This window comes from Symphalangus syndactylus, chromosome 9 (assembly GCF_028878055.3).
Source record: "Symphalangus syndactylus isolate Jambi chromosome 9, NHGRI_mSymSyn1-v2.1_pri, whole genome shotgun sequence".
Lineage (NCBI taxonomy): Eukaryota > Metazoa > Chordata > Mammalia > Primates > Hylobatidae > Symphalangus > Symphalangus syndactylus.
The window spans coordinates 59,532,498-59,597,355 of NC_072431.2; the positions used below are offsets into that span (position 1 = coordinate 59,532,498).

At 53.4% G+C, this 64,858-nt stretch overlaps 4 protein-coding genes across 19 annotated transcripts in view; 2 read left to right on the forward strand and 2 right to left on the reverse strand.

Annotated features, from left to right (window-relative positions):
* Positions 1-9,158, forward strand: part of SERPINE1 (serpin family E member 1) — a 12,551-nt gene extending 3,393 nt beyond the window's left edge. For 2 of the 10 annotated variants that reach the window (XM_055292688.1, XM_055292691.1), the window contains exons 3-9: positions 138-371; positions 1,587-1,781; positions 3,371-3,569; positions 5,217-5,317; positions 5,437-5,523; positions 6,921-7,004; positions 7,323-9,158. In XM_055292688.1, coding sequence (XP_055148663.1) covers positions 138-371; positions 1,587-1,781; positions 3,371-3,569; positions 5,217-5,317; positions 5,437-5,523; positions 6,921-7,004; positions 7,323-7,360 — 938 coding nt within the window. In that variant the 3' untranslated portion in view covers positions 7,361-9,158. Of the gene's footprint in view, positions 1-137; positions 372-1,586; positions 1,782-3,370; positions 3,570-5,216; positions 5,318-5,436; positions 5,539-6,899; positions 7,005-7,173 lie in introns of all 10 variants that reach the window. The other 8 variants (XM_055292686.1, XM_055292690.1, XM_055292689.1 and 5 more) reach the window with 8 other exon arrangements.
* Positions 9,159-26,663: 17,505 nt separating this feature from the next.
* On the forward strand, positions 26,664-34,503 carry AP1S1 (adaptor related protein complex 1 subunit sigma 1). 4 transcript variants are annotated; one of them, XM_055292713.2, is made up of 5 exons: positions 26,664-26,803; positions 29,159-29,337; positions 29,940-30,048; positions 32,264-32,401; positions 33,748-34,503. In XM_055292713.2, exons 1-5 carry the CDS (start codon positions 26,801-26,803, stop codon positions 33,793-33,795), a joined length of 477 nt encoding a protein of 158 aa, XP_055148688.1. In that variant the 5' UTR covers positions 26,664-26,800; the 3' UTR covers positions 33,796-34,503. The 4 variants fall into 4 exon arrangements, with proteins under 4 accessions (XP_055148688.1, XP_055148691.1, XP_055148690.1 ...); XM_055292716.1 differs by having other exon boundaries at positions 26,696-26,803; positions 33,751-34,503; XM_055292715.2 differs by having other exon boundaries at positions 26,798-26,885.
* A 1,214-nt stretch (positions 34,504-35,717) lies between these two features.
* Positions 35,718-40,681, reverse strand: VGF (VGF nerve growth factor inducible). 2 transcript variants are annotated; one of them, XM_055292679.2, is made up of 3 exons: positions 40,355-40,681; positions 38,581-38,800; positions 35,718-38,072 (listed from the first exon to the last, which is right to left on the reverse strand). In XM_055292679.2, exon 3 carries the CDS (start codon positions 38,050-38,052, stop codon positions 36,205-36,207), a length of 1,848 nt encoding a protein of 615 aa, XP_055148654.1. In that variant the 5' UTR covers positions 38,053-38,072; positions 38,581-38,800; positions 40,355-40,681; the 3' UTR covers positions 35,718-36,204. The 2 variants fall into 2 exon arrangements, with proteins under 2 accessions (XP_055148654.1, XP_055148655.1); XM_055292680.2 differs by lacking the exons at positions 38,581-38,800; positions 40,355-40,681 and adding an exon at positions 38,195-38,316.
* A 3,009-nt stretch (positions 40,682-43,690) lies between these two features.
* Positions 43,691-53,660, reverse strand: NAT16 (N-acetyltransferase 16 (putative)). Of its 3 annotated transcripts, XM_063609508.1 has the most exons (6): positions 53,388-53,660; positions 52,429-52,468; positions 47,904-48,048; positions 47,643-47,813; positions 46,446-46,670; positions 43,691-45,804 (listed from the first exon to the last, which is right to left on the reverse strand). In XM_063609508.1, the coding sequence occupies exons 3-6, from the start codon at positions 48,042-48,044 to the stop codon at positions 45,232-45,234; spliced, it is 1,110 nt and encodes a 369-aa protein (XP_063465578.1). In that variant the 5' UTR covers positions 48,045-48,048; positions 52,429-52,468; positions 53,388-53,660; the 3' UTR covers positions 43,691-45,231. The 3 variants fall into 3 exon arrangements, with proteins under 3 accessions (XP_063465578.1, XP_055148669.1, XP_055148668.1); XM_055292694.2 differs by lacking the exon at positions 52,429-52,468; XM_055292693.2 differs by lacking the exon at positions 53,388-53,660 and having other exon boundaries at positions 52,429-52,638.
* Positions 53,661-64,858: the final 11,198 nt, after the last annotated feature.

The following is a 64,858-nucleotide window of genomic DNA, read 5'->3' on the forward strand; positions in this document are numbered from 1 at the left end:
TCCCTCCAGAGAGCCCTGGGAAAGCACGGTAGCCCCCATCCATCAGGGTGGAGCCTCTTGTGGGGGAAGTGGGCTTGGCTGGGAACCCTCAATTCAGCATGAGCCTCACATGTCCTCTCCTCTGTGTCCCGGTGCAGACAAGGGCATGGCCCCCGCCCTCCGGCATCTGTACAAGGAGCTCATGGGGCCATGGAACAAGGATGAGATCAGCACCACAGACGCGATCTTCGTCCAGCGGGATCTGAAGCTGGTCCAGGGCTTCATGCCCCACTTCTTCAGGCTGTTCCGGAGCACAGTCAAGCAAGTGGACTTTTCAGAGGTGGAGAGAGCCAGATTCATCATCAATGACTGGGTGAAGACACACACAAAAGGTGAGCAGGCAGGGAAAGGAAGCCTGTTCCCTGGGCCTCAAGAGAAAGGGAATTTGGAAACAAATCCACATATCCCAGTTGGGTGCAGTAGTCCACACCTGTAATCCCAGCCCAACACTTCGGGAGGTCTAGGCGAGAGGATGGCTTGAGGCCTGGAGTTTTAGACCAGCCTGGCCAACATAACAAGACCTTATCTCTACAAAAAATTTAAAAACCAGCTGGGCATGGTGGTGCACACCTGTAGTCCTAGCTACTTGGGAGGCTGAGGTGGGAGGATCACTTGAGTCCAGCAGTTCAAGGCTGCAGTGAGCTATGTTTGCACCACTGCACTCCAGCCTGGGTCACAGAACAAGACCTCATCTCTAAAAAACAAATGAAAACCAAATCCACGTATCCTAAACAATGCTCCTTTCAGCATTCTCTTATCTATGGACAGAGGGCTGGATGCTTTAAGAATCAAATCTTAGGCTGGGCATGGTGGCTCACACCTCTAATCCTAGCACTTTGAGAGGCTGAGGCGGGCAGATTGCCTGAGCACAGGAGTTCGAGACCACCCTGGCCAACATGGTGAAACTCCGTCTCTGTCAAAAATACAAAAAATTAGCCAGGTGTGTTGGCGCATGCCTATAATCCCAGCTGCTCAGGAGGCTGAGGTTCAAAGAATCACTTGAACCCGGGAGGCAGAGGCTGCAGTGAGCTGAGATCGTGCCACTGCACTCCAGCCTGGGTGACAGAGCAAGACTTTGTCTCCAAAAAAAAAGGAACTAGATAGGTTCATTTAAACCCCTGACTGCAGCCCTTTGACATACATCCAATTGAGGACTGGGAACTCCGGGAAACATCTAAAAGGCTTAAAAACTTTGTCTAACTTCAGCCGGGCATGGTGGCTCACACCTGTAATCCCAGCACTTTGGGAGGCCAAGGCAGGTGGATCACAAGGTCAGGAGTTCGAGACCAGCCTGACCAACATGGTGAAACCCTGTCTCTACTAAAAATACAAAAATTAGCCAGGCATGGCAGCGGGCGCCTGTAATCCCAGCTATTCAGGAGGCTGAGGCAGGAGAATCGCTTGAACCCAGGAGATGGAGGGTGCAGTGAGCCAAGATCGTGCCACTGAACTCCAGCCTGGCGACAGAGCGAGACTCCATCTCAAAACAACAACAACAACAAAATTGTCTAACTTCCTCATCTTCCTGGTCATTGGTTTTCCCATAGGTATGATCAGCGACTTGCTTGGGAAAGGAGCCGTGGACCAGCTGACACGGCTGGTGCTGGTAAATGCCCTCTACTTCAACGGCCAGTGGAAGACTCCCTTCCCCGACTCCAGCACCCACCGCCGCCTCTTCCACAAATCAGACGGCAGCACTGTCTCTGTGCCCATGATGGCTCAGACCAACAAGTTCAACTATAGTAAGTCCAGGAGCCCCTTCCCAACAGCCCACAGCAACTGCATCTCATTCCTGGGGTCTCCCAAGGAATACCCAAGATGTCGCCCTCCGAGGGAGGAAGACCACAGGGAATGCTCCGCTTTAAAGGAGGAGAGACCCTAGAATACACTCCAGCTTTGACAAAGATTTCCCAAGCAGGAGACATTAGGATAATGGAAACAGAAGATAGGAGGTTTAACCCATGAAGGATGAAGCTGAAATCCAGAGATTGCCTCAGGGCCACATTTGTCCACCTGACTCCAGGGTCTCATCTTCGTGTGTTGCTAGTGTGATTACCTGGGGATGAGGAATCCTGCTGGGGGAGTTGAGGTTAAGAGGATGAGGATCCAGGTGCTGTGGCTCACGCCTGTAATCCCAGCACTTTGGGAGGCCAAGGCAGGTGGATCAGGAGTTTGAGGTCAGGAGTTTGAGACCAGCCTGGCCAACATGGTGAAACCCCGTCTCTACTAAAAATGCAAAAATTAGCCAGGTGTGGTGGCAGGCGCCTGTAATCCCAGCTACTTGGGAGGCTGAGGCAGGAGAACCACTTGAGCCTGGGAGGTGGAGGTTGCAGTGAGCCAAACGAAATTGAGCCACTTCACCCCAGCCTGGGGGAAAGTGTGAAACTCCATTTCAAAAAAAAAAGGATGAGGACTGGGATGAATTGGTGGCTGGGTGTGGGGAAAATGGAAGTGAAGGAAGGCCGAAAGAGACAGAGAAGGCCTGGCGCGGTGGCCCATGCCTATAATCCCAGCACTTTGGGAGGCTGAGAAGGGAGATTGCTTGAGGCCAGAAGTTGAATACCAGTCTGGGCACCATAGCAAGACCCTGCCTCTACAAAAAAAAATTTTTTTAATTAGCCAGGCTTGGTGACATGCATCTGTAGTCTACTCAAGAAGCTGAGGTGAGGCCAGGCGCGGTGGCTCACGCCTGTATTCCCAGCACTTTGGGAGGTCAAGGCGGGTGGATGACCTGAGGTCAGGAGTTCAAGACCAGCCTGGCCAACATGGTGAAACCCCATCTGTGTAAAAATACAAAAATTAGCTGGGCATGATGGCAGGTGCCTGTAATTCCATCTACTCAGGAGGCTGAGGTGGGAGAATCTATTGAACCTGGGATGGGGAGGTTGCAGTGAGCTGAGATCACGCCGTTGCACTCCAGCCTGGGTGACAGAGTGAGACTCCTTCTCAAAACAAACAAAAGAAAAAAACAAGCTGAGGCGGGAGGAACATTTGAACCAGGATTCGGAGGCTGCAGTGAGCTATGATTGCACCACTGCACTGCACTCCAGTCTGTGTGACAGAGTGAGACCCTGTCTCTTAAAAAAAACACACACATACACACACACAGAGAAATTAGAAGATACTGAATTGGCAGAAGAGAAGGGAAATAGAAATTAAAATACTGAATAGGGGAGCAGTGAACAGGGGATCCCCAAAAGCCAAGAGCGAGAGAGAGCCTGGCTTCCAGAAAGAGTGGAGAAGCCGGGAGATCTAGGTGAAAACCCAGTGCTGGGTTGCCATCAGCGAGAGCTGGAGCCATTTCCAACGAGCCATCTTGTTGTCTTCACAGCTGAGTTCACCACGCCCGATGGCCATTACTACGACATCCTGGAACTGCCCTACCACGGGGACACCCTCAGCATGTTCATTGCTGCCCCTTATGAAAAAGAGGTGCCTCTCTCTGCCCTCACCAACATTCTGAGCGCCCAGCTCATCAGCCACTGGAAAGGCAACATGACCAGGCTGCCCCGCCTCCTGGTTCTGCCCAAGTAAGCCACCCCGCTATCTCCCCCACCCACCGACCCCGCTCTCCTGGCTCCCTAAGGTCACCGCCCCCAGGTTGAATTTCCCAGATCTGTGATGCTTGCAGGGCAGGGACATGCATGTGTGGGAGGCTGATGGGAAACTGTGGCCTGGGTTTGATTATGAGTCTTGCAATCATCCCTTCCCCTGTTTCTGCTGGAGGGCAGGGGACAGCTCTTCCTGACCACACCCCCACATTGACTATCCCCAGAATACCCAGCAAAAGCCCCCAAAAGGAGAGCCAGAGAAATGAGGGAGGTGGGGGCCCAATCAGTCCACATCTACTTAGGGTCACCCCATCAGCACTTCCGTCCCCAACCCTTTCAAGTCAACATCCAAACAAAAGAAATCACTTCGGAGGACGGCGCAGCTCAAAGCACAGCTTCTAGCTGGGGTTCCAAGAAAGCAGATTTTTCGAAATCCTTCCTCAGAAGGAGAAGGCTGGAGCTGGGGAACTCCAGAATTATAGGGAAGCCTCCCACCACGCTCATCCCAAATTTCCGGATGCTATAATGCCAGGCTTGGGGAAAGAGGAGAATTTAGTTGGTTAGCTGGTGCGTGCTCTCACTTTCATCCTCTCTCTCTCTTCCTCTTTTTTTTTCCCCCTCTCTGGCTCATAAAAATCGAGGTAATTAGTCGTGCCCTGGTGAGAAGCAGAGAGTGCACAAAGGCCCCCTGCTTGAGTCCTCTTCAGGGTTAGCTCTCAGAAACACAATCTGCAGAACAGATTTTTGTTCCAACATCCTTGCAGGAGAATTTGCCCTTAGCTTCCCCCGCCCCAGCCAGGCTGAATAAAATTATGCTGAAACTACTGTCTTATTTGAGGAAAGTAATTAGTCATAGGTGGGAGGGGGTGGGGAGATTGCAGAAGAATGTTCATGAATATTAGGATTTCCAGCTCTAAGGGGGACTTTGTAAACAGCTTTAGAAAAAGAACCAGGCCGGCTGGGCGTGGTGGCTCATGCCTGTAATCTCGGCATTTGGGGAGGCCAAGGCAGGCGGATCACTTGAGGTCAGCAGTTCGAGACCAGCCTGGCCAACATGGTGAAACCCTGTCTCTACTAAAAATACAAAAATTAGCGGGCCGTGGTGCTGAGCGCCTATGATCCCAGCTACTCAGGAGGCTGAGGCCAGAGAATCACATGAACGTGGGAGGTGGAGGCTGCATTGAGCCGAGATCGCGCCACTGCACTCCAGCCTGGGGGACAGAGCAAGAATCTGTTTCAAAAAAAAAAGAAAAGAAAAATAGGAAGGAAGGAAGGAAAGGAAAGGAAAGGAAAAAAGGAAAGAAGAGAGAGAGGCAGAAAGAAAGAAAGAGAAAGAAAGAGAGAGAGAAAGAAAGAAAGAAAGAGAAAGAAAGAAGAAAGAAAGAAAGAAAGAAAGAAAGAAAGAAAGAAAGAAAGAAAGAAGGAAAGAAAGAAAGAAAGAAAGGAAGAAAGAAAGAAAGAGAAAGAAAAGAAAGAGAAAGAAAGAACCAGGCCTCCCTCTCCAACCTTCACCTCCGTTCCTATTCTGGCCACTTGATTCGGGGGACACCTGGTAGAGGACGGGAAAGGTGGGAGCTGCCAGCCAGAGGGGCCCCGGCTTGAGCAGCCTCTTGCTGCTATCCGCAGGTTCTCCCTGGAGACTGAAGTCGACCTCAGGAAGCCCCTAGAGAACCTGGGAATGACCGATATGTTCAGACAGTTTCAGGCGGACTTCACGAGTCTTTCAGGTAAGAGGACTTTCCTTTGCATTTTCTCACCACAGTGGAGTGCGGGGGCCCCAAGAGGAAAAAGGAACCTCTCCTTGAGAGCGGCAGCTGATCTAATCCTGTATCCACATCTGTTTCAGACCAAGAGCCTCTCCACGTTGCGCAGGCGCTGCAGAAAGTGAAGATAGAGGTGAACGAGAGTGGCACGGTGGCCTCCTCATCCACAGGTGAGTCTGGCTCAGGTGAGGCTCCACGAGTGTTGCATCCATCGCCCTCCAGGATAACTGGTCCCCAGACCCGGAAAGGACCCCACAGCCCTCTCCGCACAGAGCAGCTCTGTCTGTGCTCAGCCATCACCCGCTCCCCACCTGTTTCTCAGCCTGGAAAACAGGCTTGGGACCATGGAACCCTGTTTATTCACCTGATGGCTGCTAAGTTCCCTGACTGTGAAAAGGCCTCCTAAAGGAAAACCCAAGTTGTTCCCACAGTGGGAAGTAAACTTAAGAAACATGCTTATCAGGCCAGGCGTGGTGGCTCACACCTGTAATCCCAGCACTTTGGGGGACCAAAGCAGGTGGATCACTTGAGGTCAGGAATTTGAGACCAGCCTAGGCAACATGGCAAAACCCCATCTCTACTAAAAATACAAAAATTAGCCAGGCGTGGTGGCATGTGCCTGTAGTCCCAGCTACTTGGGAGGCTGAGGCAGGAGAATCACTTGAATCCAGGAGGCAGAGGTTGCAGTGAGCCGAGATCACGCTGCTGCACTCCAGCCTGGGCAATAGAGCCGGACTCTGCAGAAAAGAAAGAGAAAGAGAGAGACAGAAAGAAAGAAAAAAAAGAAAGAGAGGAAAGGAAGAAAGACAGACAGAAAGAAAGAGAAGAAAAGAAAGAGCTTATCAATAAGCCCTTAAAGGATTTAGATAACTGTGTGTAAGGGAAGAGCTGATCCATTGCTACCAAGCTCCTGGAGGAAACCAGGTCTCAGAGGATGTCCCTAAACTTTTAAGGTTCATATTCAGGAAAACAAACAACTTCCAGCTGGGCTCAGTGGCTCACACCTGTAATCCCCGCACTTTGGGAGGCTGAGGCAGGAGGATCGCTTGAGCCCAGGAGTTTGAGATCAGCCTGGGCAACATAATGAGACCGTGTCTCTACAAAAATTAGAAAAAAATTAGCCAGGCATGGTGGCATGTACCTGTAACCCCAGCTACTTGGGAGACTGAGATGGGAGGATCACTTGAGCCCAGGAGTTCAAGGCTGCGGTGAGCCATGAAGGCGCCACTGCACTCCAGCCTGGGCAACAGAGGGAGACCCTGTCTCTAAGAAAAATGGCGGGGGCGGGGGTGGTGCCAGTGCCAGCATCCCTCTGTTCTTTTTTTTTTTTTTAATTATACTTTAAGTTTTAGGGTGCATGTGCACAATGTGCAGGTTTGTCACATATGTATACATGTGCCACGTTGGTGTGCTGCACCCATTAACTCGTCATTTAGCATTAGGTATATCTCCTAATGCTATCCTTCCCCCCTCCCCCCACCCCACAACAGTCCCCGGAGTGTGATGTTCCCCTTCCTGTGTCCATGTATTATCCCTCTGTTCTAAGACATTGTCCCTTCTCTTGCAGCTGTCATAGTCTCAGCCCGCATGGCCCCCGAGGAGATCGTCATGGACAGACCCTTCCTCTTTGTGGTCCGGCACAACCCCACAGGTGAGCCTGGAACCCATCACGTTCCACATCCTCCCACCCATTCTTTCTCTCAGGAACTAATCCCGACAGATGCAGACATCTCTCTACCCCTGAGAGGGCTCTGGGCAGGGAACCCATAACCCTACCCTGCTTCCTGTCCCAAGAGGAGGCCACCTTCTATCACCCACAGACAGTGCCAGGTCCCCGCTCTGTCTCTCAGGCAGCTGCGACTCCAGACAGCTCACTCATCTGCCTAGATCTCAGTCCTTCCACCCACATCCAGCCCGATGAGCTGTCCCACTCCTCCCCTCTCAACCCCCACGGTTCTTCCATCCTCAGGAACGGTCCTTTTCGTGGGCCAAGTGATGGAACCCTGACCCTGGGGAAAGATGCCTTCATCTGGGACAAAACTGGAGATGCATCGGGAAAGAAGAAACTCCGAAGAAAAGAATTTTAGTGTTAATAACTCTTTCTGAAGGAAGAGAAGACATTTGCCTTTGTTAAAAGATGGTAAACCAGATCTGTCTCCAAGACCTCAGCCTCTCCTTGGAGGACCTTTTGGTCAAACTCCCTAGTCTCCACCTGAGACCCTGGGAGAGAAGTTTGAAGCACAACTCCCTTAAGGTCTCCAAGCCAGCGGTGACGCCTGTGGGACCATCTGGGGCACCTGCTTCCACCCGTCTCTCTGCCCACTCGGGTCTGCAGACCTGGTTCCCACTGAGGCCCTTTGCAGGATGGAACTACGGGGCTTACAGGAGCTTTTGTGTGCCTGGTAGAAACTATTTTTGTTCCAGTCACATTGCCATCACTCTCGTACTGTCTGCCACTGCGGAGGAGGCCGGTGACAGGCCAAAGGCCAGTGGAAGAAACACCCTTTCATCTCAGAGTCCATTATGGCACTGGCCACCCCTCCTCAGTACAGGGGTGCTGCAGATGGCAGAGTGAATGTCCCCCATCACATGGCCCAACTCTCCTGGCCTGGCCATCTCCCTCCCCAGAAACAGTGTGCATGGATTATTTCGGAGTGTAGGTGACGTTTACTCATTGAAGCAGATTTCTGCTTCCTTTTATTTTTATAGGAATAGAGGAAGAAAGGTCAGATGCGTGCCCAGCTCTTCACCCCCCAATCTCTTGGTGGGGAGGGGTGTACCTAAATATTTATCATATCCTTGCCCTTGTGTGCTTGTTAGAGAGAAAGAGAACTACTAAGGAAAATAATATTATTTAAACTCGCTCCTAGTGTTTCTTTGTGGTCTGTGTCACCGTATCTCAGGAAGTCCGGCCACTTGACTGGCACACACCCCTCCGGACATCCAGCGTGACGGAGTCCACACTGCCACCTTGTGGCCGCCCGAGCCCCTCGCGCCCCTCTTGTTCTCGTCTTTTTCCCCTTGATGGAAATTGACCATCCAATTTCAGCCTCCTTCAGGGGACCAAAAGGACGGAGTGGGGGACAGAGACTCAGACGAGGACAGAGTGGTTTCCAATGTGTTCAACAGATTTAGGAGCAGAAATGCAAGGGGCTGCATGACCTACCAGGACAGAACTTTCCCCAATTACAGGGTGACTCACAGCCGCATCGGTGACTCACTTCAATGTGTCATTTCCGGCTGCTGTGTGTGAGCAGTGGACACGTGAGGGGGGGTGGGTGAGAGAGACAGGCAGCTCGGATTCAACTACCTTAGATAATATTTCTGAAAACCTACCAGCCAGAGGGTAGGGCACAAAGACGGATGTAATGCACTTTGGGAGGCCAAGGCGGGAGGATTGCTTGAGCCCAGGGGTTCAAGACCAGCCTGGGCAACATACCAAGACCCCCGTCTCTTTAAAAATATATATTTTTAAAATATATTTAAATATATATTTCTAATATCTTTAAATATATATATATTTTAAAGACCAATTTATGGGAGAATTGCACACAGATGTGAAATGAATGTAATCTAATAGAAGCCTAATCAGCCCACCGTGTTCTCCACTGAAAAATACTCTTTCTTTGGGGTTTTTCTTTCTTTCTTTTTTGATTTTGCACTGGACAGTGACGTCAGCCATATACAGGACCCACAGGGGTGGTGTCAAATGCTATTGAAATTGTGTTGAATTGTATGCTTTTTCACTTTTGATAAATAAACATGTAAAAATGTTTCAAAAAATAATAAAATAAATAAATACAAAGAATATGTCAGGACAGTCACTGCCTTCACCTTCTCCATTTCACACCGGTGGTACAAGAAATCAGAAGCCTAGGCCAGGCGTGGTGGTTCATGCTTGTAATCCCAGCACTTTGGGAAGCCGAGGTGGGTGGATCACCTAAGGTCAGGAGTTTGAGACCAGCCTGGACAACATGGTGAAACCCCGTCTCTACTAAAAATACAAAAATTAGCTGGGCGTGGTGGCTGGTGCCTGTAATCCCAGCTACTCAGGAGGCTGAGGCAGGAGAATCACTTGAAGCCAGGAGGCAGAGGTTGCAGTGAGCCGAGATTGCACCACTGAACTCCAGGCTGGGTGACAGAGCGAGACTCCGGCTCAAAAAACAAACAACTACAACAACAACAACAAACCCAGAAATCAAAATCCTGTTGGTCCATAGACCTTATGGGTGGAAGGGACCTTCCTATATCCAGGTTGGCCCAACATGGGGAAGTCCATGAAATGGTCACCTCAGCTCTGCTACAAGCCCCAAGGAGAAGTTGATTCTGCCCCCTGGGAATCACCCTCAAAAAGGAAAAAAACGTTCCCCCGCCAAAAACTTTCCACTTACCCAGATGAGCCTGCTCATAAGTCACTGTCCCTGTGGGTTCCCAACTCTGTTCATGACACTTCCTTCCAGCACCAAATGCTTCCCACCCCTCTACTCCCACTCCCCATTCTTCAAACCCAGCTCAAGTTCCAGTTCCTCCACCTAGGACTCCCCATGGACCCAACCAACATCACTCTCAGGTCCAGTGCAGTGGCCCACGCCTGTAATCTCAGCACTTTGGGAGGCCGGGGCAGGAAGATTGCTTGAGGCCAGAAGTTTCAGACCAGCCTGGACAACAGAGTGAGACTCTTCCTCTAAGAAAAGAAAGAGAGAAAGAGAGAGAGAGAGAAAGACAGAGGAAAGAAAGAGAGAGGGAGAGAGAGAAAGAAAGGAAAGAAAGAAAGAGAAAGAAAGAAAGAAAAAGAAAGAAAGAAAGAGAAGAAAGAAAGAGAAAGAAAGAAAGGAAGAAAGGAGGGAGGGAAGGAAGGAAGGAAGGAAGGAAGGAAGGAAGGAAGGAAAGAAGGAAAGAAGGAAGGAGATCAAAACATCATCACTCTCAACTCGACACTGACTGAGTTTTCTTCTCCCTGGTCTGTAACAGTGCTTGGATTCTCGAGTGTTCTTTAGCTTTGTGTGTGTGTGTCTTACCCTCCCCAAACCCATGGAGGTATCAGGTTTCTTGAAAACAAGGCTCTCTTGTTATATATACTCTAGCATCTTCCTGAAAATGGCTTCCTGAAAAGTCTTTTATTATCTTCCTCCAGCATCTTGAAGGCTTTTGGCAGAGGGCACACTTCCCTCCATTAGTTTCTGTTCAAATATTCAAAAATAATTTTTTAAACTGAAAAAAGACCAATAACCATCTGTCGAACTTGTATACCGTCTAACTCCAAAACCCTGAAGATAGGATTCAGAGATGCAGCCCCCTGAACACCCAGCTCATTTCTATTGCTTTTTAAACAATTTTTTGTAGAGACGGGGTTGCACCATGTTTTGAACTTCTGGGCTCAAACAATCCTCCTGCCTCGGCCTCCCAAATTGCTGGGATTACAGGTGTGAGCCACCATGCCCAGCTTGGCCCAGGTATATCTTTCAACCTCCTTATACCCTGAAAATATGACTAATTCCAGGCCCCAGGCTAGTGGCTGAAAAGTTACCTGTCTGTAACAGATTTGTTCGGAAAGCTAAACAGCCTCTTTTTGCACAAAATGCTTCAAAAAGCAGAACAAATTAGCCCTAACTCTGCAGTATACAGTTAAAAAACTGCCCACCCATGCTGAGATGGCTCTAGAGGAAAAAGAGTTCTTCAAAAAGCCCCCTCACCACAGAGGACGCTTGTTCCAGGAAATGCCCCATTTAACAGACTCTCAGCTATTGTGAGGACAAAAGTGATGTACACTCACAGCACGAGACCTGCCCAGCCCTGTTTGACTTTGCCTGGCCCTGTCCCTTGCCTGTTCTAAGTTTGTCTTCCCTTCTCTATTTTTTTTTTTTCTTTTAAGACAGGGTCTCAGTTTGTTGCTGAGGCAAAAGTGCAGTGGCACAATCTTAGCTTATTACAGCCTCCATCTTCTGGGCCCAAGCCATCCTTGCACCTCAGCCTCCCGAGTAGCTGGGACCACAGGTGTGCGCTGCCAAGCCCTGCTAATCTTTGCATTTTTTGGAGAGATGGTGTCTCACTATATTGCCCGGGCTGGTCTCGAATTCCTAGGCTCAAGCAATCCACCTGTTTCGGCCTCCCAAAGTGCTGCAATCACAAAGTGCTCACAATAGTAGCAAGCAGCCAGGCGCGGTGGCTCAGGCCTGTAATCCCAGCACTTTAGGAGGCCAACGTGGGTGGATCGCCTGAGGTCAGGAGTTTGAGACCAGCCTGGCCAACAAGGTGAAACCCTGTCTCTACTAAAAATACAAAAATTAGGCCGGGTGCGGTGGCTCACACCTGTAATCCCAGCACTTTGGGAGGCCAAGGTGGGTGGATCATGAACTCAGGAGTTCAAGACCAGCCTGGCCAGGTTGGTGAAACCCTGTCTCTACTAAAAACACACAAAAAATTAGCCAGGCACAGTGGCGGGTGCTTGTAGTCCCAGCTACTCGGGAGGCTGAGGCAGGAGAATTGCTCTAACCTGAGAGGCGGAGGTTGCAGTGAGCCAAGATCGCGCCATTGCACTCCAACCTGGCAATAGAGCTAGAATCTGTCTCAAAAAAAAAAAAAAAAAAAAATACAAAAATTAGCCAGGCGTGGTGGCAGGTGCCTGTAATCCCAGCTACTTGGGAGGCTGAGGCAGGAGAATCTCTTGAACCCAGGAGATGGAAGTTGCAGTGAGCAGAGATCACATCATTCATTGCGCTCCATCTCAAAAAAACAAAAAAGGCCGAGTGCGGTGGCTGACACCTGTAATCCCAGCACTTTGGGAGGCTGAGGCAGGCGGATCACGAGGTCAGGAGATCAAGGCCATCCTGGCTAACACGGTGAAACCCCATCTCTACTAAAAATACAAAAAATTAGCCGGGCGTGGTGGTGGGCGCCTGTAGTCCCAGCTACTCAGGAAGCTGAGGCAGGAGAATGGCATGAAACCAGGAGGCGGAGCTTGCAATGAGCTGAGATCATGCCACTGGACTCCAGCCTGGGCAACAGAGCGAGCCTCCGTCTCAAAAAAAAAAAAAAAAAAAAAAAAAGTAGCAAGCACTCAGGAAAACTGAGACACAGAGAGGTTGAGTAACTTGATCTCACTATTATTATTATTTTAGAGAGAGGGTCTCTGTTGTTTAGGCTGGAGTACAATCACAGCTCACTGCAGCCTTGAACTCCTGGGCTCAAACAATCCTGTCTCAGCCTCCCAAGCAGCTGGGACTACAGGTGCACACCACTACCCAGCTAATTTGTTTTTCTTTTTTTTTTTTTGAAATGGAGTCTCGCTCTGTCGCCCAAGCTGGAGTGCAATGGCTTGATCTCTGCTCACTACAACCTCCGCCTCCCAGGTTCAAGTGATTCTCCTGTCTCAGCCTCCTGAGTAGCTGGGATTACAAGCATGTGCCACCATGCCCGGTTAATCTTTGTATTTTTAGTAGAGATGGGTTTTTGCCATGCTGGACAGGCCGGTCTCGAGCTTCTGACCTCAGGTAATCCACCTGCCTCAGCCTCCCAAAGTGCTGGGATTACAGGCGTGAGCCACTGCACCTGGCCCCAGCTAATTTTTTAATTTTATTTTTTGTAGAGACAGGGTCTCACTATGTTGTCCAAGCTGGTCTCGAACTCCTGGGCTCAGCCTCCCAAAGTGCTGGGATTATAGGCATGAGCTACTGTGCCCAGCTGCTGCTATCATTATTATTACTTAACAGCCACAGGCAGTTGGGCACCCTGTGTTCCCTGCCTCTACACCGTATTGCCTCTCTCTGTGGCACGTGTGAACAGGAACAGGTCTCCCCAAACACTAGGAAAGGCTCAGACGTAGGCAGGACGCGGTGGCGAATCACTTGAGGTCAGTAGTTTGAGACCAGCCTGGCCAACATGGTACAATCCCATCTCCATTAAAAATACAAAAAAAAAAAAAAAAATAGCCGGGCATGGTGGCGCACAACTGTGGTCCCAGCTGCTCAAGAGGTTGAGGCAGGAGAATCACTTGAATCCAGGAGATGCAGGCTGCAGTGAACTGAGATCGCACCACTGCACTCCAGCCTGGGCAACAGAGCAAGACATCAAGAGAGAGAGAAAAAAGGAAAGAAAGAAAGAAAGAGCGAGAGAGAGAGAAAGAGAGAGAGAAAGAAAAAGAAAGAAAGAGGGAGGGAAGGGAGGGGAGGGGAAGGGAGGGGAAGGGAGGGGAGGGGAGGGGAAGGGAGGGGAGGGAAGGGAAGGGAAGGGAAGGGAAGGGAAGGGAAGGGAAGGGAAGGGAAGGGAAGGGAAGGGAAGGGAAGGGAGAGAAAGAAAGAGAAAAGAAGGGCTCAGACATGGTCGAGTATAAAGGTGCTGGCCAGGCAGTGGCTCATGCCTGTAATTCCAGCACTTTGGAAGGCCGAAGCAAGTTAATCACCTGAGTCCAGGAGTTGGAGACCAGCCTGGGCAATATGGCGAAACCTCGTTTCCACAAAAAAAAAATACAAAAATGAGCCGGGCGTGGTGGCAGGCGCCAGTAGTCCCAGCTACTCTGGAGGCTGAAGTGGGAGGATCGCCTGAGTCAGGGAGGTCAAGGTTGCAATGAGCCAAGATCACGCCACTACACTCCAGTCTGGGGTGACAGAGCAAGACGCCGACTCAAAAGAAAAAAAAAAAAGTGCTGCCCTCACTTGCCAGTCATCAGCAGCTTCTGTGTTGCCACCAGCCTCGGGGCCAGCCCGAACACTCGCTTCCTGAACCGGGTCTTTGATCTCCTCGCCACCAGAGGTCGCTTTCGCTCCAGTGGAAAGCTCTTCCCTGAAGCAAAGCAGCTGTGGCTTCCACCAAAATCTTGCCAAGTTGGAACTCCATTCAATTTAACGAGTATTTATTTAAAAGCTAACCTTTAGACCGGGTACTGTGAAGCATTAAAAAGAAAGTGTCAGCTATTCTTCTTAATAGCAGATATCTAAGGACAAGGGACATCAAAAAGCTGGGGGAAAAAAGCAATGCTGGCCAGGTGCAGTGGCTCATGCCTGTAATCCCAACATTTTGAGAGGCCAAGGTGGGAGGATCACTTGAAGCGGCCAGGAGTTTGAGATCAGCCTGGACAACATGGCGAAACACTGTCTCAACTAAAAATCAAATAACTTAGCCAGGCGTGGTGGTGCATGCCAGTTACTCCGGAGGCTGAGGCTGGGGGATTACTTGAGCCCTGGGAAGTCGAGGCTGCAGTAAGCTGTGATTGAACCACTACATTCCAGCCGGGACAACAGAATGAGACCCCGTCTTGAAAAAGAAAAAAGAAAAGGAAGAAAAGCTATGCAAGTCACTGCAAAAATAATTGAAAGGAACATTGTATAAATGATCGCTATAGTCTGGACTACAGTGTAGACTCATCAGAGGAGGGGCTGTTTGAAACCATAAAGGATAAATCAGATGGATTTGGGGTCTATAGGGAGGGAATGGCAGGGCATTCCAGAAAACAGCATGAATAAAATCACAAAGGAAAACATATAGCAGGGCAGATGCAAGGGACACGTGAGAATGAACTCTCAGATCTCCAGCTGGTTTCAGCCTGTCCCATCCTCCCTCTTCTGATATCCCAGCCATTCCTCTCTAGGCCCTCTCCTAATCTAGTCTGGCAAGTCTTCCCTAGGGCCCTTGAAGAAGCCACAATTTCGTGTTACCCCCCTCATGTCCCAGGCTTACAGCTCGCAAGGCTAGAAAAAGGCAGTAACATCAACCGCAATGGGAAACCAAGAGGGAATAATTTCAGGGGAAGGAAGTGGCAACACGTTTTTGGTAAGTGAAGTTTGAGATGACAATGGAATACTTACTTTATTTCATTTTATTTAAAAAAAATGGAAACTGGCTGGGTGCAGTGGCTCACACCTGCAATCCCAGCACTTTGGGAGTCCGAGCATGTGGATCACATGAGGTCAGGGGTTCGAGACCAGCCTGGCCAACATGGTGAAACCCCGTCTTTACTAAAAATACAAAAATTAGCCGGGCATGGTGGTGGGCACCTGTAAACCCAGCTACTCGAGAGGCTGAGGCAGGAGAATTGCTTGAACCCTGGAGGCGGAGGCTGCAGTGAGCCGAGATCACACCATTGCACTCCAGCCTGGGCAACAGAGTGAGGCTCCAAAAAAAAAAAAAAAGGAGGAGGAGGAGAAGGGAATGAAAGGAAGGAAGGAAGGAAGGAAATTGGGCAATTCAGGGAATCGCTGGGGCAGCCAGAGAACCAAATTAGAGGGAGATCTCACACTATCGTGCTAGGAACAATGCCCCACATCATACCTGTGCCCCTGCCTGTCCTGTGGACGCGAGACACTGCTATTAGCGCCACTCCACTGCCACCCTAAGAACTTGATCCTCTGTCCTTCTGCCAGGGTCTGAACTACCTTCCATCTCCTCATGCCCACCCCAGTCTCTCCTGGAGCAAAGTCTGGCAGGTGCACAGATGGGCAGAGTCCAGCTGACATACCCATGCTATGCCCAGAAACAACACTGCAAAAGTGAATATCTGGAAATTGCAAATGCTACTCTGGGAGGTTGGTCTATCTCCTTCCTAGATTCATAAGACAGGGGATTCCCACACTCCAAGAAGGGGGGTTAGAACCTGAGTGCTGAAAAGAATGACAAACCTCAACCACAGAGAGTGTTCCAGCCGGGTGTGGTGTATGGGATTATGCCTGTAATCCCAGCACTTTGGGAGGCCAAGGCAGGAAGATCACTTGAGCCCAGGAGTTTGAGACCAGCCTGGGCAACATAGTGAAACCTGGTGTCTGCAAACAATTTTTTTTTTTTGGGACAGAGTCTCACTCTATTGCCCAGGCAGGAGTGCAGTGTCGAGATCTCAGATCATTGCAACCCCTGCCTCCCGGGTTCAAGCAATTCTCCTGCCTCAGCCTCCTAAATAGCTGGGATTACAGGTGTGCGCCATCACGCCCGGCTACTTTTTGTATTTTTAGTAGAGGCAGGGTTTCACCATGTTGGCCAGGCTGGTCTTGAACTCCTGACCTCAAGTGATCCACCCACCTCGACCTCCCAAAATGCTAGGATTATAGGTGTGAACCACCACACCCAGCCCTACAAACAAATTTTTAAAAATAGCTAGGTATGGTGGTGCATGCCTACAGTCTCAGCTCCTTGGAAGGCTGAGGCAGGAGGATCACTTGAGCCCATGAGTTTGAGGGTGCAGTGATCATGATCACACCAGTGCACTCCAGCCTGGGCAATAGAGTGAGACCCTGACTCTAAAAAAATTGAAAAAAAAAAAAAAGGCAAGGAGGAACATGGATCATAGACTCACAAAGATGAGAGGCTTCAGAAGCCATCTGGCCACCCTCTCAACCACCACAGGAACCACCTCTACAACCACATGAGAAAAGGCATGAGGAGGTGTCAGTGTGGTTTGCAGGATGACGGTACAAACACCATTCCTAATGATGAAGAAGAATCTCACCTCTTCAGCTAGGCGCGGTGGCTCAGGCCTGTAATCCCAGCACTTTGGGAGGCCGAGGCGGGTGGATCATTGGAGGTCAGGAGTTCAAAACCAGCCTGGCCAACATGGTGAAACCCCGTCTCTACCAAAAATACAAAAGTTAGCCAGGTGTGGTGGCGTGCGCCTGTAATCCCAGCTACTCAAGAGGCTGAGGCAGGAGGATTGCTTGTACCCAGGAGGCGGAGATTGCAGTGAGCTGAGATCATGCCATTGCACTCCAGCCTGGGTGACAGAGCGAGACTCCATCTCAAAAAAAAAAAAAAGAAGAAGAAGAAGAATCTCACCTCTTCCATGTTTCCATTTATACAAGTGGCACCACTAACCCTCCAGGATTTTTCTCCCATCCTCTCTATTTGGATGATGATCAACTTCAGATCACCAGCTCCTTTGAGGCATCTCTCCTGATTTGTCCCTCCCATTTCATCCTGCAGCCAGGATTCCCAAAACTCTCAGACGATCTTTCAGCTTTCCAGTTGTCCTTTCAAATTCTCCCACATATGACTATAAGATTAATTTTTTTTTTTTTTTCTGAGACAGGGTATCGCTCTGTCACCCAGGCTGGAGTGCAGTGGAAAAATCAAGACTCACTGCAGCCTCTACCTCCTGCGCTCAAGCGATCCTCCCACCTCAGCCTCCTAAGCAGCTGGGACCACAGGCACATGCCACCATGCCTGGCTAATTTTTTTTATTTTTTCTAGAAACAGGGTCTATGTTGCCCAGGCTGGTTTCAAACTCCTGAGCTCAAGCAATCCTGCCACCTCAGTCTCCCAAAGTGCTGGGCTTATGAGCATGAGCCACCATGTGGCTGGCCAAGATTAACTTTCTTAGCACTGTTTTCACCAAGTTATTCACTGGTTCACACAACCATAATGACTCTCAACTGCCAACTGCAACAAATCTCAATTCATCTCCATGCACAAGCTGTATCAGATCAACTAACTCATAGATCCTCCACATTCATCATTCGCTAACAATGAAGAAATCCAAGTCGGGTGTGGTGGCTCATGCCTGTAATCCCAGCACTTTGGGAGGCCAAAGCAGGTGGATCACTTGAGGTCAGGAGTTCAAGACCAGCCTGGCCAATATGGTGAAACCTTGTCTCTACTAAAAATACAAAAAAATTAGCTGGGTGTGGTGATGTACGCCTATAGTCCCAGCTACTCAGGAGGCTGAGGCAGGAGAATCGCTTGAACCTGGCAGGCAGAGGTTGCAGTGAGCCAAGATCACACCTCTAGTTTCAACCACTTGAATTCTATGACTCCCTACAAGCAAAACCCGTATTTCTTTTCATTTGTAATTTCTTTAATTTTTTGAGACAGGTTCTCGCTCTGTCATCCAGGTTGGAGTGTGGTGGTAAGATATTGGCTCACTGCAACCTCCACCTTCCAGGCTCAAGCGATCCTCCCACCTCAGCCTCCTGAGTAGCTGGGACCACAGGTGTGAGCCACCATGCCCGACTAATTTTTGTATCTTTTGTAGAGACAGGGTTTTGCCAGGTTGTCCATGCTGGTCTTAAATTCTTGGGCTCCTGCAATCCTCCCACCTCAGCCTCCCGAAGTGCTAGGATTACAGGCGTGAGCCATTGTGCCTGGCTGCAAAACCCACATTTCTAACAATTCTCTCATGAAGCCTATCTTTTCTGCAGTTAGGCATATCACATTGAGGCAAGGAATTTTAAAGAGTGTCGGCTTTCCAAGAAGTGTAGGAGTTGATATCTCTAGAGCTTCCAAACTTCTGCAAGCTGCTGCCTGGCCCTCTGCTTTATTTCTTTTTCTTTTCTTTTCTTTTTTTTTTTTTTTTTTTTTTTTTGAGGCAGAGTCTTGCTCTGTAGCCCAGGCTGGAGTGCAGTAGCACGATCTCTGCTCACTGCAGCCTCTGTTCCTGAGTTCCAGCAATTCTCCTGCCTCAGCCTCCTGGGTAGCTGGGAATACAGGTGCCCGTATTTTTAGTAGAGATGGGTTTCACCATGTTGGCCAGGCTAGTCTCAAACTCCTGACCTCAGGTGATCTGCCCACCTCGGCCTCCCGAAGTGCTGGGATTACAGGTGTGAACCACCACACCCAGCCTGCTTTATTTATTTATCTCACCACTCATACCACTCATTCCTTCCTTATACCTTCTCATCTCTCTCCTAAGCACATTTCCTTTTTTTCTTTTTTTTTTTTTGAGACAGAGTCTTGCTGTGTCTGGAGTGGAGTAAAATGACACGATCTAGGCTCACTGCAACCTCTGCCTCGCAGGTTCAAGCGATTCCCTAGCCTCAGCCTCCCAAATAGCTGGGATTATAGGCACCCGCCATCATGCCTAGCTAATTTTTTTGTATTTTGTAGAGACAGGGTTTCACCGTGTTGGCCAGGCTGGTCTTGAACTCTGACCTCAGGTGATCCACCCGTCTCCGCCTCCCAAAGTGCTAAGATTACAGACATGAGCCACCGCGCCCGGCCATACTTCTAGTCCTTGCTTTCATTCCATATGATTTATCCTTTCTAACCCTAACAACTTGCTTTATTGATCTTATTCTTTTTTTTTTTTTTTTTTTTTTTTTTGAGACGGAGTCTTGCTCTGTCCCCCAGGCTGGAGTGCAATGGCGCGATCTCAGCTCACTGCAAGCTCCGCCTCCCGGGTTCACGCCATTCTCCTGCCTCAGCCTCCCGAGTAGCTGGGACTACAGGCGCCCGCCAACACGTCTGGCTAATTTTTTGTATTTTTAGTAGAGACGGGGTTTCACCGTGTTAGCCAGGATGGTCTCGATCTCCTGACCTCGTGATCCGCCCGCCTTGGCCTCCCAAAGTGCTGGGATTACAGGCTTGAGCCACCGCACCCAGCCTTGATCTTATTCTTGACCTAATAAATGATACCAGGATAGTCCAGCCAGCTAACTATCTGTGCCATTTTATTCCTGACCTAATAAATAGCTGCCGGGCTTGGTGGCTCACACCTGTAATCCCAGCATTTTGGGAGGCCGAGGCGGGTGGATCACGAGGTCAGGAGTTCGAGACCAGCCTGGCCAACGTAGTGAAACCCCGTCTCTACTGAAAATACAAAAATTAGCTGGGCGTGGTGGCGTGCACCTGTAATCCCAGCTACTTGGGAGTTCCAGCAAGGAGAATCACTTGAGCCCAGGAGGCGGAGGTTGCAGTGAGCCGAGATCATGCCATTGTAGTCCAGCCTGAGCAACAGTGCAAGAGTCTGTCTCAAAAAAAATAAATAAATAAAATAAATATATAAATAAATAAATAAATAAATAAATAAATAAGTAGCACCACAATAGTTCAGGCAGCCAACGATCTATGACCCTGGTAAGATATTCCACTAGTATATGTCATATATCTTAGACGATGGTGTTGAAAAGCCTAAGGTGGAGGCAGAGGAGAAAAGGAAACAAAAGCAAAAGGAAGAAGAAAAAGTAAAAGAAGAAAGAAGTTGGGCCCGGGCGCAGTGGCTCACACCTGTAATCCCAGAACTTTTGGGAGGCCAAGGCAGATGGATCACTCAAGGTCAGGAGTTTGAGATCAGCCTGGCCAACATGGTGAAACCCCATCTCTACTAAAAATATAAAACTTAGCGGGGTGTGGTGGTAGGTATCTGTAGTCCCAGCTACTTGGGAGGCTGAGGAAGGAGAATTGCTTGATCCGGGGAGGTGGAGGCTGCAGTGAGCTGAGATCGTGCCACTGCACTCCAGCATGAGCAACAAGAACGAGACTCCATCTCAACAACAACAACAACAAAAAAAAAAAAAAAAAAAAAAAAAAGAAGAGGCTGGGAAGAGGAAATGATAGGTACCATTATGAAGTGTTTACAGATACTTTCTATACATTCTATACATTACCTCTAATCCTCAGAACCACCTTGCAAGATATGTACTACTGTCCTCTTTTTTTTTTTTTTGAGACAGAAGGCTGAGTCAGGAGGCTGAATCATGAGAATCACTTGAACCCGGGAGGTGGAGGTTGCAGTGAGCCGAGATTGCACCACTGCACTCCAGCCTGGGCAAAAGAGTGAGACTCCATCTCAAAAAAATAAATACATAAAATAAATAAATAAATAAAGTGGAGAAAGGAGGTGAGGCCTTACCAACACTTGCATCATGTGCTACTCAAAAATAATAGCACATTAGTTGTCAACAATGATCTATCATTAACTTTTCTGCATGACAAAATTTAAGATTTTCTCTTATCCTTCTACCCAGACCTCTTTATCACTTGTGCTAGGGAAGCAGGAGCCTCAGAGAGCCAGCATAAAGCCATTTTAAGTTCAGCTCTGTCTTGAAACTAACAAGGCACATTTCTTGTCAGTCACAACCCATAGCTGTTTACAGTTGGGGAAACAGCTTAAAGATACCTGCAAGGACAGACTCCTCCAACTACAGAAAATCCAGATGCCCCAAGACCCATAACAATATGTGCTTTTAAGAGAATTATAGTTCTGGCTGGGTGTGGAGGCTTAGGCAGGAGGATTGCTTGAGGCCAGGAGTTCGAGACCAGCCTGGCCAACATAGCGAAACCCCCTCTCTACTAAAAATACAAAAATTAGCTGGGCGTGGTAGCACATGCCTACAATCCCAGGAGTGAGACCCCATCTCTACAACAAAATTTTTTTTTTTTTTTTTGAGACGGAGTCTCGCTCTGTCACCCAGGCTGGAGTGCAGTGGCGCGATCTCCGCTCACTGCAAGCTCCGCCTCCCGGGTTCACGCCATTCTCCTGCCTCAGCCTCTCCGAGTAGCTGGGACTACAGGCACCCGCCAACACGCCCGGCTAATTTTTTGTATTTTTAGTAGAGACGGGGTTTCACCGTGGTCTCGATCTCCTGACCTCGTGATCCGCCCGCCTTGGCCTCCCAACAAAATATTTTTTTAATTAACTGGATGCACTGGTTCATGCCTGCAGTCACAGCTACTTGGGAGGCTGAGATGGAAGGATGTAGCTGTAATCCAGCTACTAGGGATGCTGAGACACAAGAATGGCTTGAACCCAGGAGGTAGAGGTTGCAGTGAGTTGAGATCACGCCACTGCACTCCAGCCTGGGCGACAGATCAAGACTCTGTCTCCAAAAAAAAAAAAAAAGGAAGAAAGATAATTATAGTTTTGCTTTGATGTACTTACCCCTTACCTACTAGAATGTCAAGGATAGTTAAATTAACAGAATAATAAATTTTGTCATGCCATTGGCCCATCTGCACAATGACTCAGCTTAGTTTAGTCTCTACAAAAACAAGACCCCTCCTTCCTTCCTTCCTTCCTTCCTTCCCTCCCTCCCTCCCTCCCTCCCTCCCTCCTTTCTTTCTTTCTTTCTTTCTTTCTTTCTTTCTTTCTTTCTTTCTTTCTTTCTTTTCTTTTCTTTTCTTTTCTTTTCTTTTCTTTCTTTCCCTCTCTGGCCCAGGCTACAATCTACTCGGCTTGCTGCTGCCCACTCCGCGGACTGCCTGGGACTGCCGGCGCGCACCACCGCTGCCTGCCTTTTCTCCTTTGGATGCAGGCACGCGTTCGCCATCTTGGCCACGCTGGTCGCCAGCTCCTGACGCCGAGTGCTCTGCCCGCCTCAGCCTCCCGAGGTACTGGGACTACAGACGGAGTCTCGCTCACCCAGTGCTCGGTGTTGTCCGGGCTGGAGTGCGGTGGCGTGGTCTGGCCTCGCGGCAGCCTCTACCCCCCGGCCGCCTGCCTTGGCCTGCCAGGGTGCTGGGATTGCAGCCCCTGCCCGGCCACCGCCCCATCTGGAAGGTGGGGAGCGCCTCTGCCCGGCCGCCCCGTCTGGGAGGTGAGGAGCGCCTCTGCCCGGCCACCCTGTCTGGGAAGTGAGGAGCGCCTCTGCCCGGCCGCCCCGTCTGGGAAGTGAGGAGCGCCTCTGCCCGGCCACCCATTGTCTGGGAAGTGAGGAGCGCCTCTGCCCGGCCTCCCATCGTCTGGGAGGTGAGGAGCGCCTCTGCCCGGCCGCCCCGTCCGGGAGGAAGTGAGGAGCGCCTCTGCCCGGCCGCCCCGTCCGGGAAGAAGTGAAGAGCGCCTCTGCCCGGCCGCCCCGTCCGGGAAGAAGTGAGGAGCGCCTCTGCCCGGCCGCCCCGTCTGGGAAGAAGTGAGGAGTGCCTCTGCCCGGCCGCCCCGTCTGGGAAGTGAGGAGCGCCTCTGCCCGGCCGCCCCGTCCGGGAAGAAATGAGGAGCGCCTCTGCCTGGGCGCCCCATCCGGGAAGAAGTGAGGAGCGCCTCTGCTCGGCCACCCATCGTCTGGGAAGTGAGAAGCGCCTCTGCCCGGCCACCCACCGTCTGGGAAGTGAGGAGCGCCTCTGCCCGGCCGCCCCGTCTGGGAAGTGAGGAGCGCCTCTGCCCGGCCGCCCCGTCTGGGAAGTGAGGAGTGCCTCTGCCCGGCCGCCCCGTCTGGGAAGTGAGCAGCGCCTCTGCCCGGCCACCCCGTCCGGGAAGAAGTGAGGAGCGCCTCTGCCCGGGCGCCCCATCCGGGAAGAAGTGAGGAGCGCCTCTGCCCGGCCGCCCCATCCGGGAAGAAGTGAGGAGCGCCTCTGCCCGGCCACCCATCGTCTGGGAAGTGAGGAGCGCCTCTGCCCGGCCACCCACCGTCTGGGAAGTGAGGAGCGCCTCTGCCCAGCCGCCCTGTCTGGGAAGTGAGGAGCGCCTCTGCCCGGCCGCCCCGTCTGGGAAGTGAGGAGTGCCTCTGCCCGGCCGCCCCGTCTGGGAAGTGAGCAGCGCCTCTGCCCGGCCGCCCCGTCCGGGAAGAAATGAGGATCGCCTCTGCCCGGGCGCCCCATCCGGGAAGAAGTGAGGAGTGCCTCTGCCCGGCCGCCCCATCCGGGAAGAAGTGAGGAGCGCCTCTGCCCGGCCACCCATCGTCTGGGAAGTGAGGAGTGCCTCTGCCCGGCCGCCCACCGTCTGGGAAGTGAGGAGCGCCTCTGCCCGGCCGCCCCGTCTGGGAAGTGAGGAGCGCCTCTGCCCGGCCACCCACCGTCTGGGAAGTGAGGAGCGCCTCTGCCCGGCCACCCACCGTCTGGGAAGTGAGGAGCGCCTCTGCCCGGCCACCCACCGTCTGGGAAGTGAGGAGCGCCTCTGCCCGGCCATCCACCGTCTGGGAAGTGAGGAGCGCCTCTGCCCGGCCACCCACCGTCTGGGAAGTGAGGAGCGCCTCTGCCCGGCCACCCACCGTCTGGGAAGTGAGGAGCGCCTCTGCCCGGCCGCCCCGTCTGGGAAGTGAGGAGCGCCTCTGCCCGGCCACCCCGTCTGGGAAGTGAGGAGCGCCTCTGCCCGGCCACCCATCGTCTGGGAAGTGAGGAGCGCCTCTGCCCGGCCTCCCCGTCTGGGAAGAAGTGAGGAGCGCCTCTGCCCGGCCGCCCCGTCGGGAAGAAGTGAGGAGCGCCTCTGCCCGGCCGCCCCGTCTGGGAAGAAGTGAGGAGCACCTCTGCCCGGCCGCCCCGTCTGGGAGGTGAGGAGCGCCTCTGCCCGGCCACCCATCGTCTGGGAGGTGAGGAGCGCCTCTGCCCGGCCACCCATCGTCTGGGAGGTGAGGAGCGCCTCTGCCCGGCCACCCATCGTCTGGAAAGTGAGGAGCGCCTCTGCCCGGCTGCCCCATCTGGGAAGTGAGGAGTGCCTCTGCCCGGCCACCCATCGTCTGGGAGGTGAGGAGCGCCTCTGCCCGGCCACCCATCATCTGGGAAGTGGGGAGCGCCTCTGCCCGACCACCCATCGTCTGGGAAGTGAGGAGCGCCTCTGCCCGGCCACCTATCGTCTGGGAAGAAATGAGGAGTGTCTCTGCCTGGCCGCCCCGTCTGGGAAGTGAGGAGCCCCTCTGCCCGGCCGCCCCGTGTCTGGGTAGAAGTGAGGAGCTCCTCTGCCTGGCCGCTCCGTCTGGGAGGTCTATCACGGAGGCCAGAAGCAATGTGGGAGCTGGACGTGGTGGCTCACGCCTGTGGTCCCGGCACTCTGGGGGGCGAGGCAGGTTGATCACTTCGGGCTAGGAGTTCGAGACCAGTCTGGCCAACTTGGCGAAACATGAAGAATACAACAGACAAACCAACCAACCAACTCAATGACAACAAAACAGGTCTACCCTGGAGTCATACTCTAATTTTTTCTATTTTCCTCCCTTTCTGATCCTTTATCCCACTTTCTTTTTCTTCCTCTTCCTTCTCCCTCTTCTTTGTCAAATAGAGGATTGAGTTATTATCACTGATCCATATAAAGTCCCTCTCTCATTTATTTTAACTCCCACCCCCATTTCTATTCCCCGACTTCCCATGTGCAACCTTCCTAATATGTTTGATATGCATCTTTTTGTTTGTATGTATTTTTAGAAAATGTTTATTGTTTTTGTATGCAAAAAAAATTAATAAAAAAAAAAAAAAAAACAAGACCCCTATATAAGAAAAACTTAAAAGTCAGGGGTGGTGTCTCATGCCTGTAATCCCAACACTTTGGGAGGCCGAGGAGTGTGGATACCTTGAGCCCAGGAGTTCCAGACCAGCTTGGGTAGCATGACAATACCCTGTCTCTACAAAACATACAACAATTAGCTGGCTGTGGTGGTGCATGCCTGTAGTTCTAGCTACTTGGGAGACTGAGGTGGGAGGATCGCTTGAGCTCAGGAGGTGGAGGCTGCAGTGAACTATGATCATGCTACTACACTCTAGCCTGGGCAACAGAGTAAGAACCTGTCTCAAAAAAAGAAGAAAAAGAAAGAAAGAAAAGAAAAACTTAAGACAGCGTGTTCCTCTGTTTGCTTTCTGAGGACGCCCTACTCCATAAGGGTGTAGCTTTCAATAAACTCTCTCTTCTCATTGCACTCTGCGACTTGCTTTGAATTCCTTCCTGCATGAGATCCAAGAATACTCTCTTGGGGTCTGGATTGGGACCCCTTTTTCCAGTAACACGTAGACACACACGCACATTCAGTTTAAAAGCCCATATTACAACGTACATCCACCTCATCTTCACACTGAGATTTGGGTTACATCTGTCCCTTTTTGAGTTTTGACCCAAGTTAACCTTTTAAGACGCTCTTTATTTCTTCCCCTTTTGCCTCAATTCACGTTCCTCCCACTTCCCCTTACGTGCCTTTTATAGCAGCCTCTCCTTTTCTCTTTTATTCATTTTCTACACATTTCTCTTACTTTAAGATCAGAAGCCATGTGCGGTGGCTCACGCCTGTAATCCCAGCAGTTTGGGAAACCGAGGTGGGAGGGTCTCTTGAACCCAAGAGTTCGAGACCAGACTGGGCAACATAGTAAGACCCCCGTTTCTACACAAAAAAAATTAAAAATTAGCTGGGCATGACGGTGTGCGTCTGTAGTCCCAGCTACTCAGGAGGCTGAGGCGGGAGGATCGCTTGAGGCCAGGAGTTCAAGGCTGCAGAGAGTCACGATCCCACCACTGCACTCCAACCTGGGTGACGCGGCTAGACCCCGTCTCTAAAAAGGAAAAAACTAGAGGGGTGGGTCTATCACGCTTTCAATAGATATTTAGCTTGAGTTCTATACTTTTCTCATGACCGTTTGTCTTTCTGTTTTCCAGGTCACTCCTCCTCGCTTACACTTAATTCCCACCCTTCTCCCTTTTCACGGCCCACTCCCCTTCCAGGAGTCCTGCCTGCGCTTCGAACTCCAATGATCCTCCCATTCACCTCTCACCCCTTTTCCCGCCTTTTTGCCCCATAAGGCTCCAAAGCGCGAGGACCTCATTGTCCTCCTCCCCCATCCTCCAACCAGCCCACAGGACAGCCGCGTTACCATGACGACCGGGCTCCTAGAAGCTGCAGTCAAGGACCTGGTTGCCATGGTTTCCGCTTCTCCGCCTCCAGCCCCGCCCGCGCTCCCCGCGGCGTCGGCGCCTGCGCAGTGCGTGGCGCGCCGGGAGTCAGAGCCTGGGCGGGACGGGGCGGGGCTTCGACCGAGAGGGAGGGAAGCCGGAGAAAGGATAAAAAAGGGAGTGGGACTGGCGCCTACGGTGGCCGAAGTGGGACGCGCCGAGCCGGAGGCTGCAGGATGGTAGGCTGTGCGAAGAGGGAGGGGAGGGGGAAGCGAGGGGCGTGGGCTGCACCTGCGGGGGTCCTCGGGGGCCGCCCTCGGGGTGAGCCGCCCTGTCTTCCCTCTGGTCCTCAGAGGCCTCCCTTGCCTCGGCGGGTGGGCGAGCCGGGCTCGGGAGGAAGAGGGGGAGGTGGCATTCGGGAGAGGGGCGGGGAGGGGGCGCATTTCCAGGGCGAGCGGGGGCTGATGAAGGGGCGGCGGGGCCGTCCCGAGCCGGGAGGGGCGCTCGGGTCTTGGCACCTGGGGGTCCCTCGATCCCCACTGCAGGGAAGCCGCCCGAAGCAGAGGGTTGCGGGGGTCTCTTTGCGGAGGGAGGGAGCGGGGGTCACCTGTCACCGAGACCCCCTTCCTGGGCTGCACAGGCGGGAGCGGGGACCCGGGTGGGGAGAGGGGTGTGGGAGGGGAGTTTCCGGGTCGGAAAAGGGACCGCCCTACTGGGTTCGTGGCCGTGCTTGCCTAGAGGCTGGGCCCAGGTAGGGAAGCGAAGTGGACTCGTGGTTTTGCTCCGAGGGACCCAGGCTTTGGGATCCCGGGCTCCGGGGCTCTCTGCCCCCCATCCCACTCTCTTTCCGGAACCCAGGCCTTCCGTCTTCCTGCTTGCTCCCCACCCCCCTATCTGAGCGCCGCACGAGGCTCCCCAGCGCCCCTCTTTTCCCCTCCTTAATTCTGATTTTTCATTTACTAAGCTAGTACAGTGCCACACACCCAGGAATTCCAACCCTGGGCATATCCATGAATAGAAGAGCTACTGGGGGAAGGAGAAGACTCCAGGATGTGGCCCAGACCCCCTGGAACTGGGAAGCTGGGGTACACTGGGCAGTGAGGGTTCTGTCTTCCATCCCCCTTGACCCAACTTGCTGTCTGTTCTGCAGACATTCTTTAGGGGAACCCCCTGGTTGGCGGGGCCCTAACTGAGGGAGATTGGTCACCTGGTGTCTGGGGAGGAGTGGGCGCTTAGCAGGAGGCACCCTAAAAGGAAGAAAAGTTAAAGAGAAATGTCAAAGACCAAATGCCTGGGTGCCTGCAGAGAGGAAGATGGGATTTGGGCATCTCCATACCCTGTGTGGTGTTGGAGATACATACTACAGAGGAGGATACCCCTGGGCATAGGCCTGGCACTGGAGGGTGATATGTTTGGGAGATCATTAAGATCTTATGGCTATGATGGGGTGGAAAATTGAGGTAGCTTCTCCAGGGACAAAATATCAGATTTCAGCATGGTGATGGATAGAGAGAGGGTGGAAGAGAACAGGCATTTCTTTGGCACCGGTTACTGTCGTCTTGTCACTGTGCTAAGCATTTTACTTACCTTTAGAAAGCAGACCAAGGCCGGGCGCGGTGGCTCACGCTTGTAATCCCAGCACTTTGGGAGGCCGAGGCGGGCGGATCACGAGGTCAGGAGATCGAGACCACGATGAAACTCTGTCTCTACTAAAAATACAAAAAATTAGCCGGGCGTGGTGGCGGGCGCCTGTAGTCCCAGCTACTCGGAGAGGCTGAGACAGGAGAATGGCGTGAACCCGGGAGGCGGAGCTTGCAGTGAGCCGAGATTGCGCCACTGCACTCCAGCCTGGGCGACAGAGCGAGACTCCGTCTCAAAAAAAAAAAAGAAAGCAGACCAGAAAGCAAGAGGTCAGGGAATCATGGTAATAATAGTAATAATAACTAACGGTCGGGCGCAGTGGCTCATGCCTGTAATGCCAGCACTTTGGGAGGCTGAAGTGGGTGGATCACCAGAGGTCGGGAGTTCGAGACCAGGGCCTGGCCAACATGGTGAAACCCCGTCTCTACTAAAAATACAAAAATTAGCTGGGCATGGTGGCACGTGACTGTAATCCCAGCTACTTAGGAGGCTGAGGCAGGAGAATCGCTGGAACTTGGGAGGCGGAGATTGCACTGAGCAGTGATTGCGCCACTGCACTCCAGCCTGGGCGACAGAGAGAGACTCTGTCTCAAAAATAATAATAATAATAGCTAACATGTTATACTGCCTGCCTGTGCTAGGGACTTGCATATATCAACTCATTTAGTCTCACCTAACAACTGTGCAAGGCAGGTATGATGTCCATTTTACAGATAAGGAAACTGAGGCCCAGAGACTTACAGTAGTAATTGGCCCAAGGCCTTGCATAACTAATAGAGCCAGGATTTGAACCCAAATGACAGACTCAGAAGCTCTGACTTCCCCCTGCTGGTGGAAACACCCAGCGTTGAGAGCAAGGGGCTGGATGTTGGAAGAAAGTAGAGAAGAATTAGCAGGAGATGAGTTTGGGGAATGTATGTTTACCCTCGGTTCTGCCCTCCCATCCCCCACAGATGCGGTTCATGCTGTTATTCAGCCGGCAGGGAAAACTGCGGCTGCAAAAATGGTACCTGGCCACTTCGGACAAGGAACGGAAGAAGATGGTGCGCGAGCTTATGCAGGTTGTCCTGGCTCGCAAGCCCAAGATGTGCAGCTTCCTGGAGTGGAGGGACCTCAAAGTTGTCTATAAGAGGTGACTCCCCACCTACTTTCAGACCTGCCTAGATTCAAGTTGGGCAGTGGGTTAAAATGGCTGAGAAATGGTCGTTCCTTAGGTCAGGGAGACCTGGGAGCTGAGGACATCTGGAGGACAGTAATGAATGTCAGCTTCCTTTTTTTTTTTCTCCCCAAACTCTTCTTAAAGAAGTTCTTGTTTACCACTTGGTTTTGCTCACACGCAACACCTGCCTCACTCAGGTGTCCCTTTGGGCCCTGTCTTGCCCCACTGCGCATGTCCCTTGCAGTCAAAGGTCCTGCCCTACTTTTCCTAACACACACGCACACACACACACCCTTTCCGGTTCCTTCTCCTCGGAGCAGGTAAATTACTTGGCTCAGGTTTTTGCTGAGTCAAACTTAGGAGGTCAGAGGGCAGGAAGGAAAAAGCATGCGTTCTTTGCATGTTTTTAAGATAGCACAAAGAGGCAGGTGAGTTACTCTTTACATGCCCTAGGGCCACCTCACCTGTGGCCAGCCAGGGCACAGACCACCCCCAGGCTGGTGGGAGGTTTGAGCCCAGAATGCCTGGGTCCTGAAGCAAGCTTGTAGCGATGTCTCATGCGCTCCTCTCCGCAGATATGCCAGCCTCTACTTCTGCTGCGCCATCGAGGGCCAAGACAATGAGCTCATCACACTGGAGCTGATCCACCGATACGTGGAGCTCTTAGACAAATACTTTGGCAGCGTAAGTCTCCTCTGCCCACGAGTTTCCATTCCAAGCAATCCCCTTTGGTAATCTACCAAACTTTGAGGCCCCTCCAGTCTCTGCCCTGGAAGTCTCAGGGGAGAGGTGAAGTTGAAACAGTAAGAACAGTAATTAATTTCCCTTTTTAAGCTTTAAGCCTATTAACCATGTCCCATAATCGTCCCTGAGTGGGGAGAGTGGGGGCAGGATCAGGCACTTAATCTCCACTTAGAGCTTAGCTCGGACTTTTCACACAGAGACCAAGTTCAGATTTTTTGTTTAGTTCAAATTTTTATTTATTTTTATTTATTTATTTATTTATTTTTGAGACAGAGTCTTGCTCTGTCACCCAGGCTGGAGTGCAGTGGCGCAATCTCGGCTCACTGCAAGCTCCGCCTCCCGGGTTCACACCATTCTCCTGCCTCAGCCTCTCCGAGTAGCTGGGACTACAGGCGCCCGCCACCACGCCCGGATAATATTTTTTGTATTTTTAGTAGAGACGGGGTTTCACCGTGGTCTCGATCTCCTGACCTCGTGATCCGCCTGCCTCAGCCTCCCAAAGTGCTGGGATTACAAGCGTGAGCCACCGCGCCCGGCCCAAATTTTTAGTTTTTAGAGACACAGCCTCACCCTGTCACCTGGAGGAGTGCTTCCTATGGCTGGAGTGCAGTGGCACAATCATAGCTCACTGCAGCCTTAACCTCTGGGCTCAAGCCATCCTCCTGCCTCAGTCCCCTGAGGAGCTGGGACTGCAGGTGCACACCACTATGCCCAGCTAATTTTTATATATGTATATATATATATATTTTTTTTTTTTTTTTTTTTTTTTTTTAGAGATGAGGTCTTGCTATGTTGCCCAGGCTGGGTCTCTAACTCTGGGGCTCAAGTGATCCTCCCACCTCAGCCTCCCAAAGTCTGGGATTATAGGCGTGAGCCACTGTACCCAGCCCCATATTCAGATTTTTATCACTGGTTCCTGATCTTGGATTTGCATTGGAATTTTCTGGAGAATTTTTTTTTTTTTTTTTTTTTTTTTTGAGACGGAGTCTCGCTCTCTCACCCAGGCTGGAGTGCAGTGGCGCGATCTCGGCTCACTGCAAGCTCCGCCTCCCGGGTTCACGCCATTCTCCTGCCTCAGCCTCTCCGAGTAGCTGGGACTACAGGCGCCCGCCACCACGCCCGGCTAATTTTTTGTATTTTTAGTAGAGACGGGGTTTCACCGTGGTCTCGATCTCCTGACCTCGTGATCCGCCCGCCTCGGCCTCCCAAAGTGCTGGGATTACAAGCGTGAGCCACCGCGCCCGGCCATTTTTTTGAATAGCAATGTCCAGTTTCCACTCCCAGAGATTCTGAATTAACTTATCTGAGGGACAGCTGAGATCTTAGATGGGGCGTAGTAGTAACTCCGTAATTTGTGTTATAAAGTGCTTTTGGGTCCTCTTGTTTGCTCCTTATCCCATCCTAGCAGTAAGTGTTGGTATCTCCATTTTTGAGGCCAGAAAACTGAGACTTAGAGATGTTTCATGACATGTTTAGCTAGATGGTTAGTGACAGAGCCCTGCTTGGAACTCAAGTCTTCCACCCCATGGTCCAGAATTCCCTCCTTCCCTGCCCCACAGTGTCCAGGAAGCGGGGCTACCGCAGCCTTTGGTGGGAAGAACATCACAGATTTTGGGGGGAAGGCAAGGGGAACCATAGACAAAGGTAGATAAGGCAACTAATGTTTCATGATCAGGAGGAAAGAGGCAAGAGGAAGAGGGAAAAAACTGATCCAAGGCAAGGCGCAGTGGCTCACGCCTGTGATCCCAGCATTTTGGGAAGCTGAGGCAGGTGGGTCACTTGAGGCCAGAAGTTTGAGACCGGCCTGGCCAACATGGCAAGACCCTATCTCTACAAAATATTTTAAAAATTAGCTGGGCGTGATAGCATGCACCTGTAGTCCCAGCTACTCAGGAAGCTGAGGCAGGAGGATCACTTGAGCCCAGGAGTTTGAGGCTGCAGTGAGCTGTGATCGTGCCACTGCACTGCAGCCTGGACGACAGAGCAAGAGACCCTGTCTCTAACAAAATAACGAAACAAAAAAAGTGAAAAAGCTGAACCAACTACTAAGGCTTGGAGGTTGGGGGCAGAACCCAAGGAGGGAAGCATAGTCTTAAAAAGGAAGTGGCTCCAGTTGCTCCTCCATGCTCAACTCAGCCTCTCCCTGCCCTCCCAGGTGTGCGAGCTGGACATCATCTTCAACTTTGAGAAGGCCTACTTCATCCTGGATGAGTTTTTGATGGGGGGGGACGTCCAGGACACCTCCAAGAAGAGTGTGCTGAAAGCCATTGAGCAGGCTGACCTACTGCAGGAGGTACGGGCCAGGGACAGTGAGGAGGAGGAGGAAGCGCACAGTGGCGGACAGGGTCCTCCCTCCCCTGGACGCCCTGCCTGCCCTGCCCACCGTCGCCAAGGGGCCCCCCCTCCCTGTGGTATCTGACCCCCACCACGCCCAGCTCTCCAGCTTACCCTCAAGCCCTGACCCCATGGGGTGGGAGGTAGGGTGGCAGATAGCCCACCTGTGCACCCCTCGTTCCAAGCTCTGTCCTTCCCCCAAGCCCCCAGATGTCTCGTGGCCACCCAGTCTCCTTTGTCCAATTCTCTCTCTGAGCAAGGCTTAACGCCAAAGGGTTAAGGGTTTGCTCTGGAGTTAAGGGTTGCTTGGAGAATTGGAGAAGGGGCACCTGGTAGGTCATTCTTTTCTTCCCTGATTTCTTCCCCTACCCCTCTTTTTTTTTTTTTTTTTTTTTCGCTCTTTTCTTTTTTCTTTTCCTTTTTTTTTTTTTTTTTTAACACACACATACTCCAAAGTCTCTGTGTCTCAGGAGGAAAAGGCTATGGGGTTTTGGGGGCTGGCAGAGGGCACCTGGATGTTGGTTCTCCCTGCTCCCCGGCGCCCCCACCCTCACCCCATTACTGCCTGCCCCCTCTCTGCTGTGCCATCACGGAGCCCTGGTGCAGGGAGATGAGTCACCAGAATCTGCAGTGATGAGCGAGCCCGGCCTGAGCTGGCTCTGAGGAGGGGGAGAGATAGGGGGCGAGGGGGGGCTCATCTCTGCAGTGGGAGAGAGGGCAGAACTGAACTTGCCACCTCACTGGTCGAGCTTCACCCTCCCACACGCACGCACACGCACACACACACCCTGGTACACACACACATGCCCTGGCATACACACCCACCGTGTCACCAAAGTTGCACTCAGACCCTAATGACGCATCTCCCTGCAGCCTGGTTCACCTTCCCTCAGGGACCTGGCACTCACCTCCCACTGCCTTTCCCCACTCTGAAAAACAGGACCCAGTCAGCTGTACCCCCACAGGGCCCCAGAAAGAACCCCCACCTCCTTGTCCCGGCTTCACTCCCTTTACCCCCAGGTGTCAAGGCGGGGCCCCTGCTTACCAAGGTCCTGGCTTTGGGTTCTCTGGGTGGTGACGGACTCAACCTGGGCCCCACTGTTGGCTGGCTCTGGGGCTGGCCCTGGGAGGCTGGTGGGCGCCCCCTGAAAGGCTCGCTGGTCCGGCCTTGGGCTCACATTGGCTTCTCTCCCCCTCCCCCGTGTCTGTGCCTCCCCCGTCTGACTCTTCCTCGTGACTGCTGTCTTGCCCACCCTGTCGGCCTCTCCTGGTGTCTCTGCGTCACCCTCTGTCTGTCTGCCTTAGGAGGATGAGTCGCCGCGGAGTGTGCTGGAGGAGATGGGTTTGGCATAGCCCCTGCTGGGCCGGGGCGTGGCGATGGGGTCCTGGCAGCATGGCGGAATGGCTACTTCTCCTCTGCCCAGGGCCCTATTCTTGGTGGGACTCGGCTGCCCCTCCTCTGCTGCCTCACCTTCTTTCGGAGTGAGCTGTGGGCTCAGGCCCTTCAAACATTCCCTCCCTCCACCCCCTACCTCCACTTTCCCCTTTTCCCACTGAAGGTTTTAGAAGCTAGGAGGCAGGAAAATGTGACCCAGATGGGGGTGCTATTTGGCTTTTATTCCCTGCCTTTGCAGAACTGATGTCACCCCAGACGTCCTCCCCTCCCTAATAACTGTAAATATATAAATATGTCAGGTTAAAGGGAAAAGGTTTTCAGGGCACTTCTCTTCCTCTCTGTCCCATAACCTACCTCCACCCTCCCCCTAGCCAGCCAGGCAGCTTCTCTGCCTGGGAGGGGAGCCTGGCCCCCCTCTTTCTCCTTGGCTGCAGTGGGGCCTTTATCCAGTGCCAGGGAGGAACAACATAGTTAATTTTTTTCTAACCTTGCCACTTTGAGGGAAGGAAGGGTTGTGGGAAGGGCGAGCTTTATGGGACCCTGGTCCTGGCCCTGGCCCTCTTTCACTCCAGGTGTGGATGAGGCAGGAGCTGGGAGGGGTGGGGAGGGGGAAGTGTCTGCCTTTATTTCCTTTCTTCTGAAATAAAAGGAAAAGCATTTCTGGACTTTGCTGGCCTCGAGCTCTGTGAAGGAAGGCAGGGCTGCTGGCATCATCGGGAGGCCAAGGGGATCCTGCCAGCCTTGGGAAGAAACGGAGAGCACGCAGTTAAATGAGAATTCCAGATACACAACAAATCATTTTAGGGATAAATGTGTTCCATGCAGTGTTTGGGACACACTTAACTCTAAAACTGCATCTGTTGTGTCTCTGGAATTTCAAATTTCCGTTTCCTGTATTTTATCTGGCCACCCTACCTTAAACGGATTTTTATGCCCAATGCATCTCCAAACAGGCTGCCCCCAACTCCCTGAGCTGCCTTTACGGAAGGAGGAACAACTCTTCAGGATGCGGGTCTGTTGTGGGGATTTCATTTACCCAGTTTAATTTGGATCAGTTCACAAGTACCTGTGATTAGAAAAGGCTTAAGATGGGAGGCCAAGGTGGGCAGGTAGCTTGAGCCCAGGAGTTCCAGACCAGCTGAGCAACCTGGCAAAACCCCATCCCTACAAAAAATGCAAAAATTAGCTGGGCGTGGTGGTGCACACCTGTAGTCCCAGCTATTCAGGAGGTTGAGGTAGGAGGATCACCTGAGCCCAAGAAGTCGAGGTTGCAGTGAGCTGTGATTGCACCACTGCACTCCAGCCTGGGCAATAGAGTGAGACCCTGTCTCAAAAAAAAAAAAAGTTAAGAAGTGACTTTAGCCAGGGTGTCTCTGTGGCTGCTACTCCCTCCTCCCCGCATTTCTTGCAAAGTACCTAGGACCAGGAATTTAGGGAGCAGTGGAGGGAGATGGGTGGGTGAACACAGGAAACTCCGTAATGCGGCCCCAGAATCTTGGGAAAAAGGAGCCCACTGGCGCCCAGAGCTGTGGCACCTTCTGCGGTCGCCTTTTTCTTTTGAACCAGAGGTCGCTGGACTCATCGCAGACAATTGGCTCTTTTATTGCATTCCGCTGGGCCTCTCTCTGTCAAGCCCTGGGGAAAGATGACTTTACCACCATCCCCCAAGCTGGAAGTGGAATTTCGGGTTTCTTAATGGGTGCGAGCCATATTCTTCTCTAAAGACAGTTTCAGGACTTTCCCCACTTACCGCTCGCCTTAGTTTGGGGGCAGGAAGCAGGAAGAGATGGGGACTGTGGCTGGCGCTTCCCTCACCGCCCCTTGGGAAGGACCACACAGGCCCAAGGGGACGGGTGAATAACCGAGAACAAAGTCCTAATAAAATAGTCACTTTTATTTCTTAGCAAAACTATTTCCTCCGTGAGGGGTATTTACAACAGAGAAAGGAAAGAAGGGGTCAATTCACAGCGACTTGGAGAGGTTGGAGGGGCTCGTGGGAGGCCCGAAGGGCTGGAGACAGACACACTTCACACAATTAACTGGAACTGCTTTTTCCGGTTTCGGACGGGGACGTCCCCAGAGGGACTTGATGGGGCCGGGGCCCCGCGTGGGGAGGGAACTCGCACAAACCACCCGCCCTCTTGGGCTGGCCCCCGGTCACCCGCGGGTGAGCTCTGGGAGTTCGGGCTCTGGACCCGGGAGGGGGGTCTGGCAGGTCCCGATGCGGCCCGGGGACTGGGGCAGGGCCAAGGGGCAGGGCCGGGGCGCATGCAAACACCGAGCGGGAGCGGGCAACACGGAGGGGGGCGGCGGCGCGCGCGCGCGCGCGCGGCGGAGGCGCGCGGGGGCGGGGCCGGGGAGGGCGGTCACGGGCGCCGGAGCAGCACGTGCTCGATGTAATTCTCCAGCTCCTCCTGCTCCTGCAGCCGGCGCTCCTCCGCCTCCGCCTCCTCCTGCGCGCGCCGCGCCTGGGCCTCCCGGCCGGGATAGTGGCGCGAAGGCGGCAAGGCGTGGTGGTAGTGGCGGCGGCGCAAGGCCGAGGGCGGCTGCAGTGTCCGCGGCCGGATGTAGTTGGGGAAAGGGTGGTACGGCCCTGGCGGGTACACCTCGTCCTCCTCCCGATCCCAGGGGGGGAGCACCTCGTTCCAGTCCGGCAGCTCGTCTCGTGCGGGAGCGGGGACGGGGGGCGGGGGCTGCGGGGAGCGGACGTGGGTGGGGGCGGGGGCGGCATGGGGGGGTGGCACGGGCTCGGGAGGGGCGTTCTTCTTCCGCTTCCTCTTCTCCTCCACCTCCTCGATGATGCTGACCACGTCGTCCGCTGGCAGGTGGAGTTTGGTGGACAGCTCAATGAGGCTGTCGATCGTCTGCGGGTCCATCTCCTCGTCGTCCTCCTCCTCCCCGCCCTCCTCTGCCCCCTCGGCCTCCTTCCGCCGGTGGCCCGGCGTCTCCTCCTGGGAGCGCTTGTCCTCGGCGCCGGCTTCCCCGTCCTCCTCCTCCGCGAACAGGAGCGCGTTCTGCCGCGCCCTCTCCGCCTCCTCCGCCTCTGCCTCCGCCTCCGCCGCCTCCTCATCCTCTTCCCCCACCCTCTCCTCCCCGCCGCGTCTCTCCTGCTCCGCCTCCTCCTCCTCCCTTGCACTCTCTCGCTCCTCCGCCGCCTCCTGCAGCCCCCGACCCCCGAGGCCGCGCTGCCGGGCCCCGCCCTGCAGCAAATACTGGAGCAGCAGGTCCGAGGCGAGGTCGGCCAGCCGCTCTTCCTGCGCCGCGGCCTGCCGCGTGGCCTCTGCCTGCCGCCGCCCGGCCTCCACCTGCGCCAGCCCTTGCTGGAGAAGGCGCTCGCCCGCCTCGGAGCCGCCCAGGAGTGCGCTCACCGGCCGGCGCGCCTTGGGGAACGGGGCGGCCAGGCCTTGGTACGCCTTGGACAGGGGTGCCAATGCCTCGCCTAGGTGTGTTTTGGGGGAGGACACTCCTTCCCCGAACTTGTGGGTTTCGGGAAGGGGCCCGCTGTCGGGCATACGCGCCTGGAATTGCGAGGGGGCCGGGGGTGGCAGGGGCGCGCGCTCCGGGACACGCGCCTGGAACTCTCCCCAGGAAGCGCGCCACACGCGCTCTGGCCCCGGGCTCTCCAGATTCACTCGGGTCAGCGTGTGCGTGCGGGTTTCCGTCTCTGCTGCCGCCGTCTCCTGCTGGCGCTTGGCGCTACTTGGACTGAAATCTCGCAGTTCCTGGAGCAGGGACGCTAGCGCCTCGAGCTCCTCGGAGGGATCGCTCGCCTCGGGCCCATTCTCCGGAGTCTGAGGGCGAGGCGGACCCGCGGGCTCCGGGCTCTCCGGCGCCGGGAGGCTGTGGGTCTGGCTGCGCACGGTCTCGGTCAGCAGAGCTTCAGCTGCTTCTTCCGCCGGCCCCTGCTGGGAACCGCTTGGTGCCGGGGGCGAGGCGGGGCGGTCGAGTGCCTGCAGCAGCACCGCGGCCAGCGCCCGGGGATCCACGCCCTGGAAAAGCTCTCCCTCGTCCTGCGGCTCGGAATTCCGAGCGCCTCGGACCTCTGGGGCGCTGCCATCCTTTGGCCCGGGCACTGCGTCCCCGGCTACTGGCTCTTTATGCTCAGAGCTGAGAGGAGGAGGCTGCGCCTCAGGGCGACCCGGGGGTGCTGCCCCTAACCCGTTGATCAGCAGAAGGCAGAAGAGGGCGGAAGCCGACAATCTGAGGGCTTTCATGACCAAGGGGCTGCCGGAGACTGAAAAATAGAAGGGACCAAAAAAAGAGGATTTCTGTAAGAATTCCCCTCTCTAGGTATACGTTCCCTTCCCCCACCTCTCAGCAGGAAACCCGGGGCTTCCCTGATCCCCCAAATCTTACCCAGAAGAGGAACGTTTAGGAGCAAAGGGGGAAGATGTTGTGCCGATCTCTGGAGCCGTGTAAATGGGAAAATAACCCCCGAAGCCCTCGCTTACCCAGGGCCTCCTCGCCCCCTTCCCTGAGCCATCTCACTGCCATCGCCCACGTACTAAGCAGCAGCAATATGGGGGAAAAAAATCTCTGCTCCCTCCCCGTAGGACTCCCCGGATGGTGCGTGGGCGACTTCAGCAGCAAGAGAAAAAGCTGCGACTCCCCCGTTTACCGGGGACCCTTACCAGGGGGCTCCCCGCTGTGTTTGCAACACCCCCATCGAGAGGAGAGAAAACCCTCCCTCACGCCCACGGCTGGCTGCCGAGGGTTTGAGGGACGAACAGCGGAGTATTTACCAGCTGGTGTCACGACGCGAGAAGTGGAGAGGAGGGTCGGGGCAGGGTGGGGACAGGGGAAGATCGGGACGCGTCCGCCTCGGCTCCGAGCGGTGGCCGGGGTACGAGCGACGGTCGAGGTCTGGCGTCCCGTGGGCTGGGCTCAGCTGGGTCGGCGCAGCTCCGGGCGGCTCGCTCGCTCCGGCTTCAGCACGCTGGACAGCGCCCGCGCCTCCACCGCCTTATAAAGGGGAGCGCGCGGGGTCACGTGGGCGCGCCCCGCCCCATTGACGTCAATGTTCATTCATGGGGAAGCGGGCGGCCGCCCGGAGGAGGAAGGACGCCCGACGATTGGAGGGTGCCTGCCTCTCCTGGCCTGCGCCTGCGCGCTGGGGCCTTCGGCTGAAGGGGTGTGCGCTAGCGGAGCTCCGGGAAATGAATGAATGAATGAATGAATGAAATGCTGAAGCGGGCAGGGCGGGGGGCTATGAATGAATGAAGGAGGGACGAGGAGAAAAGGATGAATGAATGAATGGGAGAATGAATGGAAGGGTGGATGCAGAGGCGCTGGAAGGCGGGAGGGTGGGTTGCAGAGCAACTTGGAGCTGCTGGATGGAGCCCGCGTTGCTGAGTGGAATAGAAAAAGGGTAGCCCCAGCGTCCGACTGGGCACTAGTGGGAGATCGATACTGGGGAGGGGAAGGATAAAGATTCAAGAGCCGAGCAGGGGGCCGGGCTCCCCATCCCGAGACCACGCGCCCAAGGACGGCGTGAACCTGAGCGCAGAGGGACAGATCTGCACGCCTGCGGGCGCTGTCCGCGGCTCGGCGGTGCGGGTGGCAGTCCCCTGACAGGGGCAGATGGGTGGATCTTGCGGTTTTGGTAATCCCATCGGGAAGGGTCCGAGTCGGAAGAGAAGGGGGAAAGAATGAGGATGTGTGTGCCTCTGGGTTGTGTCTGTTTCACGACCCGTGCTGTGTCTGGAGGAAAAGGTGTGCCTGTCCTTCTGTCCCCTGACTGTCGCTTGTGTCAAGGCCCCCCGCTGTGCCCCCTTCGGCCCATCTCTTCCCACCCTCCCCCAGTCGCTTTCCCTCCTGCCCCTCCCCTCCCCCAAGGACGTTTGGAGGGCGAGACCAGAGCAGGTGGGGAGGGGGTTGCGCAGGTGGGGGGGGGGTGACTCAACTCCAGCTCTCTCCACCGCTTAAAGGGAAGGTTTGAACGCGATGGGAGGGGGACCTGCAACGTCAGAGATATCCCCTCTCTGCCACCAGCCCCTTCGACCGTATCTCCTGCCAGAGAGGTTGGGGCTGGGGGCTTGGACAGCTAGAGGTTCCGGGGGTGGGGGGCGATGACGCACAGATTTGCGCAAAGAGAATCCATCAGCGAGCTGGGTCCGGTGAAGGGAGACCAGCCGTGGGCGGGGGTGGGGGGGAAGGACGGAAATGGGGAGGGGGCAGGGGAGAGGAGAGGGTGGCAAGGGGGGCAGCCACTGCAGGAATGAAGGGGAGGGAGGGAGGAAGCCTGGAGGGGGCTGCGGTGCTGGCAGAGAGCGGTGCGGGGGCGTGGGCAGGGAAGGGGGGAATGACAATGACACACGCCAGACACACACGAACTGCGGACACAGGGGTGCTCGTGGGCACACGCAGGGCACCCACACCCTGAGACTCTGGAAACCGAGGTCAGGGCTGTCTGTCAGGGGCTTAGAGACTCTTTCAGAAACGGTCCTCGCCCCCCTCCTCACCTCTTCCTGGCACTGACCCTCCTTCTAACCTCCCCCTCCCTATACACACACTCACGTGCTTTCTCTCTATAACCAGCAGTGGCTTCTCGCTTCCATCAGTGGCTCGACTTTCCCAGAAGAAAGCCCATCAGCTCTGCGGGGAAAGAAATGGGGAGGAGTGGAGAGGAAGAAAAGAGAGAAGAGATGGGGGCAGGGGAGGAGGAAGGAATGAAGGGATCTGGAACAGGTAGAAGGAGCAGGCTAAAGGAGAAAAAAAAAAAAAACTGAGAACCAAGGTGACAGTGGAGATTCCAAAGAAAGGAGGGAAAAGAGGGGATAGGAGACCCCGAGCCAATGCCTCCCATCCCCACACACAGCCAACCACGGCCTCCCCTCCTTCCTCTCCCCGCCCCCCATCTCCCCTTCATCTTCCCAGCCTGGATACAGAGAGCAGTGGGATGGGGAGGGGGTCACGTTACCTTCCTGAGGAGGATGAATCAGAGAGAGATGGCTCAGACATCTGGAGAGGGGGAGGGGAAGCCATCCAAGAGAGAAGGGAGAGGGGAGGGAGGGAGCCAAGGGGGCTGACTGAGTGGCTGATGGGGATTAGAGACCAAGTTGCAAGATGAGAGGAGACAGGCACCTGGAGAAACTGTATTTGCCTGTGGGCTTGTGTATGCACACACACCTGCGTGTACATGTACATGGCTTGTGCATGTGTGTTTATGTGTGTATGGAGATGAATGACATACATGGCCGGGGCGGGGAGAAAAAGGGAATGGGGGGAAGCAATTGTGTATTTAATCAGATCAAGAGTGGATGGGCATGGTAGTGTTTCCAGTTTAACTATGTGATGTTCTATTCCAGTCTGTGTGGCTGTGTTTGTGTTTGCTTCCAGGTGTGGGTGTGTGTGTGCGCGCACGCGTGTGTGTGTGTTGGGGGGTTTTTATCTCTTCTGCATGCCTGTATGCCCATGCAGTTTGGAGTATTTGAGCACACCCAGTTCTGGGCATCCGCTGGTGTCCAAAAAGTGTGCCTGGCTTGGTACACAACAATGTGTGTGTAAGCACACACATGCCCCCACTCCACATCCCTCCCTTCCTCCACTTAAGCTCACAAGCGCAGGAGAGTTTCTCAGAAATCAGCATCCCCAAGGCTCCAGTCGTCCTGTGGTGAGGGAGCAGGGTGGATATGAATGCCTGGGGCACCAAAGGCTTGGAGATTCCACAATCTGGGTCTTGACTCTGTCTGCATGGTCTCTGGACTCATTCTGTTTCTGCCTCTCTCCATCCCAGTTCCCTACCTGGGTCAGCTCATTCACACACTACCCCCCTCTACTGGGGGTGAGCTGTGCCCTTCATACCCTGCTGCCTCTAGGGGCTTCTGGACTGGGCACAGTTCTTGGGATGGGGAAAGGAGGGAGACAGCAGAAAAAGAAAGACAACTGAAGAGATTGGGAGAGACAGAGTGCTGGAAAAGGCAGAGCCAATATGGGGACCTGGTTGGGGATGCCTGGTATTGGCTCTGACTTGTTTGTGTGAATCCATCATCTCTCTTTGTATTTGTTTCTGAATCTCCCTCCAAGAGGGTAGCTGGAGAAGATGGGGTCCAGCATCGTAGGGTTCCAAGCTGAAGATATGGAAAACCAGGAGAGTGGGGAAGAGCACTGGGTCTTTTCCCTGAGAAGGTCTGGGAGAGAAAGAGAGAGCAGGGGCTTGGGGACCCCGAAGCTCACCGTTCCCCTCTTCTCCTCCCCCTCCCCCCAACCGGTGACTCACCTCTGCAGCCTTTAACTGCGTCAGCCATGGTGGAGGGGCAGGCAGGGAGGGGGCACTTTATGAGAGGGGAAGGGGTCTCCACTTTGAACTTACAGAAGATGCTGAAGGCCCCCTGAAAATTGCCCCATTTAGAACACACTCTTGCCCTATGCCCTCCCCATCCTAGAGCTGGGGAGTCCTGGGGAAGGGACTGAGGGGTGGGCTGGGGGCTACGGGAGGGTGTGGAATGATGAGTGATGGGAAGGGGGTGCCCACCCTGATTTTTAGTCCCGAGGTCCCATTCGCCCTCAGACCCCCACCCACTCCTGAGTGGGGGAGGGGAGACCCAGCAAGCGAGGGAGGGCAACGCCGCAGAGATGAGTCACCAAGAAAGAGAGAGAGAAAGAGACAGAGATGGGGAGAGACACGAAGAGAGAGCCACTGGAGAGACTAACACACACACACACTCAAATACACACACAGACACACACACACCATCAAGGTGGTATCCACCAAGAGAAAGAAAACCACTTCTGTCGTCCTGAACCAGCCTCCTTCAACTTCCACCTGTCACACACATAACACACTGTCCTACAGAATCACACTGAGATTCGGAGACACACCCACTTACACAAACACAATGTCACACCTAGCCTAGCAGTTACCCAGACCTAGGCTGCAGATGTGTGCAGGGCAATGGAGATGTGCTCTAAGTGTTCTCATCCATTCCTTTTACCAGGTGGAGGGAGGGGCGCCAAAACCCTCAAGGAATGCGACTTCAGAAATCCAAGACGCGGTTGCAGGGACTCACAGGCTGCGCTGTGCACACTCGACAATACACACAAGTCGCCTGCCTCCCCGTCCACACGTACATAGTAACATATCAAGCATCGTCCTCATCAAAAAAACAACAGAAAAAAAACCACTTGAGGTACCTGATTCTGGGGTACACCAGGCACGTTGTCCCGAATCCATCCCACCCAGACACCCCCTGACTCGTACACACATGTACAGAAACGCAGACACACAAAGACGCCCACGGACACACTCACACGGACGAAAACCACCTTGTGCTGCCTCGCCCGCGTCCGCGCACGTCCTGGCGCCCCCGTGTGTTACTTTGGGGGATCGCAGTCTCCGCCGATCCAGGGAAGGCTGGGGGTGGGCGGGGGCAGGCGGTGCTCCATCGGCTCTCTCCACCTCCTCCACCCACCACGGGTTGCCCACCTAGAAAAGGGGAAAGCGAGCCCGGCTGGCCACGGGCGAGTCTGGAACTGGGGGTTAGATGCCTGGATCCTGGCTGATGGAAGTTGGTCTTGGATGCCAAGTGGGACTTGGGAGAAGAACTCACAGAATTTGGGAAGCAGCCGACTCCCAGGTCCAGGGAAAAGCGAGGCCCAGGGCGAGTCAGGAGGCCGCGCTGCTGCCCACCTCGGTCCTGGGCAGCGGCTTCTTTCCTCCGCTTGGCAGGGGTGGGGTAGGGGCGCACAGCCAGCAGCCCTCCTCAGAACCCCTCTCCACCTCCCCCTTCTCCCCGGGAAGTCATTAGCCCCATTGCCACAGGGCTTAGAGATCCTCTCTGATACAGGCTGCTGAGAAAGGGGAAGATAATGTGTCTCATTTCTCCCCACTGGGAAGTGAAACAGACACAGAGAGTGGCCAAAAGGTCCATTTTATTGTCATACAATCGTGGTCACTGTGACAAGGAGGTGGCAGCCAAGGAGAGCAGCACAGTAGCAAAACCAGAGCTGGGGAAAGTGGCGAAGCGGCGGCTGCCCCCACCCCCCACCTTGTCCACATTCTTCCACCTGCTGGTGTCCACCTCTGCCCACATCTCGGATCCCATCCCCGGCGAACCCCTAACTCACTGCCAACATTCTCCTAGCACCTATGCATTGCCCAACAAGAAGCTCAAGCTAACATCATCACACAGAGTGAAGTTCTAGGTCATGCTTTAGGCTTGGGACACCCGGGTTCTATTCGCTGGGAGGCTCCTAGCTACTCTGAATGACTTACAAGTCACTTTGATCTTTCCCAGCCTTCTGTTTTCTCCCTCTGCCTTTGATGTGGGGAACCAGTATTGGAGACAGCGCTGTGCAGATGCAGCTGTTACTACTTGCAATTAAATAGAAGACTCTCAAAGTTCTAAAAGCATAAATGATCCAGAGGAAGGGAGTGGTGTCCAGAAATACCAGGAGGTGGGAATTCCAGTTGCACTAGAAGGCGGCCTGGTTGGAACCAGGAGACAGCCCGTATGGCAGGCTGAGGGACCTGCCCTCCACTGTACCAAACTCTTCAGCTAGAACCACACCATCCCCCCCGCCCCACGCTTGGGTGAGCTGGGGCACGGGGGATCCTGCGAAATAACAACGTTGTGCAAAGCTGGAGGAAACCCCAGTGAGAGAGGCAGGCTCAGAAAGTGCATCACCAGGTGAACAAGGACCCAAATGGGGAAGCATTCTAAATATATTTCATTTTACAGTATCTCTCTCTCTCTCTCTCTCTGGATTGCACACTGGGCTGGTGATGGGAAGGAAAACAGGGACAGAAAAATGGGCACTGCGGTGTTAAGCGTTGTAGAGATCCAGAGAGGATGAGGATGAGGGGCTAGAGAGAAGTGGGGAGAAGGCACTGATCTCTGGCACCAGAGGCTTGAGCAGGGGGAGGGGCTTGGAGTGGGGAGGGCAGTGCAGAGCCAGTTTTTAGGGATTTAGAAAGGGCAGGAGGAAGAAAAGAAACGCGGATTGGGCGGCTGCGCTCGGGAACGAGGCTGGGCATCCCACACACTCCTGAGTGCTTCCACCCACGAGGGGGCAGAAGGGAGAAGCCAGGAAAGGGGGAGTTCATGCCCGGGGTGAGGTCATGGAGAGGGAAGGAAGGACTCTGAAGCCTGTGCAGGGACCAGTTCTTTGGGAAAAGAGAGGGTGGATAACAGCAGCTCAAGGCCCCCACCCCCCCACCCAATAGTCCGCAAGTTCAGGTCAGGGAATGGGCAATGGTGTTTGGGGGAGCTAGAGGCAAGATAGTAAGGGGAAAAGGGACAGAGTGGGGAGACCTGCGCCGGTAAGGGCAGGAGGGCAGGAGTCAGAGGGGACTTCTCAGGAGACGCAGCGTCGGAAAAGGCAGGAAAGTGGCTGGCTGGGGAAACTGCGGAAGAGGACGGGTCTTTTTCCCCTTCTCCGCCAGAGGAGAGGCCTCAGATGTCGGCCTCCAGCAGGTACTGTTCAGTATAACCCTTCACCAGCTCCAGCCCCAGCCCGGCCTGGCAGAAGTCAGCCAGCTGTGACCACAGCTGGGGCTCCAGGAAGAGCTGGCACATGACGTTGAGGCCGGCGAGGCGCGGGGCCTGGCGCTGCAGGTGCCACAGCAGCTGGCTCTGCACCTGCGCGCCGTCGCTACCGAAGGCGTCGATGTTGAGATAGCGCCAAGTGCCGTCCCCTCCGTGCGGGATGGGGAAGGGGCGCGTGCACAGCGTGAGCACGCGCGGGCGCGCGCGGCTGTCCACGCGCCACTCCAGGCCCTTGGCCGCCAGCAGGCGCAGGTTGCTTTCGCTTGGCCGGTAGGGCTGCCAGTCTTGGATGATGGTCCCGCCCGGAAGCACGTCGCGCTGCACGGAGGGCGACAGCAGGAGGCGTGCCACGTCGCCGCCTGCCTCGGACACGGCCTCGGTGGGCAGGGGCGAGAAGGTGCCAGAGGTCCGCAGCGCCGCCAGCCGCGCGCCCAGCCCGGCCAGCAGCGCGGACGCGTTGAATCGGACCAAAAGGATGCCCTGCGGGTGGCATGAGTGAGCGCGGGGTGGGCGCGGCAGGGCTGGCGAGCCCGGCGCCTCTCGGCAGGCATCTTCACTCCCACGTTCACGCCCGCGGGCTCCCACCTGGGTCCCTCTGGAGGAGCGACCGTGAGGGCTCCGGGCCGAGTGGGGTATGGGAAAGCCTGGGTTTCAAGGGTACCAGACAGGGACCAGGGGCACGGGCTCCCAATACGTGGATCCCCAAGAAGAGGTGGGATCAGTATGGAGTAGCCAGGGAACTGAGGGCGCGGGTCCCCGGGTCTCCAGGGACGTGAAAGCCAGGGAGGCCGATCAGTCAGTAGGATTGGGGAGGCGCAGAGGGAGGACAAAGGCTCAGAGGAGAAGGTTTGGGTCCCTGAACAGAGGCAGGATCCTAGGGGAGGCAGGGTCCCCGAAGTTGGGAAGTAAGGACTAGGGTTTCAGGCTGGGAGTCCGGAGTTTGACTTCCCCTGGGTCAAAGGGTGTGGTAAGGACTGGGAGTCCCAGGGCAAGGCTTATGGGCCGCGCCACTCGGTAAAGCCCAGAGAGAGAGAAAGCCCGTGTTCTGCTGGGGGTAGGGAGGGTCTCCCCGTATGCCCCAGCAGAGAGGCCCAGCCATCCGAGCTCCCCGTCCTTCTCACCTGCTTGGTGATTAGGCGGTATTTCTTCAGCTCCCGGGGGCCCAGCTGGTCATCCCGGGTGAGCCGTGCCACCTTGACCCCCGGGTGCTGTCGCTTGACCAGCTGCGAGCAGAAGCGCTGCAGCAGCCCGGCCACGCCCTTCCCGCGCTCCCAGGGCGCCACGCGCAGCCCCTCCACCAGCGCCGTCTCCCCGGCGTCGATCACGTTCACCGACTCCAGGGCGATCTGCGGACCGAGGCCGTTAGCGCGGGGCCCTCCCCGCCTCCGCCCCTGCCAGGGCTGTCGGCTCACTGGGCTCTCCTCTTCCCACACGCTGAGCACTCCGCGTCACCACCCGGGCACCAGGCCAGGCCTGGGGTGGCACGGCACTTGGGCCTCAGATTACAGAGCTGGCGGAACAGTCATTCGCGGGGGCTTCGTCCACCTTTTTTTTTTTTTTTTTTTTAAATTTAGGACAGGGTCTCCTCACCCAGGCTGGAGCGCAGTGGTGGGATCACAGCTCACTGCAGCCTCAAACTCCTGGGCTCAAGCGATCCCCTCCACCCTCAATCCTTTCTAGTAGCTGGGACAACAGGCACGCACCCCTACTCTCGGCTTTTTATTTATTTTTTTTTAGAGACAGGGGTCTCGCATGTTGCCCAGACTGGTCTGGAACTCCTAGCCTCAAGTGATCCTCCTGCCTCGGCCTCCCAAAGAGCTGGGGTTACAGGCTTGAGTCGACGCGCCCGGCCCCTTCCACCTCTTGAGATACTCCAGCTCAGAGTGCGTCAAGTTCCGGACCGCTCGCCACGCCCCTTCCTTAGCTCCTCCCCCGGGAGTTTGCCACGCCCCACTTCCTCTTAGCTCCTTCGCCAGCCCAACTCTAAGCTCTTCCTGCTCCCACCCCTAGCCTACCCTCTCTCTCCTGCTCCCCACCTTTTTTGCTTTTACCCCCAGAAACTCCTCCGGTGGATCCTCGAACTTTCAAACGCTCACCTGTCCCTCTGGTTCCTCTGCTTTAGGAGTCGTCCACCCCACCCTCACTGACATAGCCCCTGGATCCGCACTGCACGCCCTGCACTTTGGTCCCAAAGCATGCTTTATTTCCTCAGCATCCGGACGAAGGCTGGGGAGAAGCTCTCATCCTCCTTTTCCTAAGATCCACGCACCCGCAGGTGGCTTCACCCCATGTCACCTGGGCCCTGCCCCCGGGCTCACCACGCCTCCGTTGCGCTTGGCCAGCACCACCGTGCGGTCGGGGTCCCGGAGCCAGCTGTGGTAGCGGCTAGGAAGGTAGTCCAGGCCGCCGTAGATGCCCCCCGAGATGGCCAGCACTTCCTCAAATTCCCGTTCCGTGGCCACCACGAAGTCCAATGGCTCGGCCTCAGCCTCAGGCCCCAATCCTGACCCAGGATCGGCCCGCGACAACTCGGCCTTGGCCTCAGGCCCTGACTCAGCCCCCAGGGGCTCAGCCTGAGCCTCAGGCCCCGATCCCGACCTGGGCTCGGCCTCCACCTCCTGTGGCCGGATTTCAGAGCTTGGCTGTGCATCTCGGGCAGTCTCCTTTTCCGGCTTAGGGCCCTCTGAGGTGGCTGTGCCACAGCTGGCTTCCAGCTTCATGACCCTGAAGAAAAAAGAGAATTCAGCACCTGGATCAGCCCCTTTGTTTCCACATCTGGGGCCCTGCACACAAACGGTCCTAATGCCCCTTCCTACACAAATACCCTTTCTTTTTCTTTTATTTATTTATTTATTTATTTATTTATTTATTTATTGAGACGGAATCTCGTTCTGCCGCCCAGGCTGGAGTGCAGTGGCGCGATCTCGGCTCACTGCAACCTCTGCCTTCTGGCTTCAAACTATTCTCCTGCCTTCACCTCCTGAGTTGCTGGGACTACAGGCACGTGCCACCATGCCTGGCTAATTTTTGTATTTTTAGTAGAGACGGAGTTTCACCATGTTGGCCAGGCTGATCTTGAATTCCTGACTTCAGGTGATCCTCCCACCTCAGCTTCCCAAAGTGCTAGGATTACAGGCGTGAGCCACCACATTGGCCCCTTTCTTCATTTCTTCTTATTATTTTTTTAATACAGATAGGGATCTCACTATGTTGCCCAGGCTGGTCTCGAACTCCTGGGTTCGAGATCCTCCTACCTTGGCCTCCCAAAGTGCTGGGATTACAGGTGTGAGCCACTGTACCTGGCCCACACCCTTTCTTTTCTGCTGTCCACACAGACCCTGGGAGTGGAGGGCTCCCAGCTCCCTCCCTCTTCCCACCAGCTTCCAGAAATCTCAGCTCTACCCACTCCACTCTTATAGGATGCTCCCTAACAGTCAGAAACTTAGAACCCTGTGAGCTCCCCATAGACTAGCCCCAGATCCAGGGACCCAGGCAAAAGAAAAAAGGCACTTAGGGGTAGTTTAAAAAAAAAAAAAAAGGAAGCCCGGGCACAGAGACTCATGCCTGTACTCCCAGTGCTTTGGGAGGCCAAGGCAGGTGGATTGGTTGAGTCATGGAGTTTAAGAACAGCCTGGGCAATATAGTGAGACTCTGTCTCTACAAAAAATACAAAAAATTAGCCGGGCATGGTTGTGCAGTGGGCGTGTAGTCCCAGCTGCTCTGAGGCTGAAGTGGGAGGATCATTTGAGCCAAGGAGACAAGGTTGCAGTGAGCCGTGATCACACCACGGCACTCCAGCCTGTGTGACAGAGAGAGAACCTGTGTCAAAAAAAAAAAAAAAAAGGGGCACACTCCTTCAAGGATCCCATCACCTCTCTAAGACCTCTGCAAGGACAACATGAGAAAGAAACTCCCAGTGTCACCTCTCTGTCCACAAGAAAGTTCCCAGAGAACAGTGGAGGATTCACCCTCACCCCATTTCCTGCCACTACCAGCTACAATCCCAGCCAGGGCAAAGGGGGAAGGTGTAGACCCCAAATATACTCCATATTGCTGCCCCAGTTCCCCATCCCCTCACGTCCACCTCTTGACATACGCATTCATATATAAGCAAGATAGATAGCGCCACTAGAAAATGTCAAGCCAACCTAGCACGGCGGCTCAGCTGAGGCGGGTAGATCACCTGAGGTCAGGAGTTCGAGACCAGCCTGGCCAGCATGATGAAAACCCATCTCTACCAAAAATACAAAAATTAGCCAAGCATGGTGGTGGACGCCTATAATCCCAGCTACTAGGGAGGCTGAGGCACAAGAGTCACTTGAACCCGGGAGGTGGAGGTTGTAGTGAGCCTGAGCCGAGGTTGAGCCACTGCACTCAGCCTGGGCAACAGAGTGAGAGTCTGTCTCAAGAAAAAAAAAAAGAAGGAGAAGGAGAAGGAGAAGAAAGAAGAAAGAAGAAAAAAGAAGAAGAAGAAGAAGAAGAAGAAGAAGAAGAAGAAGAAGAAGAAGAAGAAGAAGAAGAAGAAGAAGAAGAAAGAAGAAGAAGAAAATGTCAAGACATTCTTTCTAAGCCAGTCAACACCCCCCGCCCCCACCCCTTTCCTTCCTTCTGCCCCTCTTCCCCATAGGGAGACTTGAGCTCTGTCCACTCCAGGACTAGGAACCGTTTGAAAAGTGTTCTGTCGGAGCTCCACCAAAATGAAAGAGAAAGCCTCCTATCCAAGTCCCAGCGATTTCTATTTCTGGGCCTGTCTCTTCCAGATCAGCCAAATCAACCAATCAAATCCCCCCTCTCTCTTTCAGCCAATGATAATGCTCACCTCAGATAACCTACATTAAGCCTCATTAACCAACATCCCAAGGGCACACAGACCAGCTACTCTGTGGGGGTGATATTGACTTATTGACTGAACTGGACTTTTTTTTTTTTTACAAAAGTTTGACCTAGGTTTGGGGAAGGTTGACCAGCAGTGGGACCAAGGAGTGGTTTGCACTTCCAAGCCATACACAGGGCTTGCCTAAACGCGGTATGCTTGCTATACAAACCAAGCTTCCAGACAAGAGTCCCATCTCCCTCTTTGTTTTCTGATTCTTTCTCATCTGATTCCAACACCTGGAGATTACCTGGATATGGAGCCAGAATTATCAGAGGAGAGGAGAAAGCCAGGCTCAGAGGATTTAGATCCCCTGCTGGGGCCATTAAAGACCATCAGGTTCAACCCATTCTTTTCACAATCAAGGAGATTAAGAGCCTTGCCCGAGGTGACTCAGTCTGGGCAGAGCCAGGCTAAAAGTTAAGTTTCCTTGGCTTCCAGGCCAGGGGGGAAGACCTCTTATTATTATTGTTGTTGCTTTTTTGTTATTTTATTTTATTCTTTTGAGTCAGGGTCTTGCTCTGTCATCCAGGCTGGAGTACAATGGCATCATCATAGCTCACTGCAGCCTCAACCTCCTGGGCTCAAGCGATCCTCCCACCTTAGCCTCCCGAGTAGCTGGGACTACAGGCGTGTGCCACCACACCTGGCTACTTTTTAAAATGTTTAATTTTTTGTAGAGATGGAGGTCCCACTATTTTGTCCAGGCTGGTCTTGAACTCCTGGGCTCAAGTGATCCTCTCACCTCCACTTCCCAAAGTGCTGGGATATCAGGTCTGAGCCACCATGCCCGGCCAAGATCTGTTTTCAGTGTATCTGGATCTCTGAACCCAGCCTGAACAGCAAGGAGGGGAACTACTGGGTCCTTGAACAGGAGTTGAAGGGCCCAGGTGGGATAAGCTGATGAAGAACCAGAGATGCAGTTGCTAGGAACTCCCTCACTGTCTGGCCCACACTGTCAGCAATCCCTATGCCAACACACAAGCCCCCATGCCTGGAACCAGCCCAAGCCCCAGACCTCTTGCACCATGCTCTGAGGACAATGGGTCCCAAAGAAGAGCAAGCTAGCTCCTGACTCCATCTATAGCTCCAGGCAACATGAACCAGCTGTTCATGGGTCCCAGGAAAATGCAAGCTAGTGGTTCAGTGGTGCCTCCAGCAATACCCTCACTACCCCCAAAGGTGATAAGTTGTGAGCAACCGGTAGACTGGAACCCACCTGACTCATTCAAGACATTTGGCTCCAGTCTCCTTCCCTTGCTTACAGTAAGGAGACCCTTTCCAAATGGTATTTCTACATCTCAGATAAGGTTGTCTGTGGTGGGAGTAAGGGTAGGGGTGGACGTGGGGAGTTCCCAGATTCACTGGGAAGGAAGAACTTTCCAATGCATCCCCCATCTTTCAACCCAGGCACCACCTCTACCCCTGTTCCCTTTTGGCGGACATGAACAAAGGTTCCCAGGTCCTTCAACCTTGGAGGAGGTGAGTAATAAAACAGGTCAGGGATTCCAGGCCAAGCCAAAGCTGTGGGCTGGCCTGTAACCCTTGCTTCACATGCTGACCACTTCCTACCCTCCAGTCCAGCACCCTCCAGCCTGGCTCCATGGAACTCTTAACTCTCATCAGATGTCTAGGCAGAGGCTGAGGCAGCTGGTGAGTCCAGGGCACTGTTGGAAATGTAGTCCAGGTATCTCCCGGACCAAGCGCCCTCCTAGAAGAGGGACAGCATTTCTTGGCCAGGCGCGTGGTTCATGCCTGTAATCCCAGCACTTCGGGAGGCCGAGGGAGGCGGATCATCTGAGGTCAGGGGTTCAAGACCAGCCTGAACAACATGGAGAAACTCTGTTTCTACTAAAAAAAAAAAAAATACAAAAGTAGCTGGGCATGCTGGTGCATTCCTGTAATCCCAGCTACTCAGGAGGCTGAGGCAGGAGAATCGCTTGAACCTGGGAGGCAGAGACTGTGGTGATCCTAGATCGCGCTATTGCACTCCAGCCTGGGCAACAAGAGTGAAATGCCGTCAAAAAAAAAAAAAGAGAGAAAAAGAGGAACAGTACTTCTCTCTTCATCCCTATCCCCACATCCTTGGGGACATTCTTTAAATCTCATAAATATGAATGATCTCTTTGGGGAGGGGGTGATCGGAGTCATAGCTGGGCATGATCAGAGTCAGAGCTGGGAATGCCGGGAGCCCACCCACCCGCACCCCACTCCCACCACACCCCACACACCTGAAATATCGATGCCCCTGAGGCCGATGGCTTCTTGACACTGGGGGAGGGAGGAGAGGGAGGGAAGGGAGAGCCCAGTCGCCTGAGAGGCGGAGACAAAGAAGGCAGCTGCACAAAGCGCCCAAATATGAGAGCGAAAAGGACGGGAATGGAGGCAGAGAGCAGACAAAAGCGGACAGGAGATGCGGCCGCAGGGGACAGGCAGGGAGCGGGAGGAGGCTTCCACACCGAATCACAGACATGACACCTCGTGACTCCGGGCCCAGCAGATGAAAAAAAAAAAAAAATCCTAGCACGCACCCCTTCCCCTGGGACACTGTAAATAGAAAGGAGCGTGACACACCCCCTTCGCCCCGAGGTGTGGGGGGCGGGGATCCGTGGAGGAGAAGGGGTCAAGGGGAAAAGAAAGTCAGAAAAAAGGCTGTAAGAGGACAACCTTGGAAACAGAGACAGGGAAGAGGCGATGAAGTGGGGGCGGGAGGGAAGGCCTAGGGGGTGGGCAGAGGCAGAGGCCGGGGAAGATGGCCCAGCGAAAGGGGGTAGGGGGAGGGCCCCAGAGGGCCGCAGTCGTGGAGGACGGGGCCTGTCTTGCAGGGTCTTCCCGAGTGAGGGTCTTCCCTCTGCGTCTATCCCGGATTGGGGGCTTGGGCTTGGGCTTCGGCTTCGGCGAGAGGGAGATTGCGAAGGGAGCGATCTGCTTGGCGGGGGTTCCCCTGGGCACCGGACCCTGGGGACAGGTGGGAGCGACATGGCAACAGAGGGGGGCGGGGGAGCGCTTCTGGACACCTGAAGCGCAGCCTCTGACTCAGTTTTCTGGGTACTCGGACTGGGAGGGGCTGGGCAGAAGGGGGCGCAACCGCTTGGTCCCCCTGCGGGGCGGTGGCCTTCTGCTGCCCCATTCTGCGGTGGAGGAGCACGCTAGCCCCCTCCCCAGTCCCCAGGCCCGGCCGCCCCCGTACCTCGCCGGAGCCGGAGCTGGAGCCAGGGCCGAGATGCCGCAAAGCCAAGCGGGGCGGGCGGCGGGCGCAGACACCCCCAGTGCCAAGAGAGAGGTCCCTTTGGAGCCCCCAAGAGTCAAAGGAGGATGACGAGCGGGGACTCGGCCGCGCTGTCGGAGCCCGACTCGAATGTCGAAGGTCAGCCCTGGGGCAGCGTCGCGGCTCCGTTGGCGACGCGGGCCGGGCGCCCATCGGTTCAGGGTTTCGGGTGGCACGCGTGGCTCCCGCGGCGACGCTCCGGCGGCAGCTCCGAGGGGCGGAGACCCCGGCGACGCGGGAGAAACCCGGGACGGATCCGGAGCGGACTCGTGCCCTGCTGGCGGGGCCGGGGATCAGGGTGCGCCCTGGGCAGCTGGGTGGCCTCAAGCCCTACTAGCGAGACTCCACCCTGTGTCCCGGCTGGGGAGTGGGACTGAGGATGGTGGTGTCTCGGGTTTTGGTGGTGGTGATGCTGGTGTTGCTGGCTTAGTTATCTCCCCACCCCACGCCCAACACCTCTGTTCTCTGTCCGGGGGTCCCCCACTGCCCTGAAGTCCTCCTCCTCTAGGAGCCACCCCTCAATAGAATCTCCTCTCTCCATTATAAGCTCCAGACTTCATCCCCGGAAACTGATGGAATCAGAAACCCTAGAACACGGGAAGGTGAAGAGATATCAAGAGACAGAAGTTGAAAGGCTAAAAAGGGCAGAGCGAGGCCAAGACCTCTCCATCTTCTCACCACTGCGTGGGTGCCCGAGCACCCTGGTTCCCCGGGTGCACAAGGCCCCTAAATCCACAATGTACCCCACGGGACAGCAGGCAGAAAGACCTCCAGGTACACAGCGCACACCCAGGCACATTCACACAGACCTCTGCACTCAGGAGGCTCTGCACCCCACGCTGATCCTGGTGGCTGGGGAGGAAGAGGGAAGTGTGGAGCTGGGACTCGGGTGGGTGCACCGCTGCCCCTGCTCTAATAAGCCGGTGGCCCAGGCTCTTAACTCCTACAAGGTTCTCCATCCCACCTATAAAGTGAGCTCAAGGCTCGGTGCCGTGGCTCACGCCTGTGATCCCAGCACTTTGGGAGGCCGAGGCGGGCGAATCACTTGAGGTCAGGAGTTCGAGACCAGCCTGGCCAACATGGTGAAACCCCATCTCTACTAAAAATACAACAATTAGCCTGGCCTGGCCTGGCACGGTGGCTCACGCCTGTAATCCCAGCACTCTGGGAGGCCGAGGTGGTAGGATCACCTGAAGTCAGGAGTTCAAGACCAGCAGGGCCAACATGGGGAAACCCCGTTTCTACTAAATACAAATATCAGCCAGGCACAGTGGCCTGCACCTGTAATCTCAGCTACTTGGGAGGCTGAGGCAGGAGAATCGTTTGAACCTGGGAGGCAGAGGTTGCAGTGCGCCGAGATCGCGCCACTGCACTCCAGCCTGCGCGGCAGAGCGAGAATCCAACTCAAAATAAAATAAAATAATAAAGTGAGATCAGAACACCTTCAGTTCTACCCTGTAAGGAGCCAGGAAAGTGATAGACAAAGCCCTTTAGTAACTGTAAACTGCTTTAGAGATGCAGGGAATAATTTTTTTTTTTTTTTGAGAGGAGTCTCGCTCTGTTGCCCAGGCTGGAGTGCAGTGGCGCGATCTCGGCTCACTGCAAGCTCTGCCTCCCGGGTTCATGCCATTCTCCTGCCTCAGCCTCCTGAGTAGCTGCACCACCACTGGTTGGTGCAAAATGCAACTGACAAGTTATTCAACATTTTTTTAATAGGACTTCCCCCTATTTCTGATTTCTGAAAGTGCTAACACACTGTGCGTCTCACCAAACTGCAGATTAAGGTGCCATATGCTTCATGATGGGAAAGAACTTCAAAAAGTTACAGGTTTCAAGGAAAAAATCACTAGTGGCCAAAGGGAGAGACCACCATATGCCAATCCCTCCCCTTTCGCCAGAAGCCACACTTTCCACCAACAGAAACTCTTGGATTGGTCCAACACTCACACACTTCCAGTTCCATCAGCCAATCAGAATTAAAAGTTTCCCAACGTTTCGGCCCCTCCCCTTAAGTCCAAGCCACTCAGAAGCAAGTTGTCACTGTAAGTCCCGCCTCCAAACCGCTCCCTGGGCCAATGGAAAGCCATCTTGTTCCAGGCTTCATTCTCAGACATCTAGGAGAGCCGGTTTTCCTCTCAGCTAGAGAACAAGTGGCTTTCAGCTTCCTGAGTGCTCAGAGTTGCAGGGAGGAGGCCTATTCTGGGATGGAGGAGAGATCTGGCTGAGAGGAGACAGCCCTGGCGTGGCTGGCCTAGGTTCCAGGACTACCCTCTACCCAGTACTGGTGGCGATGTGGTGTGAACCACTGAACCACCCAATGTTTACTAAGCACTGTAGCTTAATCTCCACAACGCTGTAGGGGAGGGCGGGTTGTTTAGCCATTTTACAGAAGAGCAAAGTAGATTCTGAGAAGGCTATGGACTAGATCCCATAGGAATTTTTTTTTTTTTTTTTGAGACAGAGTCTCTCTCTGTCGCCCAGGCTGGAGTGCAGTGGCGCGATCTCGGCACACTGCAGCCTCCGTCTTCCGGGTTCAAGCGATTCTCTGGCCTCAGCCTCCTGAGTAGCTGCACCACCACGCCCAGCTAATTTTTTTTTTTTTTTTTTTTTTTGAGACGGAGTTTCGCTCTTGTTGCCCAGACTGGAGTGCGGTCGTGTGATCTCGGCTCACCGCAACCTCCGCCTCCTGGGATCAAGAGATTCTCCTGCCTCAGCCTACCGAGTAGCTGGGATTACAGGCATGTGCTACCACGCCCAGCTAATTTTTGTGTTTTTAGTAGAGACGGAGTTTCTCCATGTTGGTCAGGCTGGTTTTGAACTCCCAACCTCAGGTGATCCACCCGCCTCGGCCTCCCAAAGTGCTTGGATTACAGACATGAACCACTGCACCAGGCCATGCCCAGCTAATTTTTGTATTTTTAGTAGAGACAGGGTTTCACCATGTTGGCCAGGCTGGTCTCGAACTCCTGACCTCAAGTGATCCTCCTGGCCCAGTCCTGTAATGCCAACACTTTGGGAGGCCGAAGCAGGAGGATCTCTTGAGGCCAGGAGTTTGAGACCAGTCTGGGCAACATAGTGAGACCTTGTCTCTACCAAAAATAAAAGAATTAGCCGGGCACAGTGGTGTGCACCTGTGCTCCCAGCTACTCAGGAGGCTGAGGTAGAAGGATCGCTAGAGCCCAGGAGTTTGAAGTTGCAATGAGCTCTGATGGTGCTGCTGTGCTCCAGCCTGGGTGACAGAGCGAGACCTTGTCTCTCTCTATACACACACACACACACACACACACACGTATATATGTATATATATATGTGTGTATCTGTGTGTGTGTGTGTATATATACACATACATATATACATAAAATATATGTATATATATATATATATAGAGAGAGAGAGAGAGAGAGAATTAAGCACCAATCAAGTATTAGTGCCATTTATAATGGAGATAGGCCAGGTGCCGAGGCTCACGCCTGTAATCCCAGCATTTTGAGAGGCCGAGGCGGATGGATCACTTGAGGTTAGGAGATCAAGACCAGCCTGGCCAACATAGCAAAACCCCTTCTCTACTAAAAATACAAAAATTAGCCGGGCATGGTGGCACGTGCCTGTAATCCCAGCTACTCTGGAGGCTGAGGCAAGAGAATCACTTGAACCCAGGATGTGGAGGTTGCAGCGAGCTGAAATGATGCCACTGCACTCCAGCCTGGGCAACAGAGCTAGACTCAGTCTCAAAAAAAAAAAAAAATTTTTTTTTTTTAAGAGACAGGATCTTGCTCTTTCACCTAGACTGGAGTGCAGTGGCACAATCATAGCTCGCTGCAACCTCAAACTCCTGGGCTCAAGAGATCTCCCACCTCAGCCCCCTGAATAACTGAGACTACAGGCACATGTCACCACACCCAGCAAATTATTATATTTTTTGTAGAGACAGAGTCTTGCTATGTTGCCCAGGCTGGTCTTGAACTCCTGGTCTCAAGCCATCCTCCTGCCTTGGCCTCCCAAAGTGCTGGGATTACAGACATAAGCCACCTCGCCAGGCCATAATAAGCCACGTTGAATCTTCATACTTGCCAAGCTGAAAGCCTTGGCATCTCAGGATTCTGGTGACCAAGACTTCCTCCTCTGGATTTTTGTTTTTGAGTGTTTCCCTCTTAGACCCCTCTTCTCCCCGTCCCACTGTGAAATCAATGCCAAGTCTTCTGCCATCCCCCTTATCACACCCCATCCAGTGACCTATCTGGACAATTCCCCAATCTACGAATCAAGTCTCGACCTTCCAGGCTGTCTCCAACTATCTATGGGACATCTGTGTTGTGATGAGAGCAGTGAAATAAAAGATGTGAATGATTTGCAGGAAATGACCTGGATCCCTCATATGCTTTTTCTCTTTTTATTTTATTTTTTAAATTTTTCGTAGACACAGCATCTTGCTACGTGCCCAGGCTGGTCTCAAACTCCTAGCTTCAAGTGATCCGCCCACCTTGGCCTCCCAAAGTGCTGGGATTACAGGCGTGAGCCACCACCTCTGGCCAATACCTTGCATGCTTTACAAGCTTCACAATCAGCTCCTCTTGCAGACAGAGGAAGGAGACCAGAGATGAAAGGGTTAAGTAATTGGCTCCAAGTCACAAAGCCAGTGAGCGCCTAAAAGCCTTGCTCAGAATGATAGACTAAAAGGAATCATCTAGATCATCCCACAAGGCAGATATCAGAGACGCCACACTCTCCTGGTGAGTCATAAAGTCACGGCTTTCTCAGCCTCAAAAAGGACATAGCACCCAACTTCCAGTAAGGATTAAATAAGGTAATGTGTGTAAAGTGCCTGGCAGAGCATTCCTGGCACAACATTTCAATTGATGGTAGGTATTATTATCCAGCCAACTGGAGCAGCAATTCTCACATGGGGTGTATCACAGCCTGTACTTTGGAATTCAGGCATAACAGAAGCCTCTTGTTTATTCCGCAGTCAGGACTGTCAGGGCTCGAGGAACACCCACAGGAACTTCAGGAATCAGGCAAGAGAAAGAGGGAAAATCACTATGCGTGACCATGAACTGTTTTGTTTGATTTTTGGAGACAGGGTCTTGCTCTTTTGCCCAGGCTGGAATGCAGTGGCACAAACACAGCTCACTGCAACCTCAAACTCCTGGGCTCAAGTGATCCTCCCGTCTCAGCCTCCCAAGTAGTTGGCAGCACCGACACGCACCACCAGGCCCTGCTAATTTTTAAAAAATTTTTTGTAGACGCAGAGTCTCACCATGTTGCCCAGACTGGTCTTGAACTCCTGGGCTCAAGTGATCCTCCCGCCTCGGCCTCCCAAAGTGCTGGGATTACAGGTGTGAGCCACCGCATCTGGCTATAAACTATTTACTTATTTATTTATTTATTGAACAGAGTTTCGCTCTTGTTGCCCAGGCGCAATCTTGACTCACTACAACCTCTGCCTCCTAGGTTCAAGAGATTCGTCTGCCTCACCCTCCCAAGTAGCTGAAATTACAGGCATACACCACCACACCTGGCTAATTTTGTATTTTTTAGTAGAGAAGGGGTTTCACCATGTTGGTTAGTCTGGTCTCAAACTCCTGACCTCAGGTCATCCATCCACCTTGACCTCCCAAAGTACTGGGATTACAGGTGTGAGCCACCATGCCAGGCTTAATATAAACTTCTTTTAGAACAGGGATGATGTCGGCCGGGCGCGGTGGCTCACGCTTGTAATCCCAGCACTTTGGGAGGCCGAGGCGGGTGGATCACGAGGTCAGGAGATCGAGACCATGGTGAAACCCCGCCTCTACTAAAAATACAAAAAATTAGCCGGGCGTGGTGGCAGGCGCCTGTAGTCCCAGCTACTCGGAGAGGCTGAGGCAGGAGAATGGCGTGAACCCGGGAGGCAGAGGTTGCAGTGAGCCGAGATTGTGCCACTGCACTCCAGCCTAGGGGACAGAGCGAGACTCCGTCTCAAAAAAAAAAAAAAAAAAAAAAAAGAACAGGGATGATGTCATAGTTATTTTTACGCCGCTATTACTTAGGTACTTAGTTCAGTTCTTGGCACATAGTAGGTGTTCAATTCGTATTTATGAATGCATGAATGCCTCCAGCCTATGTCTGCAGTTGGGGACAGTGAGAACAGACCGATCACTTATCTCAGGTCACCCAGTTGACCTGAGGTAAAGATAAAACCTGACTCCTGGTATCCCTGTTTTTTGTTTGTTTTGTTTTTGTTTTTGTTTTGAGATGGAATCTCACTCTGTTGCCCGGGCTGGAGTGCAGTAGTGCCATCTTGGCTCACTGCAACCTTTGCCTCCCAGGTTCAAGCCATCCTCCTGCCTCAGCTTTCCGAGTAGCTGAGATCACACCCAGCTAATTTTTTTGTATTTTTAGTAGAGATGGGGTTTCACCATGTTGGCCAGGCTGGTCTCGAACTCCTGACCTCAAGTGATCTGTCTGCCTTGGCTTCCCGGCCTGTTTTTTTTTTTTTTTTGAGACAGAGTCTCCCTCTGTCCCTCTGTCCCCCAGGCTGGAGTGTCATGGTGGTGGGATCTCAGTTCATGGCAACCTCTGCCTCCTGGGTTCAAGCAATTGTCTGCCTTAGCCTCCCAAGTAGCTGGGATTACAGGCACCCACCACCACACCCAGCTTTTTTTTTTTTTTAAGTAGAGACAGGGTTTCATCATATTGATCTCACATGTTTCATCACATTTAGTAGAGACAGGGTTTCATCATGTTGGTCATCACCTGATCTCAAGTGATCCGCCTATCTGGGCCTCCCAAAATGCTGATATTACAGGCATGAGACACTGTACACCCTGATTCCTAGTATCCTAATCCCAAACCAATCCATAGCCCAGCCTCACACTATACTTCTGAAAGTTAGAAGTGTGACTAGCGTGCTTAGATGTACGTGAAGTTTCACATCTGTGCTCCCCCAATCGTCAGCTTCCTCTTTCCCATGCACATAAACCAATACTGGCTACAATGTCTGTTCATTTATTCAGCAAGCATTATTGTCATCTTCTCTGGGGCTGGTTAATTCCACTTCTTCTTACAAGTAGCTCACTTCAGCTGGCTATTAAAAATACACTGTTTTGGGCCGGGCGCGGTGGCTCATGCCTGTAATCCCAGCACTTTGGGAGGCTGAGGCAGGCGGATCACGAGGTCAGGAGATCGAGACCATCCTGGCTAACACAGTGAAATCTCGTCTTTACTAAAAATACAAAAAATTAGCCAGGCGTGTTGGTGGCAGGCGCCTGTAGTCCCAGCTACTCGGGAGGCTGAGGCAGGAGAATGGCATGAACCCGGGAGGCGGAGCTTGAGGTGAGCCGAAATCACACCACGGGACTCCAGCCTGGGCGACAGAGCAACACTTGATCTCAAAAACAAAAACAGTTTTATTTATTTATTTTATTTTATTTTATTTTTGAGATGGAGTTTCACTCTTGTTGCCCAGGCTGGAGTGCAATGGTGCTATCTTGGCTAACTGCAACCTCCACCTCCCGGGTTCAAACGATTCTCCTCCCTCAGCCTCCTGAGTAGCTGGGACTACAGGCATGTGCCACCATGCCTAGCTAATTTTGAATTTTTAGTAGAGACGGGTTTCTCCATGTTGGTCAGGCTGGTCTCGAACTCCTGACCTCAGGTGATCCACCCGCCTCAGCCTCCCAAAGTGCTGGGATTACAGGTGTGAGCCACCATGCCTGGCCTAGGTTAGACCAGCCTGGGCAACATAGCAAGACTTTGTCTCTACAAAAAAATTTAAAAATTAGCCAGGTGTGGTGGTGCACACCTGCAGTCCCAGCTACTCAGGAGGATGATGTGGGAGGATCGCTTGAGCCCAACAAGTCAAGGCTGCAGTGAGCCCTGATCGTGCCACTGCACACTGCAGTCTGGGTGACAGAGCGAGATCCTATCTTAAAAAAAAAAAAAAAAAAAAGCCCAACACTTTTTTATCTGGAGAATATTTAACATACACAAAACCAGAGAATACATATTTCAAAGCATCACTTTGTATATGATAAATATATATAGTTTTAGCCAGGTGTGGTGGCTCATGTCTGTAATCGCAGCACTTTAGGAGGCTGAGGCGGGTGGATCACTCGAGACTAGCCTGGCCAACATGGTGAAACTCCATCTCTACTAAAAATAGAAAAATTAGCTGGGTGTGGTGGGGCATACCTGTAATCCCAGCTACTTGGGAGGCTGAGGCAGGAGAATAGCTTGAATCTGGGAGGCGGAGGTTGCAGTGAAAATTTACAGGACAATCTCATTTCTTCCACAAGTAAGTTGGAAGAAGAGACAGAGAGAGATGGAGAGGAAATCTACAGATTAAAAGAAAATTAAGACTGGGCACGGTGGCTCACACCTGTAATCCCAGCACTTTGGGAGGCTGAGGCAGGCAGATTGCTTGAGATCAGGAGTTCGAGATCAGCCTGGCCAACATGGTGAAAACCCATCTCTACTGAAATTACAAAAATTAGCCAGGCTGGGCGTGGTGGCTTATGCCTGTAATCCCCGCACTTTGGGAGGCTAAGGCCGGTGGATCACAAGATCAGGAGTTCAAGACTATCCTGGCCAACATGGTGAAACCCCGTCTGTACTAAAAATACAAAAATTAGCTGGGTGTGGTGGTGTGAGCCTGTAGTATCAGCTACTGGGAAGGCTGAGGCAGGAGAATCGCTTGAACCTGGGAGGCAGAGGTTGCCGTGAGCCAAGTTTGGGCCATTGCACTCCAGCCTGGGCAGCAGAGTGAAACTCCATCTCAAAAAAAAAAAAAAAAAAAAAAAATTAGCCGGGCCTGGTGGCATACACCTGTAATACCAAGTACTCGGGAAATTGAGACAGGAGAATTGCTTGAACTCGGCAGGAGGAGGTTGCAGTGAGCCGAGATCCCACCATTGCACTCCAACCTGGGTAACAGAGCGAGAGTCAGTGAAAAGAGACAAAGAAAGGAAAAAAGAAAAGAAAGAAAGAGAGGGAAGGGAGGGGAGGGGAAGAAGGGAAGGAAGGAAAAAGGAACGAAAGAAAAAGAAAGAAAAAGAATCTTGTGGCCAAATGTATGGGGGTTTTTTCCCACACACCAAGCAAGCAGTCAATTCTGCAGCCGATGTCTTTCAACCCAGTTCAATCTGGACACCACCTGGAGATAGTGACAGATCCCACAGGTGGACACTCAGTCCCCCACTACCAATGCCACTTACAAGCCTCAGGTTATTCTACCTGCACTTCTGACTGACCGGTTATATACTGGGAGAAAACCCCCCCATTGGGTTCAATTAATTTGCTAGAGCGGCTCACAGAACTCAGGGAATCACTCACTTATCTTCACCTGTTTATTATAAAGCATATTACAAAGGCTACAGATGGGCCAGGTGTGGTGACTCATGCCTGTAATCTCAGCACTTTGGGAGGCTGAGGTGGGAGGACTGCTTGAGGCTAGGAGTTCGAGAGCAGCCTGGGCAACATAGCAAGACTCCATCTCTAAAAATAAATAAATAAAATGAACAAACAAACAAACAAAAACAAAGGATACAGATTGGCCAGAAGCAGTGGCTCAAGTCTGTAACCCTAGCACTTTGGGAGGCCAAGGAGGAAGGATTACTTGAGCTCAGGAGTTCGAGACCAGCTTGTGCAACATGGTGAAACCCTGTCTGTACAAAAAATACAAAAAAATTAGCCGGGCATGGTGGTGCAAGCCTATAGTCCCAGCTACTTGAGAGGCTGAAGCAGGAGGATCACTTGGGCCAGGGAGGCGGAGGTTGCAGTGAGCTGTGATGGTGCCACTGCACTCCAGCCTGAGAGGCAGAGTGAGAGCCTGTCTCAAAAACAAAAACAAACAAACGAAAACAGGGCTGGGTTCCTGCCTGTAATCCCAGCCCTTTGGGAGACCAAGGCAGGAAGATCACTTGAGGCCAGGAGTTCAAAACCAGCCTGGCCAACATGGCCAAACCCCATCTCTATTAAAAATACAAAAATTAACCAGGCACGGTGGCACATGCCTGTAATCCCAGCACTTGGGAGGCTGAGGCAGGAGGATTGCTTGAACCTGGGAGGCGGAGGCTGCATTTCAGCCTGGGTGACAGAGTGAGACCCTGTCTCAGAAAAAAGAAAACAAAACTAAACTATACAGATGAAGACATGCCTAGGGTGAGGCATGGGGAATGGGGTTGGGAACTCCATGTCCTCCCAGAGTGCACCACCCTCCGAGAACCTCCACATTCTCACCTATCCAGAAGCTCTCCAAACCCAGTCCTCTTGAGCCTTTTACAGGGGCTTCCTTGGATAGGCATGATTGACACCGGTATAGAAGTGTGATTGGAAGCCGGGGCGTGGTGGCTCACGCCTGTAATCCCAGCACTTTAGGAGGCCAAGGTGGGCGGATCACTAGAGGTTGGGAGTTCGAGACCAGCCTGACCAACATGGAGAAACCCTGTCTCTACTAAAAATACAAAATTAGCCGGGTGTGGTGGTGCATGCCTGTAATCCCAGCTACTCGGGAGGCTGAGGCAGGAGAATTGCTTGAACCTGGGAGGCGGAGGTTGCCGTGAGCCGAGATTGCGCCATTGCACTCCAGCCTAGGCAACGAGAGCAAAACTCTGTCTCAAAAAAAAAAAAAAAAAAGAAATGTGATTGGACAAAAAGGGTACCACCTAATACTAACAGACCGAGTGGGGAAGCCCAGCCAGGCCTGTCTGTTCAGATTCTCCTTGGCCTCTCTCTGTGTAGTGTTCCTTCCTCCAGGGGATGGGGCAGGACCCCTTCTGAAATGAGGGTCTCATGACCCACAATCAGAGAAGGTAGGTCAGAGCATCTCTTAATAACCAGCTTCAGACAGAACGGCAGGGGAAGAAGATTCCAGTATATTTTTAGTTTCTATGGCCTGCCTAGGTGAGAAAAAGGAGCAGGAGAGAGGAGGCCAGGAGGAGGTCAGAGACAGAGAGACTGTTTTCTGAAGCCTGCTTCTGAGGCCAAAAGTGCCCCCCCGTTCTAACAAAAGACCGTCTTTCACTTTTATCACTCTGAAGCTGTTCCGAAGTTGCTTTGGGAATTGAGGACATAGGCCAACTACTCTAACAAGAGAAGGGCCGATTGTTTTAGTTACTTAGGAAATAACAAGGGCTTTGGGAGTTATGAGCCAAGAACCTCGGATCTATATATAGGATCTATAAATGGATATATAGATAATAGCACAGTGCCCTTAAAAAAGAGACCTGAGAGAGACCCTCCTCTCTTCTCCGTGTGAGGTTAGGGGGAGAAGATGACACACGTGATGAAGTGAACCCTCTCCAGATGCCATTTTGGCTGGTGCTTTGATCTTGGACGTCCCAGATTCCAAAACTTTGAGATATATATATATATATATATATATATATATATATATATATATATATTTTTTTTTT

Bases quoted from the DNA above. Each gene is read 5' to 3' on its own strand.
- VGF (XM_055292679.2), bottom strand. From the start codon at position 38,052: ATGAAAGCCCTCAGATTGTCGGCTTCCGCCCTCTTCTGCCTTCTGCTG.
- AP1S1 (XM_055292713.2), top strand. The intron at 29,338-29,939 runs GTGACTCCCCAC...TCCTCTCCGCAG, and splicing joins CTCAAAGTTGTCTATAAGAG to ATATGCCAGCCTCTACTTCT. The intron at 32,402-33,747 runs GTACGGGCCAGG...TGTCTGCCTTAG, and splicing joins AGGCTGACCTACTGCAGGAG to GAGGATGAGTCGCCGCGGAG.
- NAT16 (XM_055292694.2), bottom strand. From the start codon at position 48,044: ATGAAGCTGGAAGCCAGCTGTGGCACAGCCACCTCAGAGGGCCCTAAG. The intron at 47,814-47,903 runs GCTCAGGCTGAG...TTGGGGCCTGAG, and splicing joins GGTCGGGATCGGGGCCTGAG to GCTGAGGCCGAGCCATTGGA. The intron at 45,805-46,445 runs GTGAGAAGGACG...TGCCACCCGCAG, and splicing joins ACCGCCTAATCACCAAGCAG to GGCATCCTTTTGGTCCGATT.